This window comes from Beta vulgaris, chromosome 4, assembly GCF_026745355.1.
Source record: "Beta vulgaris subsp. vulgaris cultivar EL10 chromosome 4, EL10.2, whole genome shotgun sequence".
In the NCBI taxonomy this organism is placed as follows: Eukaryota; Viridiplantae; Streptophyta; class Magnoliopsida; order Caryophyllales; family Amaranthaceae; genus Beta; species Beta vulgaris.
Window position 1 is genome coordinate 57573812 of NC_079205.1, and position 72089 is coordinate 57645900.

The 72089-nt window shown below is 35.3% G+C and overlaps 3 protein-coding genes and 1 long non-coding RNA gene across 10 annotated transcripts; 3 read left to right on the forward strand and 1 right to left on the reverse strand.

The window, feature by feature from the left end:
• The first annotated feature begins 14318 nt into the window (after positions 1–14318).
• Positions 14319–18870, forward strand: LOC104890532 (aldehyde dehydrogenase family 3 member H1). 2 transcript variants are annotated; one of them, XM_010676054.4, is made up of 12 exons: positions 14319–14499; positions 14620–14745; positions 15662–15905; positions 16341–16409; positions 16561–16657; positions 16778–16984; positions 17086–17201; positions 17290–17394; positions 17505–17677; positions 17764–17854; positions 18201–18350; positions 18473–18870. In XM_010676054.4, the coding sequence occupies exons 1-12, from the start codon at positions 14462–14464 to the stop codon at positions 18710–18712; spliced, it is 1656 nt and encodes a 551-aa protein (XP_010674356.2). In that variant the 5' UTR covers positions 14319–14461; the 3' UTR covers positions 18713–18870. The 2 variants fall into 2 exon arrangements, with proteins under 2 accessions (XP_010674356.2, XP_010674357.2); XM_010676055.4 differs by having other exon boundaries at positions 14623–14745.
• Positions 18871–19868: 998 nt separating this feature from the next.
• On the forward strand, positions 19869–34640 carry LOC104890531 (aspartic proteinase Asp1). Of its 6 annotated transcripts, none has more exons than XM_048643431.2 (10): positions 19869–21486; positions 29140–29192; positions 30684–30788; positions 31851–31968; positions 32491–32711; positions 32834–33058; positions 33144–33282; positions 33403–33603; positions 33700–33772; positions 34238–34640. In XM_048643431.2, exons 3-10 carry the CDS (start codon positions 30694–30696, stop codon positions 34345–34347), a joined length of 1182 nt encoding a protein of 393 aa, XP_048499388.1. In that variant the 5' UTR covers positions 19869–21486; positions 29140–29192; positions 30684–30693; the 3' UTR covers positions 34348–34640. The 6 variants fall into 6 exon arrangements, 4 of the variants coding, with proteins under 4 accessions (XP_048499388.1, XP_010674352.2, XP_010674355.1 ...); XM_010676053.4 differs by lacking the exon at positions 19869–21486 and adding an exon at positions 28950–29040; XM_010676051.4 differs by lacking the exons at positions 19869–21486; positions 29140–29192 and having other exon boundaries at positions 29774–30788.
• A 4142-nt stretch (positions 34641–38782) lies between these two features.
• LOC130591011 (uncharacterized) lies at positions 38783–39737 on the forward strand. Its single transcript, XR_008968888.1, has 2 exons — positions 38783–39281; positions 39356–39737. It is a non-coding gene; the product is annotated as an uncharacterized LOC130591011 (long non-coding RNA).
• Positions 39738–48533: 8796 nt separating this feature from the next.
• Positions 48534–52532, reverse strand: LOC104890529 (NAC domain-containing protein 2). The gene is made up of 3 exons (XM_010676049.4): positions 52150–52532; positions 50899–51173; positions 48534–49413 (listed from the first exon to the last, which is right to left on the reverse strand). Exons 1-3 carry the CDS (start codon positions 52310–52312, stop codon positions 48940–48942), a joined length of 912 nt encoding a protein of 303 aa, XP_010674351.1. The 5' UTR covers positions 52313–52532; the 3' UTR covers positions 48534–48939.
• Positions 52533–72089: the final 19557 nt, after the last annotated feature.

Here is a 72089-nt window from a genome sequence, read left to right on the forward strand (position 1 = left end):
GCCCAATCCCCAACCCATCCGGACCTCAGCTTACCGGAGGGACAAAAGCCAGTGGTGCGAGATACCACCGGGAATGTGGTCATACCACAAAAGATTGTAGGGAACTGAAGAAAGGATTGGACAATCTAGCTGACCAGGGGAAGCTGAACCGCTACCTCAAGCACACGAGTGAAGAGAAGGGAAGCAGAAGGTCGGTCAGTCCAATAGTGGGGACACGAGGCTACATTGGGGTCATCTCGGGTGGCTTCGCTTCGGGGGCCTAACCGGCCGAGCCAGGAAAGCTCATCTCCAAAACCTCAAGCACCAAGTACTCGAGGTCAAACCAAGCCGGTCGGACTGTCCTGTGATGACCTTCGGGGAATCCAGTCGACCAGTCAGCGTACCCCTGATGACCCCCTGGTCATCGAGCTCAAGGTAGCCAACTCCCGGGTAAGGCGAGTCTTGGTTGATAGTGGGTCGTCCGCTGACATCATAACTCTAGAATGCCTGAAAAAGCTGAAATACAGCGAAGAGGATGTCATACCACTCGACCAGCCACTCATAGGCTTCGGGGGTAACTCGGTACAACCGTGGGATCGATAAAGCTCCCTACTCGGATGGGTGAGAAAGGCAAAGGCAGAAGCCTACCGATCGACTTTCTAGTGGTCGACATCCCCTCCCATACAACATAATAATGGGCGACCCACTCTGAACAAAACAAAAGCTGCTATCTCCACGTACCAACTCCTCATGCAGTTCGAAACAGATGAGGGGAAGGTCGGAAAAATTCAGGGAGATCAACAGGCTGGACGAGAATGCTATGTTAATAGCTTAAAGAGCAGAACTGAGATCGACGTCCAAGAGGACTCGAAGAAGAGAAAAGGGAAGAAAGTTCACCAAGGAACTTGGGGGTGTACATAACAGAAAACCCCAAACAGTACGAACGACCTCAGCCAGCTGAGGAAGACGAGAAGAAGTAGAGATCGGGACAGAACCCGGTCGGACTGTAAGAGTGGGCAAGGCCCTAAACCCAGAAACAAGAGCACAAGTAGTGCAAGTGCTCAGGGAATACCAGGACGTGTTCGCCTATGAGGCCTCAGAGATGCCGGGCTTGACCCCAAAATTATGTGTCATGAGCTGAACATTAAGGAGGGATACAAGCCGTCAAGCAAAAGCTAAGGCATCAAGGTCCGGAAAGTGCAAAGCTGCCGCAGGGAGGTAAAAAACTGCTCGAGGCAGGATTCATTGAGGAATGCCAGTACTCGGAATGGCTGGCTAATGGTATTGGTGAAAAAGCCGAGCGAGCTTGGCGCATGTGCGTGGATTTCACAGACCTGAACAAGGCCTGTCCGAAAGACAACCATCCTCTGCCCAAAATAGACAGGTTAGTCGATTCGACAGCTGGTCATGCCCTTCTAAGCTTCATGGATGCTAATGCAGGCTATCACCAAATTCCCATGGCGGAACATGATCGGATTCATACCGCTTTCACCACCCCGCAAGGGGTATACTGCTATAAAATGATGCCATTCGGACTGAAAAATGCCGGAGCCACCTACCAGCGGACAGTTAATAAAATTTTCAGTGATCAGTTGGGCGGAACATCGAGGTGTATGTTGACGACATGATCGTCAAAAGCAAGGCCCACTCTGATCACCAGACGATCTGAGGGAGACGCTGAGCACACTAAGGAAGTATCGTATGATGCTCAATCCTAAAAAGTGCGTCTTCGGAGTGAAAGGGGGTAAGTGCCTCGGATTTCTGGTAGATGAAAGGGGTATTGAGGCCAACCCCGACAAGATCAAGGCAGTTCTGGAAATGAAATCCCCCGGAACGTCAGGGAAGTGCAGCGCCTAACGGATGTCTAGCTGCCCTTGGACGGTTCCTATCACGGTCGGCTGATAAGAGCCTATTCTTTTTCAAGGCCCTTAAGAGAAAAGAGTTGAATGGGACGAAGAAGCTGAGCAAGCCTTCGCCTCCCTCAAACTTCATCTTCAACTCTCCCAAGCTCATGTCCCCCTTGCCGGGGGAAACATTGTTTGTATACTTGGCCGTATCCGAATACGCCCTAAGTGTGTTCTGGTAGCCGAAAGGGAAGGGACGCAACACCCGGTCTACTTCATAAGCCATGCCTTCCGAGGAGCAGAAGCAAAATATAGTGAGGTGGAGAAGATGGTCTTCGCCCTCGTCATGGCAAGCAGAAAGCTGAAACCATACTTCCAAGCCCATCAAATCAAGGTCCTTACCGGACAGCCTCTCCGCAAGGTCATAGAAAGCAGGAACCACTCCAGTCGGATGACTGATTGGGCTGACCAGTTGGCTGATTTCGGCCTGGAATATGAGCCCAGAAGGGCCATCAAAGCTCAAGCCTTGGCGGATTTCATAACTGAATGCACAACTCGGCCCCCGGTCGGCCAGAATGAAAAGTGGGAGCTATACGTGGATGGCTCTTCCACCAAGTCAGGATGCGGGGCGGGGCTAGTGCTTAAGCCCCCGGTCGGAGAAAAAATGGAGTATGCAATCAAATTCAGTTCCTGGGGTCGAACAATGAAGCGGAATATGAGGCACTCATCCTCGGACTTCAGCTGTGCATTCTTGCAGGAGCCACGGCCATTGAGGCCCGATCAGACTCACAGCTTATAGTGGGTCAGGTTCTGGGGAGTACGAGGCCAAGGAGGACAATATGAGATGTATCTGGCTAAGGCACAAGAGTCATCAAAAAACTCTCCCATTTCCGATCAGCCACATACCCAGGTCGGAGAATCAGCAAGCCGACGCTCTGGCTCGTATGGCTAGTTCAGCAGAGGGGTCAGCCCCTCGGACTATCATGTGGGAGGTGCTTCGCCAGCCCAGCATCAATGCCAAGAACAGCTGATTCTAGACCGAACGGCCACTTGGATGGATGAGGTGGTCGGATACTTAAGGGATGGAGTCCTCCCAACAGATGTCAAAGAAGCCGAAAGGATCAAGCACCGAGCAGGTTGGTTCTTATGGCATGACGAGCAGCTCTACAAGAAGTCATACACGCACCCATTGCTGAAATGCGTAACCCCTGAAGAGGAAATTACATCCTAAGGGAAATACACCAAGGGGCGTGTAGTAGCCATCAAGGGGGAGAACCATAGCGGAAAAGCTCTAAGGGCTGGGTATTACTGGCCTACCCTCAAGGCAGATGCACAAGAATTGGTAAGAGATGCCATCTTGCCAAATCCATTCGGATATTCCCAGATCCCCAGCTACCCCCCTCACATCCATTCAAGCAGTTCTACCATTTGACAAATGGGGCATGGACCTGCTCGGCCCGTTCCCACCAGCATCGGGTCAGCGGAAGTTCTTGATAGTGGCCATAGACTATTTCACCAAGTGGACTGAAGCCGAACCCCTTGCCTCCATCACTGACAAACAAGTCCAAGCCTTCATTTGGAGGAACATAATCACAAGGTTTGGAGTCCCCGAGCCCTGGTCTCGGACAATGGTCGGCAATTTAATAGTGGACCAACTCGGGAATATTGTGCCGTTTTGGAATACAGACCAGGTTCTCTGCGTGTCCCGACCACAAACTAACGGCCAAGCGAAGCGGCCAATAAAGATAGTGCTCAAGGGGATCAAAAAATCCTTGACGCAGCGAAAGGGGCTTGGGTGGACGACCTCCTGGAGTCTTGTGGTCTGCTCGGACAACGGTAAAGGAAGCAACGGGACACTCCCCGTTCGGACTGGTCTATGGTAGTGAGGCAGTACTGCCCGTAGAGGTCGGTATCCCATCGCCTCGGATCACCTTTTATGACTTCGAGCAAAATGAAGAAGAAAAGCCTGTCAACCTCGACCTGCTGCCAGAAACAAGGGGCAACTCATTGTTAAGGTCGATCCGCTACAAGCAAAGAGTAACTCGGCAGTTCAATCGTCGAGTCAAGTCAAGGCCGATCCAGCTCGGAGATTGGGTGGTCAGGAAAGTCGAAGCTACGGGGCTATCACATCTGAAAGGCAAGCTAGGGGCCAACTGGGATGGTCCTTACAAAGTAACCAAGGTCATCAAGCCTGGTACATTTCAGCTCGAGAATCCTGAAGGCATATCACTTGCTCGGCCATGGAATCTGGACAACTAAAGAAATACTATGTATAGTCAATTGCAATTAGGGGCATATAGCCGAGATACTGGCCAGACGTGGCATGTAGTCACTCGGTTTGTAAGACTTAACCAGTCAATTTCTAAGTTAATAAAAAGACTTAACCAGTCATTTCAATTGTTCGAATTAAACTTAACCAGTTTTAAGGCTCGAATTTAGTCCGACAACTATATTCTTCGAAACTTAACCAGTTTCAATCCAAGTTGTTCGAGTTAAATCCGACCAGCATTATCAAGCAAAACTTAACCAGTTCGAGATATACTTGAAGCAAAAATTGCAATGACAATAATAAAAGGTGCTCGGATAAAATAAAGAAGACTTTCATTAAAGTTAGAAAAATATTACATCCTAAAACCTTGGTACTACCAAGGTAAGAGCAAAAAGAAAAAAAAATACAAGTCAAACAAAGCCTAAGCTACAGGGGGTCGGTCTGATCATTGTGCTTCCATGATGCTCCTCGGACCTGGCCACCCCTTGGTCTTGTCCTCTCAGCCACCGCTCTCCTCCCATCTCTTCATCACATCATCGTCATCATCCGAGAGGCAATATGCATTCGAGAGGATGGCCTGATCCTCCTCCTTCAGAGAGCTTCGTAGCTCCCCATGACCTCGGACCAAGGAAGAGAGGATGCGATCTCTCCAGGGCCGCTTTCATCCCTTAGGGCGCATCTACCCCCATCTGCTGGGCGGTAGACCGACCTCGTTGACGAACAGTTCGCAGGCCTTGGTCTCCTTCCAACCCGCAAACCATTGGTCCTCGGTCTTGGGAGCCTTCTCCAGCTCGGCAAGTTGGAATCGCAGCTGGGTGATTTGGCTTCCGCCTCCACCACTCGGGCCTGCAGCAGTCTTGGCAATCACAGCCTCATCCCTCTCCTTGATGAGTTTCTGCTTAGCCAAGTCCCACTGCTCCGCTCGGCCTTGAAGTCCTTTTGGTCCCGGTCGATGCAGCGTTTGGCTTGACGAGGTCGGCTTCAGCTATCCTTTGGCCCTCCTTGGCAGCGCGGAGCTCCTCATATGCTTCTTGCCTCGAGCCTCCAAGTGGAGACCTTGTCGGCCAAGTGCACTTTGTTCCGAGCCACATTGACAAGCCGAGCAGAAAACTACAATAACAAAGATTCAGTACCTGGCAAGAAAAAATAGCGAAGTTAAAAGCAAAAGGGGCTCACCTCAACCCAGCTGCGGAAGAGGTCGTTCGTCTCCTCCGGGCCGCTGGACTGCGCAATGTACTCCCGGTCGGTGGGACTGTACAGGCACTCGACCGCATTCATCCAGCGGGTGTCGAGCCCGTGGGCATCCAATTCTGCGAAGGTTTGGCCAGCGAGGTTGAGCTCCTCCGGGTCATCATGAGGGCGAGGAGTGGCCGGTGTATATTGAGGGCTCTGAACCGGTCGGAAATCCTCAGAGTGGACCGAAATCCGAGTCCCCTCAGACCTGTCTGCCCGCTCCTCCGGTCGGGGACTATTACTTCAAGACTTGGCTTTTTAGCCTTTTCGTCCTGAGCTTGGCCAGCGCCTTCTCGGACTTGGCCACCTTATGGGATCCCGCTCCTTCCTTTTCTTCGAAGCCTTGGGCTTCGACGGATCCTGCAAAGTTTCAAGATCAGCTCGGAACAGCAAGAAAGTACTCGGCCAAAACCCGAGACATACCTTTGGAGGGTTGGGAACTCCGATCTTTTTTGCCTTCAACTCAGCTTACTGGGCCGCCCTCATTGCTGCGTAATTCAACTTCTCAGCCATTTCGGGTCGGATTCAAGAGACGTGTCAAAGAGCAAGCTGCAAAAAACCAAATATGAGAAATTGCAATGAAACAAAAACAAGTTAAACAACCCCCTCGGCCGATTACCCCTGGGAAATGTCCGGCTAGCCCGACCGCCGACAGCAAGTGCTCGCTCTTGAACAAGCGGCAGCTCGGTATCCAGTTGCTGGCAACATAAACCTCCCCCCCTTGAACAATTTGGGCCTCGGTTTGTAGGTAAATGGCCGCAATGGCTTCCTCTTCGGACATCTCCGGAACCCTGAAATTAAGTCGTGTTGGGCTCGACATCCGGTCGGACTGTGGGGATCCCCAGTCCCCTCCAAAAACACGAAGGCAAACTCCCTCCTAAAGCCCTTTTGAGAGTGGGCAGGTCGAGCACTACCTTGTATACCCTGTCGGGCTTGGAAATACCACCAACCTGGACCGTTGTCTCCAGCCGACATCTCGACCAGCTTGAACATATTGCGCCAAGTCTATGGTTGGTCGGACGCTCAGCATAGCACATACTGTCTGAACAGCAACAATACTTCCCCAAGAGTTCGGAGAGATTTGACTTATCACAGATTGTAGGCGTTGAGGAGTCCTTCACAAAGGAGTCAATGGAAACCGGAGCCCCATCTCCATAGATTGTAATAAACCGCGGTACAGCCCGGAGGGGGAGTGAGAACAGTATGATGGGCCTCTGGTCGGACAAGCATATAGGGTCCCTTATCTGAAACCTTGCAGCCTGCCCCCTCGGGTCCTCAAGAGGCCTTCATCAAGCAGGGAGCGGAAACTTAGACCCCGGTCCTCCTTCGGATCCGGGTCAGGAAACTCCGGTCGGCCAGAGGTTGACATTCTTCGCTATCCGACATCGTCACCCTCACTACACCATCAGCAAGGTATTTATCTAAGTAACTGGCTTTAGAAGAAAAGGCCAGGGACACTTCCCAAGGGAAGGGAACAGCGTCCTCGGCCTCTTCCTCTAGTGACGATGAGGGGCTCGGAAGCAGAACCGCGTCAGGAACGGCCGAGGGGTCGGGCAACTTATTAAGGTCGACACCAACGTTATTCCCATCCCCCTCACCTCCTCGAACCGATTGTAGGGAGGTGAGGTCGGAGGTGTCACCGACTCGGACGATTCTCCCATTATTGTATTGACAAGGGAGTCGGCCGAGGTTATTGAAAAGAAAAAGCGAAATAAACTAAAAAAGCAAGAGCGTACCTGGTCGGACGACGGAAACCGGAGAAATTGCAGAAACTTAGAGAGAAGCGAGAGCTTTTAGAGAGAGAAAGTGAAGAATTTTTTAGAAGATTTTGCACAAATGAATTCTCTCTCCTCTCCGTACAAATATATAGGCGTGCCTCGGGACGCGTCTCTCCATAAACCTATCAGGTGCCTCCACATGGCCAATGGAAGATGAAACGTCAAAATTTCCAGAAAGTCCCATCCAGCTCAACTACCCAGCTGAGAAGCGCCATGTGGCAGGCCACTGGCTTCCAGCTCAAAGCCACCCTCTCGGGCTTTACAAGCGTCAATCAACACCCGGTCGGTCAAGTTGGGGCCCCATCACCCCGTCCGACCAGGTCTCTATTCGCACCTTTCACTTAGCCAAGTTTGCTAAATGCTAGGGAGCATCCGGTCGGTCTCTCCAGGGCTTGTTAGCCCCTGTCCGAGCAACACCTCAATCCGGAACCCGGTCGGTCAAGTTGGGGCTCCATCACCCTTTGCCCGACCAGGTCTCTGCTTGTTCCCTTCACTTAGCCAATGTGGCTAAGTGCTGGGAACACCTGGTCGGTCTCTCCAGGGCTTGTTAGCCCCTGTCCGAGCAACACCCTCCAATCCGGAACCCGGTCGGTCAAGTTGGGGCTCCATCACCCCTTGCCCGACCAGGTCTCTGCTTGTTCCCTTCACTTAGCCAATGTTGCTAAGTGCTAGGGAACACCTGGTCGGTCTCTCCAGGGCTTGTTAGCCCCTGTCCGAGCAACACCCTCCAATCCGGAACCCGGTCGGTCAAGTTGGGGCTTCATCACCCTTTGCCCGACCAGGTCTCTGCTTGTTCCCTTCACTTAGCCAATGTTGCTAAGTGCTAGGGAACACCTGGTCGGTCTCTCCAGGGCTTGTTAGCCCCTGTCCGAGCAACACCCTCCATGCCGGAGCCCGGTCGGTCAAGTTGGGGCTTCATCACCCTTTGTCCGACCAGGTCTCTGCTTGTTCCCTTCACTTAGCCAATGTTGCTAAGTGCTAGGGAACACCTGGTCGGTCTCTCCAGGGCTTGTTAGCCCCTGTCCGAGCAACACCCTCCAATCCGGAACCCGGTCGGTCAAGTTGGGGCTCCATCACCATTTGCCCGACCAGGTCTCTTCTTGTTCTCCTCACTTAGCCAATGTTGCTAAGTGCTGGGGAGCACCTGGTCAGTCTCTCCAGGGCTTTTTAACCCCTGTCCGAGCTACTTGGGGCTAAGAGGACCTGGTCGGCGCCTTCCCGACCTGGTCTCCTTCTGACCCCCTCTTTCATGGAGGTCGGCCTGATTGAACCGGCTAATATCATGGACCTGGTCGGCGCCTTCCCGACCTGGTCTCCTTTTGGCCTCCCTTCATGGAGGTCGGCCTAATTGAACCGGCGAATGTCATGGACCTGGTCGGCGCCTTCCCGACCTGGTCTCCTTTTAGCTTCCATGGAGGTCGGCCTAATTGAACCGGCGAACGTCATGGACCTGGTCGGCGCCTTCCCGACCTGGTCTCCTTCTGATCTCCCTCCAGGGAGGTCGGTCTAATTGGACTTGCGGATTCAAGACCTGGTCGGCACATGTCCGACCTGGTCTCCTTCTGGCTTTCCCTCCTAAGGTTGGTCAGATGAGGGAATTCTACGCCACCAAGGGGCTTCACCCGGTCGGACGGCCCTTCTGCCCCTTCCCGGCGTGGGGCTAAATGTTTGGGCCCATTAAATCCCTCCAAGGAAATCATGCCACGTGGCACCGCTACCTAAGGATCGTGGGTCCCACCAGAATCATCCAATGAAAAGGTATCACCAATCCCCAAGTGAGCTGTCATGTCCAGCACACCACTTTATGGAAATTCTCACCACTATAAATACCTCTTGTCCCATCAATGCAAAGGTATTGAATACTCACCTAACTAACTTGAGCTTCTCACTCTAGATTCTCTCTCTACCTCAATCATCAACTGACTTGAGCGTCGGAGGGGCGATCCCGGAACAACCCCCGGGGTAGTTTTTCTGTGTTTTGCAGGTTTCCGGTGAACTGATAACCAGCCCAGCTCGGACCTAAGGACTTGTTCAGCACAGACCATTAACCTTAATTTCTAGACAGAAACAGTTATCAAGCAAAGTTTGTCCATAGGGTAACAATTTGACATCATGATAAGGTTAGATCAAATTTCGTTAAAAGCATTTTGAGAGAAGATTTTCCTTATTATCTTCATTATTCTCAATGAGTTCGACCTGTAAAATTTTCTAACATTTAGTAAGGTTTTTCTTCTTATTTAGCTAAACAAAAACATCAATAATGGTTAGGTATGTAAATCTAAAATAGATAAAATAATTAGTTTTACATAAAGTGCATTTATTGAAATATCCCTTGACTCGTAATATAATTTAGGTGTCCAATAACCAACTATTTGCCCACTCTATTTTAAATTCTGTTACTTCTAGTATTCTTCCATTCTATATAAGCGAATTATATAATTTACTATTGCAACTGAAAACATAAAACTTATTTTTCCATTAAACGGATAAAAATACTCATATATTGGTCCTTTTCAAAAAATAAAGATTCTCAAATGTTTACGAATATTATTTGAATCGAAAAACTTGTCACCATAATCTCGAGTGTTTTTTATATATTAATTACAAAATTTATATAATTATATATCTGATTTCAAATTTGGTGATGCATTTCTCTATGCCATCAAATATCTATTCAAGGCAGAGTCGAAGTCATAGATTTCTAATAATGCTTGGTTATGATCTTAGTTCTTTTATTTTAGAGGAATCTCAAGTGGTTGGTTAAAATTGTAAAATATTTGTTGATAGTCTAGATCTATAACTTGAATATCTTTTTTTTTGGATATAATTTGCATATATATCTAATTTATTGTAAATGTTGTATGGTGTTCCATTGTTGATATGGAGTATTATTCTTCTTTGTCAAAAATGGTGTAAAATGACGCAAATTTGTAGGTGCACCAGAGAGCATCATGCTCTCTGTGCACCCTGTTTATAACGACAGCGTTTTATTAAGTATTGCATTTGTCTCCCATCATATAATTTTTTTAAAAAAAAACATAAAGTTTGTTAAATACAAATTGCGGCAGTTAGTAAGTTTTCCATGAATTGCAGCAGTGGAAAACTACTCAATATAGTCTATAATTTTAAAAAATTATTATTATTTGCTTCCTTAAATTTTGCAACTAAAGATTCATTTTTAAAATTTGAATTAAAAAGGTATATGTTCTTATATCTTAAGTGTAGATGTTCATTTATTATATGTTCTTTTCGTTATAACCTTCGTTCTTTTATAAATATAAATTTACACGTTCTTTAATTTAAGTCGTGTGTTTTTTTTAACGTAGAAAAGTTATTGAGAAAAGTTCGTGTTCTTTTATATAAACGGTATGTTCTTTTTGGGTGCACAATGAGCATGGTGCACCCTAGTGCATAATCCACACTTTGGTAAAATGAAGCCTAAAAGTTTGATAATTGGGCCACATGGTCTATAATCCTTTAAACACTTTGTAAGTGCTAAATTTGAAAGACTCTCAGTTTGTTAATGATCACATGCTCGAACACTTAAAAAGGATGCATTTCTTTGAGCTTTTAGAAAAGGTTTCAGGTTTAAAAAACTCAAATAAATTGAAATGAGCTTCAATATGTTACAACTAGCTTTCTGAGCACGCGATACGTGCGACGATAATTTTTCATTGTGATATATTTTTAAAAATATTGTCTTGTTCTGTTACGTTTCCTAACACAATCTGGATATGTGCTTGTAAGTTGTAACCTAAATATTGAAATAACATATCGAAAAATAACTTAGGGCATGTTCTCTCCAGCTTATTTTCAGTTCAGCTCCAATCAGTTCAGTTCAGTTCATTTTAGTTCAGCTCCATTCTTTTATAACCATTTTGTTAAATATTATTATTATGTTGGTATAATTTATTTTACTAATTACTCTTATTATTATTATTATTATTACCATTATTATTATTATTATTATCATTATTATTATTATTATTATAATTATTATTATTTAAATATATATCTTTACTATTAAGTATTATTATTATTATTATTGTTGTTGTTGTTGTTTCTATATATTATTTTGTTTATTATAGCTTTACTCATTATTATTACTATTATTATTAGGAGGAGCATTGTTTAGGTCAAAACACAAATAAACCCACTTTTTTTAGCCCACAAACCAATCAAATCGCGTCAAGACGATTTATGATGTAATTTTCGCGGTCCAACCCAATCATTATTTTTATTACTAAATATTTTTATATTATTAAATCTAATTATTAAAATAGTAATATTAATTTACTTCTTAGATATTATTGTTATTATATATCATCATCAAGTATTAATATATTAATATAAGTAATATAAAATAATAATTATTAATTATCATTAATTATTATTATTATTAATTTATGATTATTAATATTATTTATTTATAACTATCATTTAAAAATATCCAAAATACTATTATTATTATTATTATTCATTATTATTACTTATCATTATAATTATTATTTAATATTCATATTATAATTGTTTAAAATATTATTTATATATTTATTACCTTCAATTTAATTTAATTCAATTCAATTCAGTTCAGTCCAGTTCAGCTCCAACAAGTTCAGTCAGTTCAACTCCAATAAGTTCAGTTTAGTTTAGTTTAGTTCAGTTCAGCTGTTTTATGCCGAAGAGAACAGGCCCTTAAGGCCTGTTCTCCCCACCTTATTTTCAGTTCAGTTCAGTTCAATTCAATTCAGTTCAAATCAATGCAGTTCAATTCAGCTATGGACAATACTTTTACTCTCACATATTACTATTCATTTCAGTTCAATTCAATTCAGTTCAATTCAGTTCAGTTCAGCTATTTTATGTCGAAGAGAACAGGCCCTTAGAGGGCCTTTGGTTCATATAGTGGTATGGATTTGGAATTATGAATGAAACCAAGGTGGTATAGGTTTGGAACTTGATACCTTATACCATGTATTTGGTTTTATTTGAAAATGAATTTTTTTCTTCTATTTGATACCTTGATGTACTGGTATGAGCCACCCACCACCTACTCCATTGAGTTTCTAAATCCCATATTTTATGGGTTTGAGGTATTGATTTTAAATCTATTAATTTTGAAAATAAACACTAGGTATGAGTTTTGCTTATTCTAAACTCATACCTCATACCAGAATCATATGAACCGAACGTCCCCTTACACTTAGTTTGGTATTTTTTTTAATAAAGGAATGAAAAAGAAAGGAAAAGAAGGTAATTGGAGTTTCACAAATTATTATAATAGACGGTCTAATTTTAATATAAAATTAGACAATGCAAACCTAAGTTCTCCTAAGAAGCCCATTCAATTTCTCTCTAACCTAACACTATTTTTAGGTATCTTGCACCATCCTAGTCGTCCATTCTCTTCTCCTTCTTTTATTTCCCTTCTAAATTTTGAATTAGAACAAACAATTTTTAAAAATAGTCCGTCAGTCTTACAAAATGGATTAAGCTAGTCACTAAATGGATTAAATCAGTCACTAAATGAATTAAAGAATGTTATTAATGAATAGATTAAACTGGTCACTAAATAGATTAAAATGGTCACTAAATAGATTAAAGTAGTCACTATATTAAGAAATATGATCTATTCTCTTCTTAATATTGGGCTTGGGCCGTGCCTACTTTTAAATTAAAAGTAGACGGTCTCTTACAAGACCAACTGTTGTAGTTTCTAATGTTTGGTTTAATTGGTGGATTTGAGAGGAATCACATGTTTGATTGTCATTAAGTAAATGAAAGGAAAAAAATAAAGAAAATATAGACAAAAGTTTCTTAACTTTCTTCCCTGTCAGATTCCTCCGATTTTGGGAGGAAAGAAAACCAAAAATTTAAGAGTATTCTATTCCTTCCACTTCCTCTGCTTTCCAATCAAACCCCTCTTATTTTCATAAAAAGTTTGTTTTTACCGGTTCTTTCCTTTATTTTCATCCAAATCATTTTTACCAAACAACGCCTTAAAGAGTTACTAAGAGTGCAGTATATATATTGCCGAGTACGCACTGCCCAACAAATTACAAATTACAAATTACAAATTACAAATACCGTTAGTTAATCGGCGTTGTTTCTTGGATTTTCCAAATCGTAGTCTGCTAATTCGGTAATTCCTGCAGAAGTTGTGATTTTTTGTCGTCGTTGCATCAAAACACCAATCACATCATCATACCAATATATTTTAGTTAAGGTAAGGTACACAATCTTTTGATTAATGTAAGGTACGTCAATGATAATTCCCTAAATATATTTTAGTTTGTTTAAAGATTCAATATAATTATGCTTTCTTGATGATTCATTGATGAATGATGAGTATCTAGATTCAATTGAAGTAATCTCATGAACCTATGTTTGCTAGATTAGTTTGGTTTGTCATCTAGTGCGGTAATTTGAAATGTATGATGCATGATATTAAAGATGCATGATATGTGTAGATTTTTTTTGGTCCATGCATAATAGAGTTAAGTATAACAATTTGTGTATTTATAGAGGTATATATTCTTTTTAAGAAAATTCTGTAACACGTTTGATATGTGATTTTGGTTTTGGAGACATATTGTTCATTTGACCAGTTTTACTAACCAGTTTCTAATAGTTGTTCTTGATTCCAAATTTCCAAGATTCATATCTCTGTGAGAAAAATGGATAAAAGGAATCAAAGATTATTCTTGTTCCTATATAATTTCCATGTATGTGAATACGAATCCCTTTTTTGTTTTTCTCCGCAACCAATCCTCTTATTTACGATCAACATTTTTTGGAGCCCTTCTTGAACGAATCCATTTCTACGGAAAGATAAAATATCTAGTAAAAGTGATTTTTCATTTATATAATTTGAGATAAATTTATTATATCAGTAGACATCTTTTAGTCCGTATAATCTTTTGTTTGACGAAAACTTCAAATGCAATTGACTTTCTTAGTGTGAATTTTTTGAATCTCAATAAAGTGTTTCAATGAAGCCCCTATCCGTGTGTCTCAATCAATAATATCCGTGAATTAGATGTTCAACGAGCTTTACACTTATTTTTTGGGTTTGAAACTGATGTAATTAGCTGATTTTAATTTGTCATAAAGTGGGATATAACTTAGTTAAACCCAGAATCAACATGTGATTAAAACACATTTTGCCTATGATGAAAAAAGACAGTTATAAAGTCTTATAAGACTGTCAGAAAGTGAACCAATAACAACCAGAAATAAATTATCTTTTAGTTAAAGACTTTCCTTCTTCCCTCTTCATTCTCCCATGAATCAGACAAATATAATCCTTGACTTTCATAATTTTTTAGAATAAACAACAAATCAAAGATATACTAATAATGACTTTCTCCATTAAACTCCTCCTTCACAATCCCAGGTTCTTTCTTTATCAGTTTTCTTTCTTCAACTTCAAATTTGTTAAATTTGCAGAATTTCTTATTCAATCATATTGTTTGATTTAATAAAGTTATTGTCTTTGTTTTTGTTAATTTTGTAGTAGTATAGAAGCAGGATTATTGAGTAAGAACTTCAATTGTTGTTTATGGAAGAATAATTCAACAAGGTCATTTCATATTCAGCTTAAGAACAAACTTTTTCCAGCAATTTCTACACATATTCACTGGTATGCATATTTCTCTCTAATAAGTTCTTATTTGTTACACTTATTATTGTGATTTCTTGTAATAAAAAGCAACTTAAGAAAAGCTTAATTTGGTGGGTGAATTCCCTCCACCAACTTAGGAAAAGTTTTGATTAGTTGGTTGAGATTTGATTAGTAATTATGGGTTTCTTTTGAGAACGTGTTAGATGCATTGCCAATAGAAAAAAGTCAGTTTGCCTAATCATTTGCATAATTAGCAATATGCCCTTAACAAACTGAACTTGGTTGAGGGTATTATAGAGTTTTCGCCCGTTGTTGGTTGCCTAACTGCTAGATAATAAGCATGACATTATCTGATAACATACATAAATCATAATCATATATTCATAAGGATGTTATCCAACAAATAACATGCTACAAACTGTTTGTTAATTCAAATTTGAACTTGTGATCCTAACATCGTCTGTGGTAGTGGTTAGCTTTGTCTGTTTTAGGAGTCAATCTTTGTGCTCGAAGTATTGGTGTGTTTTCTTCACCTGATTTTCACTTATTTGAGTTAATAGCTTTGAACTCAACTTATCTAAACTTATCGTAGTTATGAATTGACCATACCCTTATTAGCACGAAACTTTACTTTTCTGAACTTATCGACCTTGGACATAACTTGTTTGAATTTATGTTAAACTAGTACCCTTGAACTAACATGTGAAATAGCATTTTTCTTAAAATAAGTGAAAATAGAGTCAACAAAATGATGTACTCCATCACTATTTTGGTCAAATTAATAGTTAAGACTTTGTCCACTAATAGTTTAACTATAACTTTTACAAAAATGTACCTGTAAGTGATCATTTTGTGCACTCCAAGATTGGCCATCATTATAAGGGGTTTTTCTTTCCTTACCAAACGTTGTCTTATAGTATTTCCCTCTGTGAAGTTCTACTGCAGCTGTTCCTATAATGGCAGAGGAGAAAAGGAAGTCATTATTTGATGCAAATGAAGCTGGTATTCTAGTTAAGGAGCTTAGACGGCAGTTTGGTTCTGGAAAGACGAAGACTTATGAATGGAGAGAAGCGCAAATAAAGAGTTTATCCCAAATGATTGATGATAGGGAAAAGGAGATCATTGAAGCCCTTCATGAAGATCTTTGCAAACCCGAATTTGAAGGATTTGTTGCTGAGGTACATATCTTAAGCTTTTCCTTACCAGTTATTGGTATATATTTGATACCGGTCATTGCATCAAAATTCTATAATCTTGGACTTTAATTTTGCAGGATCCGTGCATATATGAAATTTGAATCTTATCATTGTTAGTTTTCAGTTTAAAGATCTTAAAAGTCATATAATATGTATGATAAACTTAAATTTAGTCATACTGAAACTAACTATGTTTATTTCAAAGATTGACAACTGAAATTTGAAACTACTTATTATGTTCTTAGTTTCCGAAGAAAAAGAAACCAAAAATAGAAATGGGTGACGAACAAATGCTAAGTTATTCGATCTCAATCACTCTTATGATTTTATAACTTATAATAATTGAATCTTGGGGAAGATAATCAACATTAATCACATTTCGGTTGACTATCTTAATGTATATCTTTTGTGTTGTAGATTGCCATGATAAAATCTTCATGTAAGTTGGCACTTCGGGACTTGAAGCAGTGGATGAAGCCAGAGAAGGTGAGTAACTTTCTTTAAGAAATTTAGTCACCTAAGCTGATAGTATAAGAAAAAGGAAAGTCAGAAATTGTTTGAGAAGAACATGGTGATTGAATACTACATAGCCCTTAGATTCTCATACAACCACAAATTTGATAAAATGTCTTTGCAGGTGAAAACTTCATTAACAACATATCCCTCATCAGCAGAGATTGTCTCAGAACCATTGGGAGTTGTGCTCGTTATCTCAGCATGGAATTATCCTTTCTGTATGTGGAAAAAATACATTATCTTAGACATCTATGAAGTCTTTTGATCCTAGAGATTGATAATACTTGTAATATTAGATTTTTAACATTCAGTCTTACATATGAACTATAATTTGACAGTGTTGTCACTCGATCCGGTGATTGGTGCAATAGCAGCTGGAAATGCAGTAGTCCTGAAACCTTCTGAAATCGCTCCAGCCACATCTTCATTACTCGCAAAACTATTGCAAGAATATGTTGACAGTACTTTAATAAAAGTTGTTGAGGGTGCTGTTGATGAAACTTCTGCCCTTCTTGAGCAAAAATGGGATAAAATTTTCTATACAGGTTTTTATCTACTTTTTTTTCCTGATCCTAGATTCAACATGTTTCTTACGTTTTCAGTAAATGTGTAGTTATTTTACTCGTTCTCTTTTACCTTTTTTAAGGTAGTGGAAGAGTTGGCAAAATTATCATGGCTGCGGCTGCCAAGCACCTTACACCGGTTGTATTAGAGCTTGGAGGGAAATGCCCTGTAGTTGTTGATTCAAATGTCAATTTGCAAGTACAAATCCTTCCTTACTTGTAATGTTGCTTCATTTTTTAGAAAGATATAAATATATCTAATATTTTATCTGGTTAAACTTTAAAAGGTTGCGGCAAGAAGAATTATAGCAGGAAAATGGTCCTGCAATAGTGGGCAGACCTGTACTGCAGCAGATTATGTTATTACCACCAAAGATTTCGCTCCACAGCTGGTAAAACAACTGTTCTTGCTGATATCTGCTAATGTGCCGACTAAGGTTATTACCGGTAATAAATTGTGTTCATATATAATTTGATATTTTGATGTCTTATTTATTGGCAGATTGCTGCTCTAAGATCAGAGTTGGATAAGTTTTTCGGGAAGGATCATATGGAATCGAAAGACATGTCTAGAGTTGTCAACTCGTATCATTTCACACGGTTAATGAAACTGATGGAGGAAGATGGAGTATCTGATAAGATCGTCTTAGGTGGTAAAACAAATGCAATGCAATTGTAAGTTTCCATAATCTGATTCTTAGTTTCTTAAATGAATCTCAGTGTAATATATGTGTTACAATATTTTTGTTTTTACAATATAGGAAGATAGCGCCTACAGTCCTTCTAGATGCTCCAGAAGACTCTCTTTTGATGACAGAGGAGATTTTCGGACCCTTGCTTCCTATTGTTACTGTGAGTATAATCAGTAGTGTTGAATATTAAGAACTGAGTTTTTGAAAGTGCTTGTTCGGTGTAGCTGAGGGCTGAGGCTTCGTTCTTTTCACTTGATATCCTTTATGTGAAATTTGACCCGTATTTGAACTTAGGAAGCCCTCATCTCAACATATTGTTTCTTATGGACTTAATTTTTCCTGAAAGTTATGTTCTCAAGGTGAAAAGAACAGAGCCTAAGTTGGTATATTCAGATTTCTACCTCACTATTGCATTTTCTAGCTGAAATGTCCTAACTTATGTCTGGTATGAATTGCAAGTTTCTCGAAAATGTGTCATTTATTGATTTTTTGCTATGAACTTTAAGGTTGAAAAAATTGAAGATAGTTTTGAAGTGATCAAGTCCAAACCGAAGCCATTAGCAGCGTATCTTTTCACAAACAATGAGAAGCTGAAAACTGAATTTATCAAGGACATATCGGCAGGAGGAATGCTCATCAACGACACTATTCTGCATGTAAGTATTCGACAATCATCAGTTCTGTAAAACAGTATTATACACAATAAAAATAACGTGAATTTGCCTTTTCTTTCGCCTGATAATAACTGTGCTATTATTTCTGAATTCTGATGATACAGCTTACTGTCTCTACTTTACCATTTGGAGGAGTGGGCGAGAGTGGTATGGGCTACTACCATGGAAAATTCTCCTTTGAGGCTTTCAGCCATAAAAAGGCTGTCATGTACAGAAGTTTCGAAGGAGATTCATCAATAAGATATCCGCCATACACCTCCAAGAAGCTAAATTTGTTGAAGGCTTTGATGAGTGGCAGCATTTTTAGGATCATTCTTGGTTTTATTCAATGGTTGAAACAGTGAAACATGATCATAGACAAACTGTTCTTTTAATTTTTTTTACATATAGCACAGTCGCGCAGATATGAAGATATTATACACACACTCTTCTGAATTTGTTGGTGTATGTGATTTTAGTACAGTTCAAACTTAAATAAAAATATATCTCTTCTGTTCTTATATGCCAGAATGTCTATTATCACCATTAAGGTTTAAGTTTCATGCACTTATTAGCCGAAAATGAATCTGTTATGATTTTCATGACCATACCTAATTAAGTAAATCTAAATGCTAAAGTAGAGAAAAAGAAGATCAATTTTGATGGGTTTTTGGTATCTAAGGGGGAGAGGAAGTGGAGGTTTCTTACCTAAATATCCTATCCAAGCAGAAAACAATGCCAACTCCTTCCTCACAGTTTGGTAAATACCAAGTGCACCATACTGTCAAGTGTCACCTTATGCTGATTATTTTAAGCAGCCACTTTTGAACCTTGTCCTCACAAAGTTGAAGAAGATTTTGCCAAATCTTGTAGAATCTACTTAAGAAAAACTGACTAATTAAGCCATAACTTACTAGACAGAGTTATTATAGACAATGGCTACTGCACATAATATGTCCATTAAGAACGGTTATGTACAAGTTTTGTTTCATAATTTGGATCCTTCTCTAAATTAGATGTGAAACTTTTACGGCTACTTCAATCTTTTTACATTAATGATGTATAACAACATAAATCAACCACAAATGAATATTCCGATTGGCGAATTCAAACTTGGGGAGAGGGGGGAACTATTCCAGAATGAAAACTCGGTTATTCTTTCTCCAGATTCACTCTATGACTACACGTCCGCCATAATTAACTCTGCACATCATAACGTTACAAACAATATTGAAGCTAATCCATTCCACTCTTAACCCTAAAAAATATCTTTATTTTTCTCCAAATTAACTAATAAATACACATCTGACATAATCAACACTCTGTACATACTCACAAATAATATCGAAACGAAGACTCTCGATCTTTCTCTTTCCATCTTTCACCAAAACCAAATATCTTATTCCACACAGACAAACCTTGGATCTTGAACTAATTGTTACTACTCCTAAACATTGAAAATTAGGAAATTAGGGTTCCTTATTATTATCTAATGAACACAAAACAAAGAAACAGAAAATATTACAACAGGACACAGGGAGGACTGAAAAAGAAAACAACAGTTTTCAAACCTTTTTCTTTGGTTTCTGGTTCTGCACTCTGCACTACCCTAATTGGCTAATTCTAATATCTCTCTCTGTGTAAAACCCTAATTACCAAACACAAAATTCCGATTGAAATTCTCTCTCCTCGTCGTCGGCGACGATGAAGAAACCTTCGCCGGCAGCGATGGCGGATTCGTCGGAATTTCCTCCACCTGCACCCCCAAATCATCGGAAGAAGAAAACGAGGGAACTGCCGAATTTATCTGATTGCCATTGTTGTAATCGTCGAATCAATTGCACAAACCCTAAAAATCGGCTTCAAATCCTAGCTAGTGAATGGCGAATTGTTCTTCTCTGTAAAAGTTGCTACAATCTTGTAGAATCATCGCAGTATTGTTCGTATTGCTTAATTAGGGTTTCAACTTCATCAATGGAGTCGTGTTATGAGTGCAAGAAATGTCGTCGTAGGATTCATAAGGATTGCGTTCCAATGTTTTCTTTTGGTTCAGGTAATATTAGTAGTAGTGATGTTTTTTCGGTTTGTTTTGATTGTTGGATCCCAAATTTGCTTGAGAATGAATATAATTCTAGGGTTATTCATAGTAGAAGTAAGGGTAAAGAGGTTAAATGTGGTGGTGAATTGACGAATTCGTTAGGGAGTTCTGGGGTCTGTGATTCACAGGATAAGGGGAAGGGTTTGGAGGGTGTAATGAATGATGCTCATGTTTTGGCTCAGAAGAAGATTGCGGCTGCGCTTGAAGCGAAGGAGAAGGCTTTGGACAAAGCAATTGTTGCGAAGAGGGCGGTGGTGCTAGCGAGTAGTGCTGTGGGTGTGGTTGCCGTAAATAAAGAGGATGATCAACGGGGTTCGATGATTGATGATGATGCCCAATTGGCTTTTAGGTTGCATAGAGCGATGAATAGTTCGCGTAGGATCTTGAGAAACTCGTGCTTGTTGAATACCCATTGTGTGGATGTTCCTGAGGTGAATGGGAGTTTGGATGAACAGGCAGCTGTTGCAATGAATCACTCTAGCAAACCACTCAATATTAGGGGCGATGAGCAAAATGGGTTGCTTGAGACTAGACAACGATGTGAGCAGAATTGTGCTAGACCACAAGATGAAAAGCATGGTGGTGACTTTGGCGGTTGCTTGATTACATATACCAGGAAGGGGCGGGCATCATTAGAGGGGAAGTGCAAGGAAGAACCAGATTTTTACCTAAGGACATACAGCGAGGGATGTTCATCTGGAGGTGTAAGGGTGAAAGAGGAACCTGAGTCTCCTCTGAGGACATATTGCAGGAGGCTGTCAAAAGTTAAAAGGCGGAAACTGGAACTTGGTCATTGTTCTAAAACATATAGCAGGAGGCACTCAGCGATACCACATTTTAGAAGCAAATTGAGTTATGGACATTTAAACTTGGATAACAGGTCTCTTGCTCCAGCTGTGGATTTGGAGATTTCTGGGAAATCAAGAGCATTCACTGCTTCTTAGTGTTGTTCCTTAATTTGAAGCTCCAGTTTTGTGGAAGGTCTCACTTCTAATCTTCTCCCTATTTCCTTCTGTACAGCGGAAGATCTCTAATTAATTGGTGAGAATTCTTCCAATTTGATTCATGATACTTAATGCTGCTTTTGTATGGAATGGTAATGTGTTAATTGCAATATTCTTACAAGTTTCTATGCAAAATCAAAGACATTACCAGCTAGAACTGAGGTAGGCTTTGGGTAGATTGTTTGTCATGGCCTCATGGGATAGGAAAATGTGCACATAATATTTTAGTTGTTTGTGCTCTTTACTTGTTGAAGGGACAATTCATTATCTTGGCTGTTATGGTCATTAAGTTGTGTTGGGCTTTGTCTGTAAAATGTTAGCTGTATCTTTGCTTATCCAAAAGGACGAAACTCCACTTATTCAGGGGATCCTTCCCTGCTGCATTAGTGTCTATTAGCCTATATGAAGGATGAGTCATGACAGTTGTGTTCGTATCACTGACTAGTGGAACTTTCAGGAAGCCTTAAATTTCCTTAGGTCGAGGGTGTGATTCTGCAGCTATGTCGTCATGAATAACAGGAGTACATCTGAATTATATGGAGTAGTTGGCTATTTTGTAAATTCGATGTATAGTTGATACATATGGTGCTGGTTTGTATTTGGTTGTTTAGATAAGATTTCGTATAAGCAAGCTCACTTATAGGGAAACTAGAGTCTTAAGCCATTTGCTTCACATTTGGTTTTGTGGTCTTAGTAAGCACTTTGCAAGTGGGTGTTCATTTCTCTGGTGGAGTTCTAACAAACTTCTTTGTGCTATCTCCTGATGGTGGTTTCTTTCTTTGGGACTCGGAATTGGACAGTTAGACCACCAAGTGGCGTTGTTTTTCTTTTGTAGATATGATGGCTATATCTCTTATACCTAGATTTTACTTCTCTAGCATTTCTGCATATTGACATTCATTCCTTGAATAAGCACACTCTAATTGATTCATGTTAGTGACTTAGTGTGATGGTTGCAAAGGTTACCTGTATATAGCTCTACATGGCATCGATATGGAGAGTGGAGGTAGCTGGAAGTAGAACAATCTGGTGCTCTTAGGTATTTGGTTGTGGCACAAATTGAAGGCTTTAGTGACTCACAAGTTTTGGCGAGAAGTTAAAAGGTGAATACAGCCAATATGATTTATTTTTACAGTGAATAGGGCAGACTTTTATCTTGGACGAAGCTTAGTTAACTATCTTAATCTACATCCTGAGATGAAGCTTTTGTTTAAACTGCAGGTGTGTAGAATACTCGTACTGATATTTGGCTGAGAACCAATAGATTACTTAGCAATTTTGCCAAATTTGTGCATCATGTGTAGGAAAGATAATGAGAGATTGATTATTATCCATGCATTTTGAAGGCATCACTTATATGCTGGTTTCCTCCCCCTCCTCTTCCCTTCCCTTCCTTTTCTAGGTGTGCGTGTGTGGGGAGGGGGATACTGATTGGATTATTCCTTTGGTGCAATGCTTTCTCCAACATACTTTCTTTTCTAAAGTTTGAGTTTGGTTTTAGAGAAGGGTAGTTGCCTTGTCAGAATAAGGGTATGACTTATATCTGCAATCTCGCTGGTTGCTTTTCTTCTCACTGGAGCAGTTCAAGTAATTTCACTCTGTCAGATTTACCGCAGGATTCACATGTGCCTATGAATACATTGATTTGGTTTCACTCTTAATGAGAGATTGGGAATTATCCATGCATTTTGAAGGACCACTTTCATGCTGGTTTCCTCCCCCTTCCTTCCCTGCCCTCCTTCCTTTCCTTTTCAAGGTGTGCGTGTGTGTGTGTGTTGGGGGGGGGGGGACTGATTGGATTATTACTTTGGTGCAATGCTTTATCCGGCATACTTTCTTTTCTATAGTTTGAGTTTGTTTTTAGAGAAGGGTAGTTGCCTTGTCAGAATAAGGGTATGACTTATATTTGCAATCTCGCTGGTTGCCTTTCTTCTCCACTGGAGCAGTTCAAGTAATTTCACTGTCAGATTTACCGCAGGATTCACATGTGCCTATGAATACATTGATTTGGTTTCACTCTTAAGGGGGATTGTCACCCTAAGTGGTCGTTTGGCTTACATAGGGAGTATAAGCTCCCACGAAATTCAAATTCAAATTCATGAGAATTAACTTCCTTATTCATAATTCATGGGAATTGCCAAAAGTTGTTTGGTGAATAAAGGGGGAAGTAAACCATAGGAATTTTTACTTACCTAGGGGGGTTACGGAGTAACTTCCTACATTTTGTGGGAACTAGAATCTAGGAAGTGTCAATTCTTCCATTCCATATTTTTGTCAAGCAAACACAACTCACCAACTTTTCACTTCCTTGGAAGTCGCACTTCACATTTTCATGTCAACCAAATAACGTAAGACTTTGTAACGTGGCTAAAAAGAGATCTAGCTTTTGAGAATGATTGACCACGGAGGCACGGACAGCACTAAGTTTCTAGGAAAGCTTACCACTTTTGCCTATTCCACTTGTTGCCTTTTCTGATAACTAGATGTACTTATCTCTGATAATCTAATCTTGCAACAAGCTATCAGCATTAGCCAAAGAGTTAAGAGTGTCAACCATCCGATCTCTTTGCTTTGGAAGATCATTATGAATAATAATAATAGAATAGTTGCAAGCTTGACCTTGTAAAAGGAAATTTTTGAAATTGCAATTTGGCTTATCCTCCAATCCTGTAGAGAGAACCTTGTTTATGCTCGAAGTTGCTTTATATATTTATCAAAAGATCACCTACGTTCTAAGAGAAGACAACTTGATTCCAATTTCCAGGATACATTGAACATCCCTGCTAATAGAATGTTTCCCGTTCCACGGAGATCCCCTTCCAAATATTTCATACAGCTCAAATATCTTCTGGGATTCAGATATATGTTTGTCCTATAGGTATGTAAACAGTAAAGATAGCAGCTAGTTTACCTGCATAGATGAGAAACTTTTTAGTCCAGAATTCAGCTTGGGATCTCGCTGCTTTTACCAATTAGTGCTTATTACTTCAGTAAGTCGGCTTAAAAGCAGAGATACTTTTATGAAAGCCACCTCTTTTGTGTGTCTCGTCTAATCTTAAGAGCTCACATCTACTGCATATATGATGTTGTTGGCATCCAAATAAGAAACTATAGAAATGTGGGTTTATTGGAGTAAGAGTTAACGTCTTTACAGAAGTCAAATCCCTAGAAATAACAACCAAATCCTATCTTCAATACCTAGGAGGAAGTTTTTTTTAGCTTGGTTGAAACTTCATCTCTTTATGTCTGAACAAGAAGGAAGTGTGTGAGAAAATATCCGGCCCCCGAGAAAAAGATTTGAGGATGCTTTGCCTAATACCTCCTTTTAGGTCCTTCCTCATCAAAGAGAACATCCAGAAAAGTAGTTGAAAGGAAAATTTTGGGAGATTTACAAGTCTGTCCTTAAGAGACAGATCTATGAGAAAACCAACAGAACCATCAAAGCTTATCTTCATGAAGCTCAAAATTATAATATGACTGGCTTTTGTTGTATCAATCTTGATAAACATACCGAGAATAGATCTTTCATCCTGCAATGTATGAGTAGCTCCCTGATTATGAGATTGTCATAAAAGCTAAACACCCCTTGATGAAGGCTGGTTCAGCGATATTGAAAAAAGAGTGGCTGGAACATCTTGAAGCCCTTTTTTCGGGTTGTGGGAATGTTTTGTGCAAACTGTCGTAACAGTATATGGGTCTGAATTCTGTCATAAATTAGGAGAATGACTTTTAACAGATACTAGTACTAGATGAAGGTAGCATTTGGTTAGTATAGAAAAAGGACACGTTTGCAAATGTGAGCCTTATGGTGACATAGGCTCTAATACCATTTGAAGACAAGCTCTTTGATCTGTTGTGGAGTACAGTTAAATCTTAATGTCATCATGAAAGATTGCATTAAACAAAATAAATTGCTTTCCATTGGGTCTTTCAGGAACAAACTCTATTAGTTTTTTACTAGTTAGGGTGAGATCGTGTGTGTTCGACTTCCCTAGGCCTGCTTGAGCGAGATTTAGGGTATTGTTGCAAAATTGCAAGAGTAGAACTTTTCCATGGTCATTAAGATGCTAATTTGGACCTTAGAATCTTATTTCGTATGATCCAGGAGAGAGTTGATCATGCCAAATCATTATTAGAATCTTAATGTTGGTTGGATCTGATGATCCTATTGGATTAGAGGATTTGATTGTAGGTTCTTTACACAATCCTATGAGCAAGAATCTGATTCTACATTGGTATATAAACTATGTAACATGGACTTCTCCTTTCATCTTTACTGCGAATATTAGATGCCTTATTGTCCAACAGATTATATAGATATTTGGATAATTCGTTTGAGGCTGAATACATGAATTGTTTCTTATAAGATGTACAGAATTGTCTAGGGGAAATGCTGATCGTAGGATTCTTACACAATTCTATGATCAAGAATCTGATTCTACATCAGTCTTTAAGCTATTGTAACTTCGAGTCCTCTTTGACCTGTAATTAGGGATGAAAGTTCGGTGTGCGGTTTGGATTAGGGCCTAATCCAATCCGATCCGAATAAAATTTGGATTTCAATTTTTCAATCCGAATCCAAACCAATTAGTCTTTGAATCCGATCCAATCCAATCCGATTTTTCATACTCTAGATTAGATCCGATCCGAAAATCCGATTTTTTTAAAACTCTAGTTTTTCGATTAAATGAATTAAGCATAACAACAACTTAGTAGATTTAGGAAATGAGGAATTAAGTGCACTTAGTGTTTTGGGGGAAGGGTTGAAGTGCTATGTGTATTGAGTTATGGAGTAGGTTTTTTTATAAAAAATATCAGTTAAGCTCTAAAGCCCAATCCAGATACATAATACAAGGCATATTACTATTTGGTTATTTTGGATTTTTGGATCTGATTACCCTCAATCCAATCCGATCCGAAAATCCAATTTTTCAAAAAATCTCAATCCGAATCCAATCCGAACACAGTCCAAATCCGATCCGAATTACTAATTCGGATTGGATTGGATTGGATTTTGGATTTTATCCGAATAACTTTCACCCCTACCTGTAATGCCGATGCTAGATGCATAATAGTCTGATAAATTATATGGAGACTTGGATACTCATTTGAGGCAAAACTTGAGGGTTTGATGTGCCTCATGATGCTGATGGTGACAAGTGCAGCACTTCTAAGCTGGGTTTTATAAGTGGGGATTTTCCCTAATTTTTTGTCTACTATGCCACAACCCTTAGCATTTGTCTTTGTAGCTTGCCTTAATTCATGAATTGCAGCGTGGCATATACCCTGTATTTTTGTATATGGTGTCTTTCACAATTGTGCTTAGGGAGGTGGAGAAGATTCAACAAGATGTTCCTTCTGCTACTATTCATAGGGAAGAAGACAAGATGAGATTTTAGTTTTCCACTTTTGGTATGTGTTGTGAGAATTGACGAATTTGTTGTCATACCATATATATAAGTTGAGGTTCTGAACTTTAGACCATCTTTTGACATAGAACAACAATTTTATGCATTCAATTGGATTCCTTTCTCTATGAATGTGATGTCATATCAGGGGTAGACTAGAAATACTCTTATGCCACATCTCTCTTATCTTAAAAGGGCACAACTTATACGGTGTACCATGCATAACCAGTATTCGTACCATAGCTATTTATAACAGATTGTAACACAATAACTGCAGAATAATGCGGAGTGTTCTTTTTGCTGTCTTTGCGCTAAAAACAATGTCTTTACTCGGGAGAATGGTAACATAGTACAAGACATGAGCACAAGGACTACTTAAAAGCCAATCTGGAAAAAATTGCAATTTGAAAGATGATAAGAATATTGTAGACTTTTTTGGTCTTTTTGAGGTGTAAGATGCATCACATACAGAACAATAATGTCTTTTTTGCTGGGTAAGGCAAGCTCTTTCTTCATGAACTCATCTTTTGGCTTATTATATCTCCTTTGTTGTCTTTCCCTTTAGTTGGCTGACATTCCCAAAAAAGGGGTTGGAGCAGGAAATATGTAGATACACTAGTTTCTTTGTGTTGGGCATCTGATAAGTCATGCTCCCTTTAATTAGAGAATAATGGTTACCACTTTATCTGACTGTCCCTTATAATTTTCCTTCCTTGCTATGTTACATTCTACTATTTACTTCCTCAGTTCCTCGACCTTTTTTTTTTCTTTTATGGGCTTCTTAAATGCTTAGTCACTTCCCATTTCTAAGTGTCGCACTTTGTCCACGTGGAGTATCTTAATCTAGAAATGTATGTATTTGAACAATTCCTGCACACTCTGACTATTATTGGACATACATAAATCAGATGTTGCCCTCATAGTTCTGGTTCTCCTGGGGTTTTAAATTCAGTTTCCATTTTCCAGGATTTCTCAAGCTTGTTCGGATTGTCGAAAGGAATGTCGTGGTTATGCAGCAGTCAAATTTTGAGGAAGCTGGCTTGCCAACCAGAGAACTTTGAGAAATAGTACAGGAATTTGATATGTAGTTTAACATAGAATTGTCACAGAATAGCTTTTGTGAGTATGATGTATGTGACACATGGAGTAAGATTTGGGCAAAGATCTTATTCTTTATTTTGCCATGAATTATACCAGTCATAGCATTGTAAACTTTGGAATATATATTTAACAAATATCAATGCTTGAGGAAAAAGTTTGGTGCTCCTGTTATATGAAATATTTCGATCCTTTTGTACCCAGCAAGCAAAAATATTCTTGATACATTGACTATACAGTGACCATCTTGATGGATGTTTGCTCGGTTCTAAGTGACTGAAGAGATATGGCTTTGTGTATGTATAGGTAGAGTTGGCAATGTCTGGCCTCGACACGAACTCATTGACCTGAATTGGTCGTTCGACAGTACAAGACTCTGAACAGGACTGAATGATGATTCAAAGAGGGTCTTAACACCTATTTATACTCTAAAATTTTGGGAAAGTCCTCCCTCCATCCGAACTTTGGGCAAGCTAAAAATTGGCCAGACATTAGGACAAGGAAATGCATTCTGTTGGTGCATAATGAAGGCTGGCACAATGAAAGGGAAATAATTGGAGAGAGAACTTTCAAGGATAATTATAAGCATGTAATCAATGTCTATCTGAGACAGGAATTTTGCATTCAAGCCTTTCACCTTGATATGAGTGAGATATCTTGTGTTTTCATTGTGGTCTGTCTTTGTTTCATGCCTCAGTATAAATCAATAATGTTTATTGATATCCAAAACTTATTGTCACACTATTATTAGTTTATAGGAGTACTACACTATCAATATGACAATCAATTTTGAAGAGGAACAATACATTAATATTTTTCCCCAAGGGAGAAGGACAATGTGGGGTTTTGCTGTAATTTAATATGTTAGGTTGGACAGTTGGAAGACAATTTTGAATGTAGAAAAATTATTTTAGTAATTGTTGTTTTCTGATTTTGTTTTAGGTAAGATGAAGATTCCTTACAAGTGGGAGAGGGTTCGGGAGAGGGTCGGGGTGGGGAACTAGGGATCTCACTTTGTAAGGGACAAAAATTAGACCCTCGCCACAAGAGTGGAAGGAAGGCTCCAATCAACTAGACTGCTTTAAGTAATTGCTGCTTGAATCTGATATAACATGCTTCATAGCAATCTGGCTGAGGTTTTTTTTTCAAGAGCTGACTTTTTCTATACACAATCTTATTTGAAGGTTATGCTGCCACCCTGAACTTGCTGGCTGCTGCTCTTTTGTCCTCAATACAGGTGAGTGAATTTACATTCTTTTTTTAATTCCTTAATCCTCATAAACTTTCGTTTTTTCTTATCACAGTATAACTAACAATTTCTTTTGGGAAAGGTTAAATGCAGAGAAGAATGCTTATTAGTAAAAGAAAAAGAAGAGAGAATTTACTGGCCTTAGTTATTGGAGGAAAGTTGGGGAATTTGGGAGTTTAGAGGCAAATTAGTAATTACTTCCAAATTTTTTTTCCGAATCTCGAACGTAAACTTTAACCATTAGTACTTTTCTTTATGTACTTTTGTTTATCACACTTTGAAATAAATCTATCTAAATCCTTCTAATAATATATTGATATATACTTCATATTAGTAAAAAAAAAACTGTCAAAATCTATAAGTTTGACCACAAAAAATGCCGAAAGAATATTTTTGCACTTCTTTTAAACATTGTATAATCCATCAAAATAACTTATATGTTACGTATCTAATCATGTGTTATTAGCAATAGCCAATAGGTTTCCCATAATCCAAACAAAAATATGTTCTTTATATAGGAAACTCTTAACATGTCCCAAACATACTGGGGCTATAGTTGTCTTTTACAAAGTTGGTATAACCACTTGCTAACTTTATTTTCATAAGTCGTTTGCTTGTAAATAGTTAAAAACTTCCTATTATTTGGTCCAGAAAGGTACTTTTCAGGAAACTTTCAGGAAGTTTCTTTATATAAACCCTAAAGTCCTAACCATATGTTCATTTACATACTTCTTCCATCTCATGATACTCGCTACACTTTTCATTGTGGGAAGTTTCACATTACTTGCTACACTTCATTTTTAAGCAATAAACTCTCTTTATCTCTCTCCTCACATGTGTCCCTTTTCTTTTTATTTTCTACCTCTTTTTTCTCCAAAAATTGTCAGTGTAACAAGTAATATGAAACGGAGGAAGTAGTATTATTATATTCTTAAACCCTTTTCCAAGCTTATAAAAAAAGCTTTTCCTTTCCCATCTAAGAACTTAAAATAAAGAAAAATCATTCCTTTATTCCCTAAGTCAGAATTACAGTTGGGTCTGTCAATACTGTTATTTTTATCCTTCCCCTTCATTGCAGAACAAGAAAAGAACATAAGAAAAATCCTAACAGAAGCAAAAACAATATCACAATTACAATTTATTCTCTACTTCATGAATTTCTTTCAGCAAGGCAAGATTACACAACAGCTATATTCTATAGTATAAATAAGACTTAACTACTATTTCAACAACCCTTTAATAACCAACTGTAGAAACTAACATCAGAAATATCTGTTCTGTCTAAAAAAGACAAAAAAAAAGAAAAAAGATTTATCCTTTTGAAAGCCCTGAGTTAAAGGCCAGAAAGAGAGAAACAATGATGAGAAAGCAAAATATGCAACATCAGATGTTATGGTGCTTGATGTTACTCTTTCTGGGCACAACATCAATATCAAAATGTTCTTATATTAATGAAAAACAGCCTTATTATTATTATAGGGGTCGTCCAATGCTTTTTGGTGCAAGTTCATCTTCAGTGTATTCTCATCGGATCATGGTTTCCTCTATCATTCTCCCCGTTTATGGCAACGTTTATCCCCGAGGGTAATTCGCATTCTGTAACATTCAATGCTTTTTGTCTTTATTAATCACATTTTAGTTAGTACATTTGATGAACCTTTGAAGTTTGTGTTGATTGAGGTTATGCTGATTGCTGGAATCTGTGACAATAGAGGTTGAAAAGATTGAGAAACTTTTTATGATCTTTTTTCTTAATGATGGTTTTGAGTATGTGATTATTATATGTGGTCTATGTTGCTTGGACTAACAGAATAGGATCAGATTGACTAATTTCTGGAAATTTTGTTTGTGGTTTAATATGATATGCTGAGTATTGCACTATGTGTGGTTGTTAAGGACTTCAAGGTTCTTGGTTGGATACATTGGTTAAAATGAAGAGTTCAGTAACATAATCTGTTTTTTTTACCAATGGTTTGTTTGGTCTGTGGTAATAAAGGATAAACGATTGTAATTGTAATGAGTTGATATGTAAAATTGGAAGAAATGGATAATGAGTAATAATGACTATTTACGAAGAAATCTGCATATCGAGGGATTCTCGAGGATAGGAATGTGTTACAATGGCCATTGGCCTATTGCCATTACCAACAAATCTGAAATCGAGGAACTCTTGAGGATAGGATTGTGTTACGATGGCCCTTGGCTTATTGCCACCACCATTACTACTGCATATTATCGCTTACTGAACAAGCTATAGGTGATATTGGGTTGTACTTTAATTGTTATTGGAGATTGGAATTCAGATTATGTCTATGATAGATAAAGGGACATCATTTCAGAAGTCGAAGTTTCTCTACTAGTTTTTCCAGAAACATGTAATTATATCCATTTAGAAAGGGTCAATTCATGGTAGTATTCACTGATTAATTGTTTGAGCTGAAAAATCAAGTTTTTGATCTTTTTATTCTGCTAATTTGTTATAGCTGTGATTGTCATACTTTTAAGGAGCAAATATTGACTTGATATTGACTTGTGTTAGCACGAACAAGCTCTGAATCTATATTTAAAGTTCATGTGAAATTACATATGATGCATTGTTTCTCAGCAATATTTAGAGACTCAAACATTTCAGAATTTGCACTCCAGATTTTACTATGTACCAGTCCTTGTAGGGGATCCTCCAAGACCCTACTTTCTTGATCCTGATACAGGCAGTGACCTCACTTGGCTCCAATGTGATGCACCTTGTGTTCGTTGTACTAGGGTAAGCTGCAATTTCTTTCTCGTGGGATTTATTGACTTGTAACTTTTATTTATGTGAAAGACCATATGATGACTTGGATGGACTGGTAAGGGTATTGAAGATTTGGGATCATGGAGATTTTAGAAGAAGTCGAGGGAGGCTGAAAAAGACTTGGATGGAAGGTGCTAAGACTTATTGACTAGAGTAACTAAGACAGGAGCATATAGCACTTGACTGGAAATGGAGACAGGGTGTCTACATCATGGACAGCCACTGATATAAGTCTTGGTTCAAGCTGCCGATTCCATCTTAATGGGATTAACACTTTTGCATTGTTATGGATTTTATTGTTGTTGTAAGACCATATGCTATTTATTCTCTCATCTAGTCCATTGCGTAAAACTCCGAATGTCTTGTGAGTTTAACTAACATGTTCCTCATTTTGCGAGAATGTTGATTAGTTGTCATCTATCCTGATTTTAACTTATTTCCTGTTGTCATGCTATTTCTCACTACTATTTGTGCATGGAAATTTTTCCACAGGCTCCTCATCCTCTTTACAAACCCAGCAGTGACTTAATACCCTGTAGAGATCCCCTGTGTGCTGCCGTACAACCTGAATATTACAGAAGTGAAACCCCTGAGCAATGTGATTATGAGGTTGAGTATGCAGATGGTGGTTCATCGCTTGGTGTTCTCCTGAGGGATGCCATGCATTTTAACCTTACTAACGGACTAACACAAAGCCCTCGTCTGGGAATTGGGTTAGTAATTTTATGATTCCGTGTTCCTGTTCCTCCATTTTGGGTGACCTTGAGAAAAATAGTATGTGCTGTAATTAACGAATTGTTGGATGCAAATTTAACTTTTTTAACCGAATATGCAGATGTGGATATGATCAAATCCCCGGCTCATCTCACCATCCCTTGGATGGAGTACTTGGTCTTGGCAAGGGGAAAGCCAGCATTGTCTCACAACTCAGTGATCAGGGTTTGACCAGGAATGTTGTCGGCCACTGCTTAAGTGCGCGAGGGGGAGGCTACATCTTCATAGGAGATCAAGTTTATGATTCTTCTCGTATGGTTTGGACAAATTCATCTAGTGGTTACACGTAAGACCATTTCCCTTTGCCCCTAAGTTATGGCTTGATCTGTGGTTTGCCCCTTTGTAAAGAAAATATGATGTCTGTTTTTCAGGAAACACTACTCACCTGGATTTGCAGAGCTCGTTTATGGTCGGAGAACAACTGGAGTTGAAAATCTTCTTGTGATTTTCGATAGTGGGAGTTCCTACACTTACTTTGCCTCTGAGGCTTACCACACCCTTGTTTCTCTGGTGAGAATCTCCAAAATAAACTACTTTATTAGGAAATACAATCTTAATTCATTACTATATTATGAAAAGGCAAAGTATTTCCAGCATTTGACAATTTCAGAAGTGAAATGTATTTTGCAGTTGACGAGAGATTTACATAGAACGTCTCTGAAAGATGCCACTGATGATGACACGCTTCCTGTATGCTGGAAAGGTAGAAGACCTTTCAAGAGTATTCGCGATGTAAAGAAGTACTTCAAGCCTTTGGCTTTAAGCTTTGGGGATGGAGGCAGATATGCTTCTCATTATGACATCCCTCCTGAAAATTATCTTATTATCTCAGTAAGTAGCACCTTCAGAATGTCACTCTCTGTACTTTGTTTAAATGCTTACAGTACTTGATGCAGCAATTTGTTTTCGCTTTTCTTCTGCTTTCAGATGAAAGGCAATGTCTGCTTGGGAATTCTGAATGGTACTGAAGTAGGACTACAGAATTACAACATCATTGGAGGTAAGAAAGAAAAGCATAATGTATTGAAGAATACCTTTCCTTTTCTAATCTGTTTTCGGTCAGAGAATGTCTTTGATGAGATCATAACTTATACTGAAACATTAAAGTTATCCCAGCACTATGTCAAGTAAGAAAATTTCAGCACAAGATTTTTCACTCTTAAAATTTGATCACACAATTTTATGACTGGTGCCTGTCTTTCCTTTTCTTTAGTCGTGTTAAGAGTCTATGACGATTCTTATAGTGTTTGATGTGAGTTTTGAGTGTGTGTAAAAAAAGACAGAATGAGGATGATGCATGAATTTATAGACAAGACGTGCATGCGCAATGCTGAGTCGATGATACATTCATAACTCTGAAAGTCACCCAGTCCCACAATAAGTTTGTAATATCGCCTAAAACAAGACTTTGCCTATCCTCCAATGTTGTTAATTGCTTGATCACAATTATACTTCCTTTCTACAGATATATCGATGCAAGATAAGATGATAGTCTATGATAACGAGAAAACTATGATCGGATGGGGATCAGCCAACTGCGAAAAAATTCCCAAAGGGAAGGCAGTGGCATTATGAAGATTGTCTCTGTAGATAGCTTTGTTTGATCTGTAAGTACATTGAACAGTATGCAAGATGGCAGGCATTAGAAGTTGTAAGTAGACATATTCTTGTTATGTATATTAGGGTCATTATATTTACATTGTTGTTGGGGGCTAAAAACACTTCCATTCATTTATCAGGTTCATGTTATTAGAGACGAGAATAAAGATTATGTAATTCAGTAACATTTTCCCCCTCCATTCCAGAACACAAGGCATATAAATACAATTAGGTAGGTCATGTTACAGATGGATGTAGCATTTACTGAACTGCTTTCCAGATTGCCTTTCTCATGATCTTCTCAGCACCAATGCACCATCTAATGTGATTTTCTGTACTACAAGTTTAAGCTCACTAGTAATTCGTATCCCATCTTATCTTAGGCCAGAGTGCATTTCAAAAGATGTATTAGTAGATGATGCATATTTGACTCTCGGGAAGATGATTCAATGCTTATATGAGCTTTTACGCGTAAAATTAGTTATTGGCCTAGACGATGTTTAAGTTGCGTGTTTTACATTTAGGTATTGCTAGATAGACACCGTGATAATATTCCTTCTCATTGAAACAATAATCAAATTTGATTTTCTCAAATTTGGATCAATGGGTGAATTTGACTATAGTGATCAGGCTTGTTGGAAGTGATGTATTTGATCGTCTAAGAGTAACTGTACTGCATTACAAAAAGTTGTGCATAACTAGTTCACATCAACCTTACTCACTTCATATCGTCTTATCTCTTCTTCTTCCAGGTTGACTTTGCATAACCACATACCTCTATGGAAAAGTTGTAGACCATTGTATTCTTCAAAAGCATCAAAACCGTTTTCGTTTCAATTTAGTTTGGATCATATTTAGATCAAGTTCGATTGGGAAATTGATTAACTTAGTCATATTAATTTTCTCGTCAGTTGGATAGGGATGATATTTGTGTGTGTGTTTTTAGGGAGTCACGAGGGCAAGTGATGAGAATCGATCTTAGGATTTCCTAAAATCGGGAGAAAAGTTCTAATCAACTAATAAGCTATCCCTAACTCTCATAGGAATGATATTATTATTATTGAATTGCGTCAATATTAAAAATAATGGAGTTTCCCTACATGTAATTGTACATAACTAATTCACATATACGATGGGAGAAAAGGTAAGTTATTACAAATAAGACTAATAGTGAAAACTTGAAGTCTATACGTCTTCAACTCTCGGCAAGTACTTCCATTCAACTTGTCAAAGTCACTATAGATTGATTGTATTCTCGCCTAATTACTTTGAGTAGTATGTCGTTTGATTTTGGTAGTAGTTTACAAAGTGCGATCACTAAAACATAAAAAAAAACTCGTATGAGTCCGGTACACTAATTAGTGTGAATTAATGTTATGTAAGTTGTAATAATTACAACTTCTATTACTTTGTCTTTTTCTCTCTCCTTAGATATTCTTGTCTTTTCAGTTTCTTTCTCATAATTGCTTTATTTTTTCTCTCTTCAAATTCTTACTATGTTGTTCAGTTTTTGTGATATAGTTGATTGTACAATGGAACCTATTATAGAAGATTAGGACTATATTGTCAGTTTCGATATAGTGTATTTGTGAGCGGTATAGTGTGTTTCTCTGTGTTGTACTACGTTTATTTGCAATAGTGTTTCTTTGTGCTATGGTGTGTTTATTTGTGATATAGAGTATTTTTTCTGATATAATGTATTTTTGTGTATTATAGTTGATTGTACAATTGAACATGTTATAGAAGATTATGATAATATTGTCAGTTTCGATATAGTGTGTTTGTATGTGGTATAGAGTGTTTTTCTGTGCTATATTGTATTTTTTTTTTTTTTGGCAAGAGTTATAGCGTTTATTTGTGACCGTGTTTCTTTGTGTTATAGTGTATTTGTTTGTGATATAGTGTATTTTTCTCTTATATAATGTATCTATTTGTAATATAGTGAGTTTCTGTGTATTGTAGTAGTTTGTGTTCCGATTCACTTACGTGAGTCTGGTGCACACTAATTTTATTACCAACTAAGTCCACAAAAGTCGTATGGCTAAAACAAACTCATTTACTCCCCTTGGTCCTAGGATGGAGACTCATGATATTACTAATAGGGTCAAAGAAGAAAGTAAAATTTTCACTTTGTTTTTCTTCCATTAAAATTTAGTGGGTGTATAGTTCGTTTTGATTGTCATCTTATCTTAAAATGTAAGAGTGAATTTATAGAATTAGATAAGGAATAAAGTAGCCAAATCTTTCAAAGTTAATTGGATACAATACCGGCGGCTACAACCTCACGTGTGGTTTGACTCGTTTAGTCATTTATGTTGATTGTTGATGAAGGCAAAGAAATATAAACCCTATGTTTTACTTTTTAACAAAATACAGCTAGTATTTGACTATTAGGCAAGTAATATTCCACCCAATTATGGTTAAGTCATAGATGGTCCAAGAAAAACAATATTTGAATTTAGTATACATGAAATTAAATATGAAATATATTTGAATAAGTTCGGTTTTTATGAAGAAGGTTGATTTTCACTATTTATTTAGTAATCAATAATAAAGGGGAGTAATATTAAAGAGCTATATATAATCATGTAAACAGTTGATTACCACTCAATGCAATAGTAAAACTAAACGACTAAAGATTGTAATAAAGGTATCTCTCATTCTTATCTCATAGTTTCTAGTATATTTTGTGCAACGATGTTTCCTATTTGATCAGTAGGTCCTTGGTAGACTCTCTAACTAAATGTTTTTAGTTAGTCTACATAAATTTTACTTTTTTCTTAATTTTTTTGCTATATATTTAATATTTTAAGTCAAAAGACTTTTGTATACTTTGTCCTAAAGAGTAACACTAATTAACTAATAACTATATTATTCTCTGGGTAATAGGTCAAGGAGTCGAAGGGGTTTGGAGTATTCATAGGTCGGGATTGTTAGTTTTTTTTTTGCGATTAACGAAAGTTAATTCTCTTTTTATGTTAGCGATGATAATAAATGATATCGCTCTCAAAACTCTTTATCTGAACGATGCTCCCCGGTTTCTAGGGGTTCATAGTGTGCTCATTGATTCACTATTAGTGATTCGAGTTGCTTGTGAAAATCTCACAACTGTGTTACCATTTGCTCGAGTTTGTCTTACCCTTCTAGTTCTATCCTTGATCTCAAAGTTTCTGAGCTCCTCAAGTGTGTTCAATGCACATCCTCCCAATGATGCTTAATCATCTACAGTGATATCCCTTTGAATGGCTTTGACAAGCTTGACAGGTGCCAACAAAGTAGCCACAACAATAAGGGTCCAATAGAGAAGAGCTTTCTACTCTTTGTACTTATATAATTGGATTTAATATGTCTGTTAAGTAATGCAAGGACACTGATTGCTCACTGTGTCTTAATTGCTCTTGTTAGGGCACTATATGACCTTATAATTTAGGTTTTATTTCTATTGGAACATTTATAGGGTAATGGGTTTGAAATTCATATGGGTATGTACTAGAAGAGGAGGAGGTCTAGTATGCAAAAGGTTAGAGTGCATCAAGTGGTAACAACGCGCATTGATATACCAAGGGAGACAGAAGACTGGCCGCGAGTCGCGACAATCGTCGCGGGTCGCGACTAGCGCCTCGCGACTCGCGAGCTTCTTCGCGAGTCGCGACGCGTCTTCTGTATCGGAATGCGAAAAAATGCCTCGACGGTTTTATATCCGTTGTGATGCTTTGTTGATCATTTTAATGACTTTTAAGGTCCTTAAATCAGTAGATTAAAGGCCTTTGATGAGTGATTAAGATGGGGGTTATGTGATTAACCTCTCTTGTCAATGAAAGGTTGATTATGCTTATATAACCTTTGGATTCCTATGAGTGAGGGGTTAGAAGAAAATCAGAATTTTCTATACTCTCTCAAAAGTCTTTCTTAGCTTAAGAGAAACCTTGCAATCTTCTCTTGAGTGTTCTTCACAAACACAAAAACACAAGTTCTTGTTGATTCACTTAGAAGATCATCTAAGTGGATTATTTTCTCTCCATTGTATCTCATTAGTTATTTCGTGTTAACCCGGTGATCCTAGAGGGGCGAAATTAAACTAATAGGAAAGCGTAGTTTCCGTGCCTTGGAGTGGGATATCCGGTTCTCTCATCGATCACAAGCCTAACAATCTATTAGTTTAATTCTCTTTTCATTTCGGATATGGCTCAAACACTCAAGGACATGACTATGAACTTCCAAAAGTTGGATAAGTTTGAGGGGGTGGGTTATCGTAGGTGGCAAAAGAAGATGCACTTCTTGTTGACCACCTTGAATGTGGTGTATGTTTTATCAACACCTATGCCACCACTTCCGGAAGATGGAGAGGAAGAGTCTCTTGAGACTACTAGGAAGATGCTTTAAGTAAGAAATTCCTTGTTAGAAATTTTAATTCTTTTAAAATGACTAATGATCGGCCTATTATGGAGCAATTCCATGAGGTTCATCATATTTTGAACCAAATAAGGTCACATGGTATGGTGATGGATGAGGCAATTGCGGTTGCCTCAATCATTGACAAATTACCAAATTCTTGGAAAGATACAAAACATCTTTTAAAACATAAAAAGGAAGACATGTCCATGGAGCAATTAGGAACTCATCTTCGTATTGAAGAGGGGATCCGGGCTCAAGATGGGGTTAAGGATACTACTCCTAGTATTCCTAAGTCTACCGTTACTTGGTAGAGGGTGGTGGGTCTAGTAAGACCAAGAAATCCAACAACAACAACAACAATAACAACAACAACAATAACAAAACCAATGTTGCAAACAAGAAGAGGAAGACCCTCTCTTGTTGGATATGCAATGGTCCTCATCTTAAGAGGGATTGTCCTTCTAACAACAAGAAGAAGACAAAGAACACACAACCTAGTGTTGTTCAAAACCAAGGTAACAATGCACATGTTAATGTAATTGAAGAAATGCATTTTGTTGCTATGATTTCTGAAATTATGTGTGTGCAGGTTGATGATTCTTGGTGGATAGATTCGGGAGCCTCTAGACATGTGTGCAATAACAAGGATTTCTTCAAGTCTTTGAAAGATTTGGATGATGGTCCAATCTTGTATATGGGGAATGATTCTACGGTAAAGGCTAAGGCATAGGCCAAGTAGAATTGTTGTTAACCTCGGGAAAGACTTTAACTCTCCGGGATGTTGTGTATGTACCGGAAGTTAGGAAGAATCTTGTGTCAGGAGGTCTTTTGAATAAGTATGGTTTTAAAGTTGTTTTTGAGTCGGATAAATTTGTAATTTCCAAGGGTGGTATTTTTGTTGGACAAGGTTTCTTTTGTAATGGAATGTTTAAATTTAGTATTGATAATAAAATTGGTACTAGTTCTATTTACATGCTTGATGTTTCTTCTCTATGGCACAATCGTTTATGTCATGTGAATTATCGTAGATTATATGACATGTCTAAAATGGGGTTGATACCTCCTTTCGATTTAAAGTTAGAGAAGTGTCACACTTGCGTGCTAAATAAAATTACAAAAAATCCTTATCCTAGTGTGACTAGACAAACGGTATTGCTTGAATTGGTGCATAGTGACTTGTGTGACTTTCATAGTTCACCTTCTTTAGGAAATAAGAAATATGTTGTAACTTTTATTGATGTTTTCAAGGTTTTGTTACATATATTTATTATTTACTAAAGATGAAGCACTAGAAAAGTTTAAGACCTTTAAAATCGAAGTGGAACTCCAACTTAATCAAAAGATTAAAAGACTTCGAACGGATAGGGGTGGTGAATATTATAATCCAAGTTATTTTAGTTCCATTGGTGTAATTCATGAAACAACCGCCCCATACTCACCTCAAAGTAATGGTATAGCGGAAAGGAAAAATAGGGTCCTAAAAGAAATGGTTAAACTATGCTTTCTAATTCGGGTCTTAATGACGGTTTTTGGGGTGATGCAATTTTAACTGCATGTTACATTTTAAATCGAGTTCCTAATAAAAGGAATAAGACTACCCCTTATGAACTTTGGTGTAATAAAAAGCCTAATCTCAATTACCTTAAGGTATGGGGTTGTAGGGCAATTGTCAAATTGACGGAACCTAAAAGGAAAACTTTAGGTGAAAAAGGAATTGATTGCATTTTTATAGGCTATGCGGTACATAGCAAAGCCTATAGGTTTTATGTCATTGAGCCCAATGACTTTGTCTCTATTCACTCCGTGATAGAGTCAAGGGATGCAATATTTGATGAGACTAGATTCTCATCGATTCCAAGACCAAAGGACATGATACCTAGTACTAGTTCCAATGTTGTAGATGACTTTCTAATGATCATGATATTACAACACCGGAAATTAGGAAAAGTAAAGAATTAGAAAAGAGAAATCTTTTGGACCGGATTTTCAACTATATTTAGTTGAAGGGTCAAGGGAGTCAATTTTGACTCAAATTTCATATTGTTACAATATGGAGGAGGATCCTAGGCCTTTGATGAGGCTATGAAGTCTCATGATTCTGCTTTCTGGAAAGAGGCAGTGAATGATGAAATGGATTCTATAATGGGTAATCACACTTGGATTTTAGCTAATTTACCTCCCGGTTGCAAACCCCTAGGTTGTAAATGGATTTTTGTAAGGAAAAAGAAAATCGATGGAACCATACTAAAACATAAGGCCCGGTTAGTGGTCCAAGGTTTTAGGCAAAGATATGGTATCGATTACTTTGATACTTATGCTCCAGTAGCTAGAATAGCTACTATTAGACTATTGATAGCATTAGCTGCGATTCATGGTCTAGTAATTCACCAAATGGATGTAAAAACTGCTTTTCTTAATGGTGAATTGGAGGAGGAAGTGTACATGAATCAACCTGAAGGGTTTGTGGTAAAGGTCAAGAAACTAAAGTTTGCAAATTAGTTAGATCTTTGTATGGTCTTAAACAAGCACCTAAGCAATGGCATCAAAAATTTGATGAAGTTGTGTTGTCTAGTGGGTTCAAAATAAATCAGTCCGATAAGTGTGTATATAGCAAATTTGATAATAACGGTAAAGGAGTTATAATTTGCTTATATGTTGATGATATGCTTATTTTTGGGACTGATTTGGAACAAGTGGAAAAGACCAAAGTCTTCTTTCCTCTAGCTTCTCCATGAAAGATTTGGGTGAAGCGGATGTTATTCTAGGTATTAGAATAATAAGAGGGAAAGGGTCGTTTTCTTTATCACAATCTCATTATATTGAGAAAGTGGTCAAGAGGTATAATGAGTCAAATTCGACTCATTTTGCTACTCCTATGGATCCTAGTATTCACTTGGTTCCGAGTAGTGGTACTCCAATTTCACAATTGGAGTATGCAAGCTTAATTGGAAGCTTGATGTATGCTATGACTAGCACTCGGCCGGATATAGCCTTTGCTATTGGCAAGCTCAGTAGGTATACTAGTAATCCTAGTATGTTGCATTGGCAAGCATTGAGAAGAGTGTTAAGGTACTTGAATAAGACCTTGGATTATGTCATAACATACAAAGAGAACCTTCTATCTTAGAAGGTTACTCGGATGCTAGTTGGATTTCGAATAAGGAAGATTATTCATCCACTAGTGGTTGGGTGTTTCTTCTTGGAGGAGGTGCCATTTCATGGGCATTCCAAGAAGCAAACATGTATAACGGATTCCACTATGGCATCGGAATTCATTGCTTTGGCTTCTTGTTGCCAAGAAGCGGAATGGCTAAGGAATTGTTGAGTGAGGTGGACTTATGGGTGAAACCAATGTCACCTCTTGCTATCCATTGTGATAGTGCATCAACCATAGCTAAAGCATATAGTGAAGTCTACAATGGCAAGTCAAGGCACATTGGAGTTAGACATAGCTATGTGCGGGAAATGATAAGGAATAGTTGTATAACTATTAATTTTGTTCGGTCTAGTTTGAACTTGGCGGATACGTTTACAAAACCGTTGTCAAGGGAACTAGTGAACAAAATGAACAAAGGGATGGGTCTTAAGCCTATTGATCAACCTATGGTGAAGGAAAACTCTATTTGATGTCTAATACAACGTTAGATCTCAAATTCAAGAAGGATAGTACTTCTCTAAGAGGTTGGGAGCACTTGTTTAATACATCCCAGGTTAGTGCTTGTTGCTACAATGATAAAGAGGTTGAATTTATTCTTAATAAATCTTTGATAAGTGCTCAATTGTAGGAGCATGTCGGAAAGATTTACCTATGTAAGCTAGAAGTTTGGCCGCTTCATCAAGTCTTAGGCTTGACTTGGAATGCTTATGAATGGATATGGACACCAAGGCTTCATAGGTGTCGGAGGTTTTAAGAACCTAGTTTATGTTTGTGTGTATTAGTAACTTCAATAATTTGTAATGGTTATATGATTCAAAGCTTTGTCTATCATTATGATCTAAATTATTGTAAAGATTACTTTTACTAAATGGAAATTCAATCGTTAGATATTTCCATGATGCATGAACATGAGTGTTTGCGATTTATAGCAAGTTGAAAAACTTTTCAACATTACCCTATAAATGGGAGGAGGATTGTTGGAACATTTATAGGGTAATGGGTTTGAAACTCATATGGGTATGTACTAGAAGAGGAGGAGGTCTAGTATGCAAAAGGTAGAGTGCATCAAGTGGTAACAACGCGCATTGATATACCAAGGGAGACAGAAGACTGGTCGCGAGTCGCGACAACCGTCGCGAGTCGCGACCAGTGGCCCGTCGCGAGTCGCGACGCGTCTTCTACCTTGGAATGCGAAAAAATGCCTCGACGGTTTTATATTCGTTGTGATGCTTTGTTGATCATTTTAATGACTTTTAAGGTCCTTAAATCAGTAGATTAAAGGCCTTTGATGAGTGATTAAGATGGGGGTTATGTGATTAACCTCTCTAGTCAATGAAAGGTTGATTATGCTTATATAACCTTTGGATTCCTATGAGTGAGGGGTTAGAAGAAAATCAGAATTTTATATACTCTCTAAAAGTCTTCTTGCTTAGCTTAAGAGAAATCTTGCAAACTTCTCTTGAGTGTTCTTCACAAACCCAAAAACACAAGTTCTTGTTGATTCACTTAGAAGATCATCTAAGTGGATTGTTTCTCTCAATTGTATCTCATTAGTTATTTCGTGTTAACCCGGTGATCCTAGAGGGGCGAAATTAAACTAATAGGAAAGCGTAGTTTCCGTGCCTTGGAGTGAGATATCCGGTTCTCGAATCGATCACAAGCCTAACAATTTCTTCAATTGCTTTTAATCAATTATTAAATATGTTCACTAAATACAAAGCTGATAAGCATCGTATTGTCCTATGTTAAATGTTTGATTTTGGAACTGTGGAAGTTGTGACATCTTTGTACTAAAAGAATAAAACTTACCAAGTTCAACTTGGCCCCTAGGGTCCCTGGCCTCACATTTTAACGTTGTTGCTAGTATTTATCGACATAGACGAATTCTTAGCCTCATATTTACCAATGTGGCTAGAATTCGTCGACATATAGACGAAATCACGATTCACAAAATCTACACTTTTTTTTTAATAACTTTTTTATAATAATTAGACCATGTTTATCTTTTAAATGTTGAGCCGAAAAGCGTACTACATATCCAACTAAGGTGTCTTGTTTTCTTCTCATCAAAAATGATGTTATTGATTAATGAGGGTCCACGCTGATATTTGCTTTGTTTGATCATATGAGTAGTAACTATCTCAATGATGGAAGTTTGGATTCTGGCCATACAAAGCTCTTGCGAAATGAACAAAATGTTGGGATTTGGAGATTTTTAATGATATGACAGCATATAAGTAATATCAAGAGATGTAAGTTTTGTAATATTAGTTGGTTTATCTTTAGTTCTATAGTATGTATTTTGTATGCATTAAATTATATCTGGATCATTAACATAATTTGGGGTTCGTACGTGTCTATTAGGCATAGACGTCTCAAACAAATTCAGGGCCCATGTGCCTTGCATTAAATATGGACCCTAAAGGAATATAAAACGGATCTCTAATCTACAGGTCGTATACACTCATAAAAAATGAATGGAGATCAGACTTTGTCCAATATTATCAAAGAGAACATTTTTTCGAAATGAGAGTTTCAGTTCTTCGGTGTATTGAAACTGATGAGGAGAACAACTATTTATAAGGTGCAAGGTGATGGGAAAATCGTTAACGACTAAAAATAAGCGACGAAATCAATTACGAAGGCAAAAATCTTGTAAATAATGGCTAGGTATCCATGCTAATAACAACGTGGCGAGATCCTCGCAATTAAAGACAAACCAAAACGAGTGGACCCCAAGACCTCAGTGCAAGTAGAAATACCACGATTAGCACGGCTGCGCAGTTCATATGCACTTACAAACAACGGATTGAGATCAGAACGTGCCCCATATAAGAGAACATTTTGTGGAATATATAAGAGTTTACGTTTTTCTATGTATTGAAACTGGTGAAGAGAAAAACTATCTATAAGGTGCAAGGCAAAGGTAAACCAATAACGGCTAAAAAAAGGGACGAAATCAATTAGGAAGACAAGAATCTCGTAAGTAATGGCTAGGTATCCACAGTAATAACGGCAAGGCGAGATCCTCGCGAGTAGCGACAAAAACCAAAATGATTGGACCCCCAAGACCACGACTAGCACAGCTCTGCAGTTCATGTGCACTCACAAACAACGGGTCGAGATCAGAATTTGCCCAATATTATAGAGAACATTTTGTGGAATGACAATTTAGGTTTTTTTGTGCATTAAAACTGATGAGGAGAATTATCTATAAAGTGCAAGGCAAAGGGAAACCAATAACGGCTAAAAAAAAGGACGAAATCAATTAGGAAGGGAAGAATCTCTTAAGTAATGGCTAGATATCCACAATAATAACGGCAAGGCGAGATCCTCATCACAATTGACGACAAACCAAAATGATTTGGACCGCAAGACCCAACCTGTGCCGCATTCGCTCATGTGATTGCCAATCCTTCTAATCGATTACCAAACAAGATGTTTAAAAAGCTTTCTCGATTAAACAAGGGAGACACTTGTTTTTTTTCTATATAAAATTAATGATTTTTTAATTTTTATCTTTCTCTAAATTTGTAGAATAATTTTCTTTTGAAAACTATTGAGCCTCCAACAAGTTCGACTCTAAATCAACTATAACCAAGTTTAATGTATCGGATCGAGTTAGAGACAAACTTTATCTATCATCATCTCTAGACATATCCATGACATAGCAACACACAAAGAATAGTATTGAGTGAAATATTAGTATTATAATGTTCCAATAATGAATTGACACCAACCTTAGAACATGAAACGTGGATTACGACTTAGTATTGATTTTATTCCACAAATTCTTTGTAATGGGACCCACTCTAAAACAATGGTTAACCAATGAGAACCTTTTAAAGAATCTCAATAGCCGTCATTTGTAAAAAATTGTGATCCAGTCAAAACAAGTAGGAAGCAAGGGATAAGGACTTACCTTTATTTATTTATGTTCATCTAGAAGAAATATCTGTTTGTTAAATTACTGTTTGTCATAGTTATCTCTATGTGTTTGGAAACTATGTGCTTATCATTCTCAATGTGTAAAGTGAGAATTTCATAGCTTCAATAATTAGAGATTAGAAGATGAATTGGCATCTACTTTTAAAGTTTTTGCAATATTCCTAAGATTCTACATAAAAGATCCTGCCTAAAAATAGTTGAGAAATAGAAAGTGGATGGATAAGAGAAGAATATGTGGTTCGACAAAATGGTGGGTGTCATATTGCTATTCATATGAACTAAGGAGTACTATTTTCTCGTAAACTTTGGCACCTTTTAATCTGCTTCCACTGTTTATGATCCTTTAATATATACCAATTGAATTTTTTTTCACTATTCACATTTATCACTTTAACTAAGATTTGTGATTTGTATATAATGAAAAACATAGTTAAATTGGATCTTGTTAGATTCGTCTCGTAACCCACTTTAATAATATGTAACTTTTATAATATTTGCTTATATGTAGTTATAGATATTTATGGTCAAAGGCAAATGTCTCCTTGTGTGCGTGAAAGTCCAATTGTTGGATTTGAAAAGAAACGTAGGAAGTACTTGCTTTAATTTGATCCACTATTGTTGCAAAATTATTTCTTAGAAAACTATGAGCATGTTTTCTTCGGCATAAAACAGCTAAACTGAAATGAACTGAATTGAATTGAATTGAATTGAATTAAACTGAATTGAATTAAATTGAATGTAATAAATATATAAATAATATGAATATTAAATAATTATTATAATGATAAGTAATAATAATGAATAATAATAATAGTATTTTGGATATTTTTAAATGATAGTTATATATAAATAGTATTAATAATTATAAATTAATAATAATAATTAATGATAATAATGATAATTAATAATTATTATTTTATATTATTTTTATTAATATATTAATACTTGATGATGATTATATAATAACAATAATATCTAAGAAGTAAATTAATAGCGTTTGAGGTAGCGGTTAGCGGTTAGCGGTTGGACAAGATTGAAACGCTACTTAAGAAAATTATGAGTGTTTGATAAGGCAGTGGTTGTAGTAGCGGGTAGCAGTTGAAGTAGATTATGAGTAGCGGTTGTGGAACGTTACTACAAGTAACGTTTGAGATTTAGAGGTAGCGGTCTAGCAAATAAACACTATATAATAGCATAAGGTAGAATAATTAACCAATGTTTTTTATTTTATTTTCCATTTACTGTCTATTAAATGTTTTATTTTATGGCAATTCAATGGTTGTTTTATAATAGCAGAGATGTAATTTAAATATTTATTTTAAAAATAAAATATTTTACAAGTATTTTAATGGTAATATAAATTTTTTGAGGGTCGAATATTTTCTTAGATTTATACACCTCTTTGAGCAGCTCAGAAGTCATATACTCCTTTTTGTGTAACTTATTTGAAGAAATATATATTGAACGAACATATGAAATTGTTATAGTTTATTTCATATTAGAATAAATGTCATTTATTATCTTTTACAATTCCAACCGCTACTTTTGCCAAACAATTCTAATTTAACAACTAATTTAATCGTTGATCGCTGACAGCTACTAGTAGACCGCTAGCAGCTACCCCCAACAGCTACAACCGCTAACAGCTACTAGAACCGCTAGTTTTGTCAAACATGCCCTAAGTTCTTGAATTTATAGATTATATTCGAAATACAATATTATTATGTTTCTCTATTTTGAGCCATTATTATTTTGTATTGGGATTTTCACGGGTGAGAGGAGTGATTAAGTATATATCATCCATGTCGTCACTCCTTGAAGCATTGATTTAAAGTAAATCTAGTTATTAGGCCCGGACTTCGTGTAAGAAAAAAATTCATTTATTAATAATAACACTAAATACAACTTAGTGGAGTGGTTAAAACTTTTGTATATGTACTTGAAGTCGAGATCAAACCCTATACTACGCGATTTCTAAATTTTTTTGTAAGCTTAAATATTAAAGTAAAAATAAAATCAACCCAATTAGAATTTCTAATGAAATTCAAAGACGTGAAGTTCTCTACTTGGAAAGATGTAAAGACATCAAAGTACACTGCTCGTGTCAAATTGAAGCGGTGGAGTTGGAGCTGTGCTTGAGCATGCTTAAAATTAATTGGTTCCATTGTAAAAATTGTTTCAATTTGCTAAATTTATATATTTCAGATCTTAACTATCATTGTATGTGTCGTTTGGATTATTATTAATTATATATTTTCTTGCCGTCAACAAAAAAATGTTTCACTAAGCACACTATATAGTATAAAGTATATCACTGGTCACACACTCACACCTTGTTAAGTCGGTACTGCTCTGCTCTTGCACCAAACGAATATGTGGTTTTGGTACGTATTGGCTCTAATTTTCCCTATAATTACTATACATTCATATTATGTTTTTTGTCTATAGAATTTGAGAGACATCCAACAAAACTTTACCGACATCAATTTTGGGATCTTGATTCTGCATTTTGGTCTCAAACTCGACGTCCCCACCTTCGGCAAAGTTTTATAAAGTTGTGGTACTTATCTGAAATTGAGTTTTGTGATATTAAACATGTAAAATTTATCTGTTTGTTCTTCGCAATTGTATCACCAATTTGTTTGTTCCAGCAAGATCCATATGAAAAAATACACCTTAAATTGCAGTTGATTCAAAATTACAACAAAATTGAAAGTATGCAACATTTCGTTTGTCCTGTTACATTACCCTCAAAGTTTATTACTCTTGTACCTGAAATATACTAGCAGCACCAAAATTGGATTTTCTAAATAATTAAATTTCCCACAATATTCCGACTTTTGGGTGATAAAAAATTGTGCTACAACGCCCCTAAAATCTATTATAGTCCTAGAATTAACTACATATTAACATGTGGAGGCTTAAGAATGAATTTACTAGGGATCATCGATGATCCTTCTAAACTATTCTTCATCAGCATCCTACATTACATACACTAGTAAGTAGCAACCTTCCCTTTCCTTGCCTTTGGCCTTCTACCCACTTGATTTCAAACGGGTCGCGCCAGCTTACCGGAGGAGCATAAATATATCCTGAAAATTGGTCATCTGATCTTGCTGGAATTGTGCCGTTTGGGCAAACGGGTCATCGGGAAATGGATCCATGTAATTGAACGACGGGAAATCAAGGTTCTTGTCAAGTTCATTCCACTTAGGATCACTTTGTACCTCCTTGTCACACATGAACTCTGGTGAGGCAACATGGTTCGACCCACTTGTATCAGTGTGGCAACGCGGAACTGAGTCAGATGTATCGAAATGCAGCAGGTCGTTCTTCGATGGAGGTATCGGTGAGAAAGTTGGAAATCCACCAGGCGCGGCGGCTTGTCCGGACATCGTAATCACGGGCTTTTGATCCTCAAAATCTGAATACTGTGGCATGGAAGTTGGCATGGACATAGGCTTGGGCTTCTGATCATTGCTGAACCCTTTTTCAATGACCCCCTTCTTGTTGTATATACGACATAACACCCAATCATCAAGCTGAAATATCGGAAAGAAAAATGTGTCAATTATTTGAAATATTGGACCATCATTTATTGTACAGCTGAGACAAACTGACACGTCCTTAAACTTATCAAATGTACTTGCAAACTGTTGACTGACAATAAAGCTCATTAATATTGTTGCTTAACAATTAATCATAAGATGTAATGTCCATTAACTAGTGCCCCCCTAGTCTAAAACCTTACAAGTTACAACTACAATATTGCTAATAATTGTACTATAAATCAGTATGCGACAAGCAACCAAATCTCCTACAACTAAGCATGACATAGCATCCTTGTCCAAAAAAAAAGTATGAAATACCATTTCTATTAGAACATTCAACATTGAACCGTGACCTTTATGTCATGCTGGCTCCGATACGGCGATACCATGTCAAAGGACCAACTCAACCAAAAGCTTAAGCTGATGATTGGAGCTTCAAAATAGTTTAATACTCTATCATAGTAGTATAATAAAAATTACATTTGCCCAAGGTGAGAAATTGTGAATGCGTGCGAAAAAGGAAGTAATGTTACTCGTATTTTAATGTTATTAGCGTGATAAAATTTAGCCAAATAATCGTACTCATGACTTAGCATCATTGATTATGTTATTGTCACTAAGCTACGTGGAAGAAAGATTTGCACATTAGGCTTAAAGTTGGTTGAAGTGTAAACCTAAAAAACTATTGGTGTAGGATTTAAAAGATAAGCCTTATCTCTAATGTGAGAATGGAATCAAAGAAGTATATAAGGAAAAAGTTCTAAAGAATCAAAGTATTCAATTATACTAAAATTAGTAAAACCATAAACAGATGTCATCCTGTAAGACGTTATGTCTCTAACTCGGTCAAACCTGTAACTTTAAACGTATTTTAGTTAGGTAAGTGTTTACGTATAATTTTCTCGACTAGACTACCTCTTTATCCGATTTTTTAAAAATAATTTACCGATCTGGTTTAGGATTATAAGACCATCTAATACAAGAATTTCATATCACAAATGGATGAATACTAGTGAAACATGTCACTAACGTAACAACTTCTAGGAAGCTCCATATTCGACTAGATTTGTCTTCATATGAAAATATGAAATAAACCTCACATTAGACATGGGTGGTCCATCACTCAAAAACAAACAACCATTTTGGTGTCACTACACAAGCCTAGTAAATCACGCGTGATCCCTAAATCCTACATATGTAAAGACCAATTTACCCTTACAAAATTCAACACTTTCCAATTTCACCCTTGATCTATTTTCCAAAATATAAGAATTCTATATACCAAAATGTACTATCTAACACGTCAAAAAACAACATAGGTAACAAAAACATACAAACATATTCACCCGTATTTCACCATTAACCCGAGTAATTAAGAAAATTACTCGAGATATGAGATGGTGTAAATTTATATTTAGACGCATAATTAACACGAAAACACTAAAATAAAGCAAGGGGGTTAAAAAGAAATTTTACCCTAAGGTTAGTCCTCTTGCCGGCAGATCGATCAACATTAGCGAGGCGATACTCGTGCATAATCCAATTAGTCTTAACACCCTTAGGGGCTTTTCCGGCATAAAATACCAAAGCCTTTTTAATACCAAGGGTCTTTGGTTTTCCAATGGGCTTATCAGCTCCGGTTGCTTTCCAATACCCGGTTCCGGCCGCCCGGTTCGGCCTTGAACCGTTTGGATATTTCCGGTCTCTAGGAGAGAAGAAATACCACTCCTTTTCACCATATAGTGCCATTCCTAAACACCCAAAAAATATCGACATAATTAGACAATTTAGAAATCAAGTAGAAATTTGGTCATCTATATCTTAATTATAAATCTAAAGCACATAATTGGATAATTTAGAAATTAAGTAGAACTTTACTCATCTACTATATTCTAACTATGAATCTAAAGCACATAATTAGACAATTTAGAACTTAAGTTTAATTTTAGTCATCTATGTTTCGATTATAAATCTAAAGCACATAATTAGACAATTTAGAAATTAAGTATAATTTTAGTCATCTATATTTCAATTGCAAATAATTACACAATAAGAAATTAAGTAGAATTCTACTTATCTATATTTTATTTATCAATTTAAAGCACTTCAATTGCTGAACTTTTCAGGTGAAATTCATTTAACCCAAATGATAAATCCACTTCTTTATCATTTATATGGAGTATATTCATCTAATTTAGGTTGAATTAGAAGAAAATCATGGTCAAATTAAATATTTCATTATATATCTAATGCAAATCATTTTACTGAACTTATGAACTAACATGCTTAATTACCAAATAATATGTTCATTTGTATTGGAGTATAATCATCTAATTCTGGTCAAATTCTCAAAAAACCTTGGTGTAATTAAATATTCTATTATAAATCTAAAGCAAGCCAATTACTGAACTTTTTAAGGTAAAATCAATTTGACCCATATTGTTTTTTTTGATAAATTCATGAAATTGAAGTCATATCACTTAGAAATTTCACTTACCCAGATGAAATTTTATCAGTAAAAGTCTTACCCATATTGTTTTTTTGAATTAAAATGTATAAATTCATGAAATTGAAGTCAAATCACTCAGAAATTTCAATTACCCAGATGAAATTTTATCAATAAAAGTCATATAATCAACAAAAGATCTCATCTTGAATTCAGAATCCATAATAATTTACCCTTATAATAGAATCACTTAATATGAGTAAAATAATGATAAAAATTACCAGGAAGTTGCCAAGGATCGAATTTGTAAAGATCAATTTCAGCAATAATTGGAACAGAAATTCTCTGAGAAGCACACTTTCGACATAAATAATGAACCACTAATTCTTCATCAGTTGGGTGGAATCGAAATCCAGGAGGTAAAACCAATTCTTCACTCATCATTTCTTGCTTCACAAAAAATTCAACCCAACAAATACAAAAACTGTAACTTTTTTTTCTTCGATTGAATTTTCAATTGAAGTAAATTTATACAACAGTTGAATTTGCTGGAATCAAGAACCCTTTTTCTTTGAATTACTTTCGAAATTTCTCTGCTGAAGATTTTTTTTTTTTGCTTCCTTTGCTAATCCCAAAGTAAGCTGCTCAAAACACGGGCCTTCGGATAGAGGAATTGAGTCGTTTATATAGAGAGAGGTGGGTGTGGGTGTGGTCTGTGGGTGTGAGTTATTTCTTTTCCTGTTTTTAATTCGCACGTGTTTGGAGCACTAGCTTTGGTTGAAAATTGAAAAGTTTGTGCTTTTTTAGTCTTCACTATAAATGTTGGGACTTGAAAATTATAATTCATGTAATTACTACCCACTATGCCAGTAAATAGGTAGATCACAACTGGTTTAGTTAGTAAATTAGTCGTCCAGAATAATAAGTTCTGTTCTATTCGGCATAAAATAGCTGAATTGAAATGAACTGAATTGAAAATAAGTTGAAAAGAATAGGCCCTTAAATATATTTAAGTGTGTGATGAAATTTACACATTTGTGTGTGCAAGTATAGATCCTTATCTCATATGTTAATCAATTCTATAATAGCATGGTTTTAAGATGAAAAAATATATATATATCCCCTAATGGCTTTTGCAAGAGTTCTCAATACTTAGTAGCTATTAGGGGTGAGCAGAAAAACTGAGTACTCGGTTTCAAACTCAGAATCGATTGAATCTGATGGGTTCAGAATTGGAATTAAACCTGCTGGGATTGGGTCTGGGTCCAAATCTGAGGACCCGGTAGTGATTTCAATTTTGGATTGTAAAATTTTGGATCTAATACCCACTGGTTACCTGGTAAATCCAGATACTTGATGAAAGCATGTCTCTGACTAAGTACCTAGTGGATTTTTTATGTATGATAAATAATTTAGTCTTAAAACTTATTAGTTCATCAATAGAAGTTTGGTCGAATTATATCAAGGGATACTAATATATATATGTTATTAGGTAACAATAAAAAAAGATTATCTTTTGAATGCCATTAGGTAACGGATACCCAATACAAAAATCGGAACCTGCGATTCCAAGACCAATCAAAATCGACATTACTTTACACATCTAGAGAACCATGTACCCAATGTTGGAACTGGTCCCAACTGATGCCAAGACCAATTCTAGAAAATGAGGATATGGTCCAACCAATTCCAATCCCGATTCCAAATTTTAGGAATCGATCCTGACTGAACTCGAGTCCAATTCCCAAAATTTTGACGGGATACCCGGTTGTGCTCATCCCTAGTAGCTATACATAGTTAATCGCCTTCTAATATACTCTTTTCGCTCTTTATTAGTTTACCCATTTCTTTTGCACAAAGTTTTAGGAGAAACAATGCTGTGTGACATAAAATTAAAGAGAAACAATTATTTTATGTTAAAGTTGAATGTATCTATGATGGAAAGTTAATAGTCCAAAAAAATGAGCAAACTATAAGGAATATTCTAAAGAAAAGACTACGAGTAAATTAATAAAGACGGGAGGTAGTATTTGTATAAATATCCAACAATTTAGACGCTATTAGCTTAGGTAAAGAGTGAGTTAATAAAAAGTAAAGCGAAAAAACTCATAAGGGTTTTTTGTCGCTATTGTAAAAACTGCCAAAAACCTGTTATTGTTCCTTATACAATGCATCGACAGCTGAGCCGACATTACTTGGGTGACAAGCACTTAGCTGACCGCAGCCTAGACACGTGTTGACTAACCAATCATAAAGCTCCACGTTTGCATGTCTCTCTTTCTTGCTTTTTAGTTATATTGTCACTGCTTCCGTCACTCTAGAGTCTTTTGTCTTAGTAGGAGTATTTTTTTAACGAGTATTACAAAAGTTTCGTTGACCCTTAGCCGTTTCGTCCATAGTACTTCCATTTAGTCGCAACTTTTAACTAATCACCATCTAATCTATTTAAGCATCAATTTTTTGTACTTACCACTTTACCTACTTGTTTCCCGTTCAAACCTCTCTATACTATATAGTATATACTACTACTTCCGTTTTTAAATAAGCGTAACATTTTTCTTATTTGAAATAGTCACAATAAGTGTTACCAAGCTCAAAATGATATAAAACGTTCAATATTATTACAAATATGCCACCAAAAAGCAAGAGGGAATCACAACTTTTTTGGTCCCAACTTTATCTCTCTAAATTGCTTGATATTCCCTCACTTTCTCTATGTTGCACTTATTAAGAAACGGAAGAAGTAAATATTAAGATCTTGAATTAAAACTTTGTGAGAAAACTAGTTGAATGAAGTTGAAGTGAATTAAACTGAAAAGATTTGGACTTAAGCCTCGTAGTTCTTTAGATTGCTATCACGTCCGTTTTCAAATAATTGTTCTATTTGACTTTTATATAAAAAAAATTGTACTATATTCTTATCTGTTTGAAATCTTACGACACATTTTTGTTAGATTCATATGAATTATAGTTTAAGTATATTAAAATTTATCTTTTTTACTAATATTCATTTAGATATATTAATCATCAAAGTAATACATTAGATAATATAAATTTAGACATATTAAAAGGAGTAATATGATTACAATTTTGACGTAGGTTGGTTGTTTTTAATAGTGCTTTTTGGAGTCAATTAAATTCATCTTGAACTCAATTCCTATGGCCAACAAGGTGGCTTATGATTTTATATTGATCGAAAGAAGGAACTCGACTCTAGTCATGTTTGAGTACCATATCCATCCTCATTTTATGGCTTTCGCCACCTTCCAATTTCCTCAAGCTCAATTTTGATGGTTCCGTCAAAAGCGTCACCGCAACTACTGGTTTTATCATCATAAACCAAACGCTGCACTTCATAGAGGCATCGTATTCGTATCACAACTCAATGTCACCAGTCTTCTCATAAAAGGTGGCAACCTCCTATTAATTAGCGCAATCAAATATATAATGGATGCTCCATGGCAGATTCAGGTTATTATCCGAGACATCTAACTTCTCCTTCGTCAATACAACTCCTAGCAGATCTCCCATATTTACCGCGAAGCAAACAGATCAACCGATTTGATTGTCAATGTGGGACATCTTGTATATTACTCTTTTAGAATTGATCTTTGTAATGCTCTAACTCATTCTAGAATTCTTATAACCGACGTATTAGGTGTTCACCTCGAACGTAGGGTCTCCTAATAATTTTTTTCCTTATCTTAAAAAATATAAAGAACCACAAGGCTTGTAATTCAAACAATGTGTCTCAATGTGTCTATAATACACTTAAATTAATATTACCACATAGTAATAGTAATTTGTAAAATTGCCAATGCAAATAAAAGATTTACTTAGCTTAGTTATGGTTGAAAATACTAAATCATGTGAGCAAGATTAGTAAAGGGTTGACAATCCTTTCAAGAGATATATATAAAGAGTGAAGGACAATAAATTCATTTTAGAGAGAAAAATTGTCATCAAAACTATTACATTTATATTAATAATTTCATTCTAGATATATGGTCAACCTTAATAGTTTACCTAATCATTATCGAAAATGGTACGGTCCAACTATGCAATTGGCTTCAAGTAATGGAATCGTGCTCAAGTCAAGTGGATATATACTAACATAGTAACATGGGTTAATATAATCCCTCTTGTAGTTGTATTGTCGAAGAAACTTTAATTTATATGAAGTCGCCTATCAAATTAGGTGTGAGATTTCTTAATCACTCTAATTAATTGGTACTTTGGTAGTTGAGCTCTTGTGTTGCGATGAGTTTGACGCCACCATCACCTCAGTGCTAGAACAACAAAGTAATTTTAAGGAATTACTCATTTTGCAAGTTGACTGCAAACCCTAAACCAGCCGGTTTTAATATGAGTACCACATTCAACGGACTCAAATTAGACCGGTTCCAATTTCAAACAAAATCACTTTTAAGGGTCTGTTCTTCCCAACTTATTATCAGTTTAGATTAGTTTAATTCAATTCAGCTCATTTCAGTTCAACTCTGGACAATACTTTACTCTCACATATTACTATTCAGTTCAGTTCAATTGTTTTATGCCAAAGAGAACAAACTCTAAGTGAGTTTTGATTTGGTTAAGATAAAATTTGAACGGGTTCCCAAATTCGTCCACTTTTAATTAATATTTTGAACTTATTAAAATTGTTTTTGTGCTGAATTGAAGTAAAATTGTGAGAGAAAAGTATATGAACTGAATTGAACTAAAGTCAACTAAATTGAACTTATAAACTGAATTGAACTGCAATTATGCCTAAAAGAATAGAAATGGTCATACTTTAAGGTTTATTTTGTTAGCCTTATTTTATTATAAGAAAACAAAAGTTCAGATGAATATAGATAAAGTCTAATAAGAACCATTATAATAAATTGAAAAGCCATAATAGTTGTTAGTACTTTTCTAACTACCATATAATCATATATTTGCTCTAAATAGAAAAATTCAAAACTGATAAATAACATATGTGCCTTTAGCCCTTTACTTACTAGTTAATTGTTGATTCACTTGCTCTATTTGACCAATTATTATGATTATCTTTTTGTATTCGTTGTTATAATATTAAGTAATAGAAAAACAAAATTATGTAAAGATTCTAATAAACCCACTTGTTGACTATTGTTGTTACTACTATCATAATGTCCAATAAGATACTCTCTAACACCAATTTCAGCATCTTTGGCTGAAAGTTTTAATATAGAAAAGACACGCTAAAAACAAATATCTATTGGTGTTTAAAAGTTACCACAAAATAATACTTTTTATTTATTTTTTTGTTCTTCTTATTTTACTTTTAAAATCGTTTCAATTTGTTCTTCTTACTTTAAATTTTTTTATTTTGCGCATTTTTTCTTCGTACAACGCCCTCATTAAAGTCACTATTTACTACTCTTTACTTTTTTGTTTTAGTAGTGGCTCCTTATAAAAATAATTTTATTTTTTCAATTGTCTAATTTACTATATTACTCTCTCTCTAATTTCATCAAAAAGCAAAAAGAATACATTAAATATTTATTCTTACATGAGGTGATCCTTAGTTTTTGCTCCACATAACTATATTTTTCCTTACATGGACTTCACAAAATACGATCAAAAGGAATGTATGTGTGAATAATAAAAAAGTCAAAATGTTTCAAGTATTTTAAAATTGATGAAGTATATAAGTAATTTTTGTGGAATTGATGTTAAAATTACTTAGTTACTCCATTCGTTTTCTTTTGTTGTTCTTATTTAGAATTTGAAAGATTTTAATGCAACTAAATTGGCAAGATTTCACTATTTTAAATAAAATAGAATAAACTAGAAATAAAAATTCTAGTCCTTTGAGTTAATCTATGTTGGCCAACCAATATATAAAAGTTTGAGAGGTAAAAGAGTAAAAATAACTACTAAATAGTGTAAATATATTTATTGTCATTAAGTTATTATGTGTTAGACAACCAATGAGATAAAAAAATTGAGGGTTAAAAGATTAAAAAATAACTACTCAATAGTACGAATACGTTTGCTGTAACTTAAAACCGTACTAATGGGAAATTTACATCATAAAATACACTATGTATGAAAAGCTTCAAAATGAAAAACACATATTGAAATTTTCAATAGGCAATAAAGGAACAACAAAAGAAAATAATGGAAGTATAAGATAAGGTTTTCCATAACAAAAATGTTTTGATTAAGAGTACTAAATTAAGGATTAAGCTATATGCAGCCTTTATGGTTGCATATAAGACATAAATACACTACTTTAAATGGAAATAAGTTGTGAATTTATGAATTTTTTTTGCATCAATAGATGTAATAAATGATCAATTAATGCAACTTATTTTCATTTTTAGCTTCTTATATAACTGCATATAGCTTTTCTCATAAATTATAAATTAATAATAGAAATAGTGATGATAATTGTAATGATAATAGTGAGTCCCACAGCCTCATTACACCCTCATAAGTCATATCGTCCCTTCTACAACTATGCTTTGACTCATATTAAGTAGATTAGATGAATCACGATATCAAATTAGAACCTCTTACAGGCTTACTTAATCCAAATTAGTGAGTCATAAACTTTAAAAGTGGAGGACGAAGGTAAGGAAATCCGCTCTTTTAAACTATTTTGAATGAAAATCGAGCCTTCAACTTTGAAGTGGAAAGGTTTTATTTTTTCTTAATACTAACTCTACTAAGTGAAACTTAGCTTGGTCCATCTCCTTAGACTTATGAAGTCCTAATTCATAAGTTATTTTTTCTAATCTGATCTGAACTTATTTTTTCAGATTTGATCTGATCTAACTAGATCTGAAATAAGCAAAAATAAGGTGAATTGAAGAAAGCCTCAGTCTATCTATACCCTATCCAAATTCCAAATGCATTAGTTTCGAAAACATTGGAGTGTGTTAATTTTTTATAGTAAAATATCAAAATATTTGATAGTATGATTAAAACTATGTCTTAAAAGACTGAAAAAATAAAATATTTAGTACAAACTAAAAGGTTTCCATATAATTCTATGTACTACATGTGTTAATTATTAGGCTTAATTTTTTTTAATTTATCCTATCATTATACTATATTATTAGCCTCTAGATCATATTGATAATGAACTTTTCTAATCAAATTAAATATGCAATTAACTAATTAAGGAAAGGATGGATGGATAAGAAAAAGCCACAAAATAAACGGTGGGATTTGAATTACACGTCATGGGGTAGGAAGAGTGGGGCCAAGGAAGTATGATGTGGAGACCCACGTGTGAGACGAGGCTAAGTCAAGCTGGCGGTATCCTTTTTATCCACCGAAGACTAGAATATGCTTCGCAACTCCACCTTTTCTTGCTTTTTTCTGTGGCATGCTTCTCGTTTGACATTTGACACTTTTGTTTTTGTTCTTTTACTACTTTTTTTTGTTCATGAATCAAGTGTTTCAACGTTGTTAATATAAGTGTTATATTCTTCCTACGTTTTTGCACCATTTGATTATTATTCATCAACTAATTTTAACAAGTTTATTCATACTATTATATGAAAAAAAAAAAACACAGTTAAGTGGGATATTGTCAAATTTATCTCAATACGAAGATTTTAAATATATACTTTTTATAATTTTTACTTATATACAATTAGAGATATTAACGTTCTAAAAAACGTCTTGGTAAACTTGAAAAAGCAAACAATGCAAGTATTTCGAAACGGAAGAAGTATAAAAGTACTTGTTTAAACATTTTTTTTGGGTACAAAAAAGGAAGTTAGGGCACCCTTCTCTCAAGGGAGTGACCTAACAAATATAGGTTTACAAAATGAGCAAGTGTAGGATCAGTTCTTGTGTCAACGTCCACCACTGTAGCAGAAATAGAGTGATCTTTTTTAGATAGATAGTCTACGGTCCAGTTGGCTTCGCGGAAATGTGATCTATGGAGCAAATAGTCATTTGACTGATTTTCAACCGGATGTCATTGATGAGAGTGTGAATGCTCCATTGGACATGAATATCGACCTTGAAGAATGTGAATCACCACGTGATTATCTCCTTCGACATGAATGTTCTGCATATTGAGATTTTGTGCCAAAATAAGATCATTGCGCAATCATATATAATATTAAAGCAAGAAAACTTCAGCCTATGTGGCAAGACATGAAGCTTCCTCTGCTCTCCTTCACCCTCAACTTTCCAGCTTTTTCTTTGGTTATGCCACGTGGCACAAATGTTTTTCTAATCACCCTTCACCTCCACCGAGTGCATTGTGCAACAAATAGGGTAATAAAATCAATTACAATAACTAAGGAAATTAATCAAGCTTCTATCAATTAAGGAAACAAATCAAATCTTATTATAACCGATTATTATAATTCAACCAATATTAAAAAAAAAAATAACGCTTCCCTTCAAAAATCCATTATGCTATATATAACTATATGAGCAGTATGTTGAAGAAATATTAAATGCACATCAACACATAGGGTTAAGAAGATGAAAGTTTCGAAGGAGTTTCATTCTTTAATTGTCAATAAAATGAGAAGGGGTTTATATAGTTATGTTGTACAGAAAATTCCAAATCATTTTTCATAACCAACTTGCCATGCCTCACAAGTTACGGCTCATAAAAATTGAAACCACTGGTACACAAATACAAAGATAAACTTGCTGATAACATAGTATGATAAATGCTTATTCATCTAATATAAAGCCTTTGACTTAGCTATTTTTGTCATGTATGTTGTATAGAGTGTACAAGATAACAACAAGACTCATGATATAACTTATGTTCGCTTGATAATTCATTTTGTACTAACTTAGGGCCTGTTCTCTTCGGCATAAAACAACTGAACTGAACTGAACTGAACTAAGTTGAACTGAACTGAACTGAATTGAATTGAATTAAATTGAATGTAATAAATATATAAATAATATTTAAACAATAATAACATGAATATTAAATAATTATTATAATGATAAGTAATAATAATGAATATTAATAGTATTTTGGATATTTTTAAATGATAGTTATGAATAAATAATATTAATAATCATAAATTATTATTATTAATAATAATAATTAATAATAATTATTTTATATTATTTGTATTAATATATTAATACTTGATGATATGATTATATAATAACAATAATATATAAGAAGTAAATTAATATTACTATTTTAATAATTAGATTTAATAATATAATAATATATTTAGTTATAAGATTCATGATTGGGTCGGATCGCGCAAAATTGCATCATAAACTATTTTGACGCGATTTGATTAATTTATGGGCTAAAAAACATGGGTTCATTTGTGCTTTTGACCTAAACCATGTTCCTTCTAATAATAATAGTAATAATAATGAATAAATCTATAGTAAACAAAATAATAGAAATAATAATAACAATAATAATAATAATAATAATAATAATAATAATAATAATACTTAATAATGATTTAAAATAAATAATAATAAATAAGAGTAATTAGTAAAATAAATTAGACCAACATAATAATAATATTTAACAAAATGATTATAAAAGAATGGAGCTGAACTGAACTGAACTGGTCTAAGCTAAGCTGAGTTGAACTGAACTGAGTTGAACTGAACTGAACTGAACTGAGTTGAACTGAACTGAAAATAAGCTGGGGAGAACAGGCCCTTAAATGGTCCATGTTTTTCATCAATCTGTAAGATAAAAAACATAAAGTCGTATACAATAAAGAACATTAGCTATTTAACAGATGAAAAATTTCCCCTTGATTTAGTATGTTTACTATACTCTAAAGAACATAAAACATTTCCTTCAATCTTGCAGAAATTGTACAATATAGAAAAGAAATATAGAGCAACTTTTATTTATCGAATCGGCCTAAGCATACAACAACGCCCACTCAATTATTTTTCATTCAATTTTGCTCCCAATAGTCCCAACTATCCATTATGTTAGTAAAAACACATTGCTCAATTTTAAAAACATTAAAATAGTATTTGCTTTTAACTCTCAATCTATTTTCAAGCAGCAAAAATGAAGAAATATTATTCATCAAAATTTATTATTATAAGAACCCTTTTCCATAACAAACCAAGAACAATTTATAGTAAGTAAAAAAAATTGATCTACTCTCATATATGTTTCAAAGTATGAAGATTTTAAACTAATAAATTATTGTTTATTGCGAGAAATTGAAGGATGTTTTGGTCTATATTTATAGATATGTTCTGGATATATAGAGATTACGGTAACACCCTGATTTATTTACTAAAAACTAAGACATAAAATATAAAAAACGGATGGATAAATGGGTGACGAATGGGACATAGCACCACCCAAATCTAACTAATGTGTCACCAGCTCCATCCAACAAACCACCACCGACTTTTCATCTATTTAATATGGGTTTTATCTGTTTTTGAAATTTGGGTGAAATAGATAATTGAATATCCATTTAAATTGATCATCCTTATCTACACCCTAATAATTTTAGGAAAAATATCAATATATCATAATATAAAAAAATTTCTTATTTTTTTATCAACCTTTAATGTAACCATTAACTATAAATATGCACCGAATCAAATTTGAAATATAAATATATTGATTAAACGAAAGATTTTCCATGCTATTTGCACGAGTCTAGAAGCTAGGAAACTCTTTAGATCTCAATTAGAAGAAACAACAACAACTACTAAGTTAAATAAAGTACCCATTAAAAAAAAAAGTTAAATAAAGTTAACATGTGTTCATAATATGTCCTTTTTGAAATTATGCTAGATTAAAGAAGAAAGAAAATTAGCTAACTCTTTAAATATCAATGAATAGATGTTAGGATTATATCATATTCAAGATCAATTTCAACATCAATGGGCATAATCACTTAGAAACTAATATATATAACCAAGATAACCAGGTTTATATCCATTACACGAAATTGTCAAATCTAAATAAATCGGTTGATTATTCTATTGAAAACTTTCAGAAATTCTACTAATCATACTATATAAGTTTAAACAATAGCTGAACAAACTTGACGTGCTAAATTTATTCAAATATTATACTTAGACCATGATATTTATAGTGGGACTAAAAAGTGGCAACATGTACAAAAAACAAAGAATCAAAACTTAACGTTTTAGAATGTTTATAATCACAAATAGGGTTGTGTTTATTCATTAGATTTTCCTATGAAACTTTTTTTTTTTTTGACAGACAATGACAATGTTGAACATTAGCATACAACAGTTATAAAATTATCAAGGTATATAAATAAACAATATATTTGATACTTTCTAATAGATATAAGTAATGATAAATAAAATATAAGATTTGAAATTATTAATTGAGGGATAAATGAATACAAAAAAAAATCACATAATGCAAGATAACCACAAAATTAAAAGTCATAAGTTGCTTTAAGTAGAAGGATCATTCCAACCATGAAAGTCTAAATAGTATTCTGAGACAAAAGAGAATAAAAATGTATTTGGATTACTCTAGAACAAAGAGAGTATTAAAGATTAATTTACATTAATTTTCAACGTAACATACAAATGATACAAGACTATAAAACAAGTATATATAACGAAAATAATATAATTAGACTTTTGTGACAAGTCATTGAAGATTCCCATTTATGTGTAATTATTCCCTTAAATTGTAAAATCTGCCATTTTTTTTTTTGAATAGATAACGCCTGTCAAAGTTCCCCTGGCATGGTGTTCGGTGGGTGGTGAAAAGTGGGTTGCCAGGTGCGGTATAGTGATGGTGTAAGACAACAAGAAATTGGGAGTGAGTGAACTGCATAAAGCGGAGCGAAAGTAGTTGTATGATTGAGTGTAATATAGTGCAAATTGTGTTTTTATCAGAGCTTCCGAGTGAAGCTACAGGCAGAGCGGCAAATTTTTCAGTCAATATGTTTTATTCTAAAATGATGGTTTGTAATACGTCCTACCATAATATTAACTAAATTAGTCACTGAACGCACGAGTCATAAATCAGTTTTGAACATTTTTTTTACATGATATGACTATAAAAACTTTGAATCGTGAGCTAATATCACACTACGTTTTCAAAAGAAATGTCTTAAAATCTTAAAATTATATTAAAAAAAATCTCGTGCATTTTGAACGGGTCCAACAACTTTAAATGACAAAAATATTTCAATCACCATAATCCGATGTGATCATGAGTTATGGATTTCAAATTTTAGAATGCAACTCCCGGGTTATAAGTCATAAGTCATTAGTCATAATCGTGCAACTCACGGGTTGTAAGCCATTTTCACCCTAATCAATGGAGTACTAATTATTACAAATAAGTGATATATAATAAATATGTCTAAACTCACGTTGTAAGCAATTTAAATTATTATTAATAACTTACCCTAAGCAAGGTACATGTTTTTATTTCATAAAACTATATACTAAAATATTTCCCTAAATCTTTAGTAAAATTTTATTCATACATTATATATTGTACGATACAATAATAAGGATATAGCACAGTTATATTACATTTGTGAGCACTAATTTTTTTCTAATATTACATCGTTGGTAAATTAAAGAAAATGATAAACAACATTAGGATAATATATTCTAGATGATTTATATTGTACAATATAATTAACAAGGATATAGCATGGGTAACATAAATCATAATGATGCAACGCATGAGTTGTAAGCCAGTTTATAATTATTTTGAATACAAAATCATAAAATTTTAATTCAGCAGCTAATACCTCAATTATACATTTTATATTCTTTCAACTTTATATGCATGTATTCAAATAATTATACATTTAATAGATTTGGAACAGAAAAAAACTACTTAATAAATTAAAGGATTCCCGTGCATTATGCACGGGTCCAAAAACTAGTTAAATAGTAAAGTGGATAGATTGAAATTACTTATGAAAATAAATATAATAAGATAGTTTTTTTTTTAAATAGACATTAGTGAGATTTTAGGGTTATATTTTGGCTCCGTAATCAAGACATTTTATCAGGAGGAAAACTAAAATCGAGGAGGGAGTGTAAGAAATGCCTAATTTGAAAATTTATAGTACAGTTGATCAAAATGTGGACAGGGTGGTCGCTAACATTCAAAATTTGGCTCACACAACGGGCCAAATTTCGAGCCTATTTGCCTAATCTATTTCCAACAAAAAAACCAGGTTAGATATGAAATCGTGCTCTAAAAAAAACCTGCTTGAGCCCGGGCTTCGTGCCGAACCAAGGTACCTTTGGTAGCTCTTATTTATTAAACATTTTCTATGCAACAATATATTCAAAATTTCTTTTAGTGTCCTAAACAAAATAGTTTTTTTTTTTTTTTTTTTTTTTTTTTGAATAGTAAAATTAATTCATTAATAAAAAGTCATACGACATCTACATAAGCAATCGAATCAAACTAATAAGTTGAATCAAACAAAAATTTCCTTCATAAAAACGATCGTCAAACAAATCTTGCAATGTGGAACATCTCCCGTTATATCGCTGGAAAATACAGCCTTGTTGGAGAGACAATCTAACGATCCTTGTAGTCGTGAGGATAATTTCCGTCGGATTCATCTGACCGTATTCGAAAAATTGATAACCTTTGTGATCCCGATAATTCTTCACCAACAAAAATTTCACGGCACCATTTGATCTAGTATCCCGGATTGTAACCTGTAGAAATTCCCCTCTAAAAGAAGAGAAAAACCCTGTCTTTCGAAGGAGGTCGAAAAACCTTGTCTTTCGAAGGAGATCGAAAAACCTTTTTCTTACGAAGGAGATCGAAAACCCTTTCTTTCGAGGGAGAAATCGTTATTGGAAACTTAAAAACAAATAAAAAACAAAGGTGGGGGCTTTCCAACGGTAAAAACCGATGGAAGCCCCTTTAAAAATCAACAATGGAGGCTTAGGGTTTTTGAAAGTAGAGAGGAGAGAGGGGAGAGAGAAAAAGATGGTATGATAAGAATTCATTACTCGTTAATTAAGAAAAGAGTGCTTAATAATAGGTTAAACAAACTAGTTAATATAAGTAATATAAATCTTAGGTGAAATAAGTTACAATAATTTATTATAGGCAGACATTCGTTAATATAAAAAAAAGAAAATCACTCCTTCAAAGAATAAAAAAAAAGCAGTCAATTGATAGATTATTGCACGTTCGCGTTATATAAATTTTGTGTATAACTGAACAAGGAAAGAAATTCAAGTAATTATAGACATGCAATTTCCCTTTCCAACCCTCGCAATACATATATATTGAACTATTGAAGTGTAGAAGAAGTTAAATAAACGTGGAAGCAGATTATGGGATTACCAAGTCTTTGTTGGCACCTTTTTTTAATTAGCTAATGCTAGTTTCATCAAATTATTGCTCAACAGACAATGATTTCGCTAATGCAATTGTTTAATTGAATCTGTTACTCAAGCTCGATCGTTACTTGAGAAACTAAGTAAAGAGGAGTCGTAACCTCATTTCTCATGTGGAATAAAGGGCTAATTTGGTTAGTGATCGTAAATGATGGTAACGGTAATATATTATAGTATAAATTTGTAAAGGAAATCTTAAGTCATTATTTATACTAATGCTATTTCATTACTATTTATGACTAATTTTTCTGCCTTTTTCCAATGTGGGACAACTCACTTGTGCACAACATACTGGTGAGTAGGGGTGAAAGTTCGGTGTGCGGTTTGGATTAGGGCCTAATCCAATCCGATCCGAATAAAATTTGGATTTCAATTTTTCAATCCGAATCCAAACCAATTAGGGTTTGAATCCGATCCAATTCAATCCGAAATTTCATATTCTAGATTGGATCCGATTCGAAAATCCGATTTTTTAAAAAACTCTAGTTTTTGGTGAAATAAATTAAGCACAATAGCAACCTAGTAGATTTAGGAAATGAGGAATTAAGTGTAGTTAGTGTTTTAGGGAAGGATTGAAGTGCTATGTGTATTGGGCTATGGAGTAGGTTTTTATAATAAAAAAACAGTTAAGCACTTAATCCTAATCCAGATACATAATAAAGGCATATTACTATTTGGTTATATTGGATTTTTGGATCCAAATTACCCTCAATCCAATCCGATCCGAAAATCCAATTTTTCAAAAAAATCTCAATTCGAATCCAATCCGAACACAGTTCGAATCTGATCTGAATTACTAATTCAGATTGGATTGGATTGGATATTGGATTTTATCCAAATAATTGTCACCCTACTGGTGAGGCAATCCTCATTGGGAATGATCGTCCAATAGAGGGACTTATCCAGTTGCATGAAAAATGGTCAATATGAAAGATCTAACAACCTTGGGCTCTGATACCATGATAAATTTGATATATATGATTGAAAATAGGCCTGGACAACCTAGTACGGAGGAGGAGAGTTCGGTCCACATACAAGCCAAAGGAGGTTCATACAAAAACCAATTGACAATAGTAGGAGTAGCTCCTCTACTTATATGTGGTATTTCTCTCCTCTTTCTCCAATGTGGACAACTCACAGTGCACAACATACATAGAGTTCAGTAAATAAAGAAAATTATAAAAAAAACTCATATTCTACGATAAAATTTTATTACCATGAGTATTAATATTAAAGTTTCTTTATAAATTGCATTATCATTACTATCGTTTATTATCATTAACGAAATGGGTTGAGATTCTTGAGAATAATAATATAGATTGAATTTTTAGGTCGTACATAATTTATTTATTCTCCACGTCAGAAAGTAATAAGAATAGTTTATACTCGCGTTAAACATTAATTATTCTTTATGGTATCAAGACATGAAAAGTTGTTATTTTGATCAAAAGATTTGTACTAGTCTAAAAAAGAAGTACTAATGACAGTGATGTAAATTTCAAGTTATGAATACATTACCCAGATACTTTATAAACTATTATGCCCATTTCTTTTATAAGTTTTGTATTTTTACGTTATCTATATTCTTCACTTAACCTCGCTTGTAATTTATTGGTCTTAAGTATACTACTCCGTTTCTTTTTAATTGTTACACTTTGACTTTTACACTATTCACAAATTGCACTTTGACTCTCGTTTGTGATTTATACGTGAATAAAACATAGTCATGTGGGATCTTGTTAGATTCGTATTAGTATGTATTTTATTAATATGTATTTTATATTTTTACAATACAAAATTAGAGATATAAAGGCTCAAAGTAGTGCATCGACATGCGTGAAAAGTGTAAGTGTAACAATTAAAAAGAAACGGAGGTAGTACTAACCTCCATTTACAAATAAGTGCAGCAATTTGATTTTCATATTTGTTAATGTACAATTTTAACTATTAATATTTAATTATGTGTTTGTAAAAATGATATTATAAAAATATTCATTGATATAAATTCAACAACATTTTATGTGATCATTTTTTTATTTATTAGTAATAACAATATGACCATATATAGTGAAGTGTGTGAATAGCGTAAAAGTCAAAGTGTTGCATTGAAAAGAAACAGAGGAAGTATTTTTTTTTATTAAAAAACCCGTTCTTTTTATTTCGTTCTCTTTTCTTGCATGATTTCTAATGCAAAACTTTTACCATAAATATTCTCTAGTTATACATTAGTAAAAACTTATGAAGAATTGATAATTTGTAAATAGACATCAAACGAATTTAGAAAGGTCATGATCATATAGACGATATAGTTACTTTCTTATATATTGTTGATAATTATTTAGGTCAAAGTTAAAAACTTTGACAAATTTTTTTAAGATGGAGGATAAAAGAATAATGATGGAGTAGCAATCTTTTAAGACTTTACCATATTGATAATATTGTAAAATTTTATGTTAACAAATATACAAGTCAAATCTATCTCTATTATATAAGGAAAGGGGAGCTATGATGTCCCCTTAAAAATTTACTTAATTATCCATTAGTAAATCAACTTATCAAAAAAGAGAAAAAGCAAAGTCAAACTCAAATATAGAGTTAAAAAATTAACTGAATATTCGAAAAAAATTAACTAAAATGTTGAAGGTAATCAAGTTATAATTGAACCAAAAAAAAAACATTGATTATGATTTAGTACATTTATGATGAAAAAGTAAAAAGGAATATTACAACAATCAAATATCTTTCAATCAATTCACAAATACAATCAAGTAAACAAAAATTTAATTAATTAACGAGTAATAATTTATTTCATATAAAAGTATTATGTTAATACAACATAATTAATCCTAAATAAATCCACTTAACATTGTTTTATTGTTCAACAAGTTAATTTTAAAAACCTAAAGAAAGAATAATAAAAATAATAAAAAAGATTAAGTGATAGGACTTAACTTACGAAATTCAGCCAAAAAAAATGTCTAATGTCCAATTTTTTACCCTTATTTATGCCCAAAAGAGTAAAATTTATGGCTAAAAAATTTTAAAAAAATCAAACCGCCACATACAAAATTTGCTAGTATGTAGGGAAGTTCTTAAACAAGAGATGTCACTCTCTTTAGGATGTTTCATGTTTATTCATCATTTTCCATGTATATTAAATAAATAAAAAAGAAATGATTGTATAAGAAGTGATTTCATGACTTCAAGCTTAATACTAAAGTCTTAATAAAAAAATGTATTATTTGATGTTTATTACAAAGTAAAATGTTAATAATAAAAAAATTTCTTATCCGAAACATAGCACATAAAAAAACAAGATTAGAAAGAAATAAAGTTACTAATCACGTAGGCACATTAAATATAAACGATGTTCCCCTAGTCTTTCCACTGATGAAACAAACAATTGATTCACTTCCTTTTTCGAGTGATATATTGTGTTCGTCATAGCATGGTTCTAAACAAAATCAACTAAAAACATAATCAAAGAAAGTGGGGAATTAAACAATAGTCAAAGAAAAGAATTCCCTTGAAAAACAACCAATAAATTATTTTTTTATTGAACAAAAATATATATTAGGGCACAAAAGACAACCTAGTAATTGACCAAGGTGCCAAACCTAGCTGTTTAGATGTTTACGTCCTAATTGTGATTTTGTCACCTAATTATGATTTATGCACGTAGGATTATTAAAAACTTGCCCATAAGATTCGATACTGCTCCTCTTTCACATAAGTGTTCAACTCTAATAAGTGGGACAAGTCAAAACCCATGATTATTATTAATTTAACAGTGTTACTTAATTAATCTGATGATGTGTCTATAAGTAGACATGCAGTAAGTAACTAAATGATGATTTAGAAGGCATGTAAATTGCATCATACAACCTTTTTAATTTCTTACAAAATATACTTGGACTATTTAGTTAGGTCAACATCAAAGAAACCCTAATTATCTCATGATGTCTTCAACTACGTGGGTTATCAATCGTAAATGGCGTAAAAAATACAATTAAGAATATAAGATTGTGCGCTTACATTAAACAGTATTGGTCTGAAAATACTACAAACAAACCAAAAAGTACAAATATACTAGTATACAATACTACAAGTGATCCTTATTATATGAGTGATATGATGCACCTTAATTTATAGATCAGATTAGTAGTATAGACCTACTAATGAATGAGTATGTATGGGAATTGGGAATATGGGTGCATGCATGTGTAGGTAGCAACTGATCATAAGTGCATGATACACGCTGGTCACGTCTTGTGTATGGTGCACACAACCCACACACTACTATTAACACCCAACCGTGCACAAGCTTATGTCATGCATGCTACACTAGGAAATGGAGTACTGTTATCAGGATAATTCACCAAATATGTTCGAGTAACTTTTCAGTTTTCACCAAATAATTTTCGACTTTTACATTTCAAAATATGATCTTAAGTCTTCATAACTACTCCAAATAAACTAACAATTGTTAGTGTTTTAGTCATTATTACAACACTAAACCACAATATAATTAATCTCTATATCAACTCATTTATTACTTTTGGTAACAGTTGAAATACCTTTATTTTGTCATCATCCAATTGTTTTCGAATAGGTCCATTTATATCCAAGGGTGTAAAATATCACAAAGAATCAATTAAAAAAGATCCCTCATGACACATTTTATATCTCTTCTCTCATAATTCTCTTTCCTTTTTTCGGTCATAGGTAGGGTTGTACAAAGACCATAGTCGGACTGGAATTTAGACTGCATCGGATCAGAATTTGGACCGCACCGGATTTCAGTCTAATCCTCGGTCCAAAAAAATCTCAATTCTAGGTTTTCGGTACGGTTTGATCCAAATCCAGTAAATCTAGGTCCGTACTTGTGGAGCGGAATTCTTGTTATTTTAGTACCAAAAAAAGTTAAAAAGGTAGAAAGTTATAAAGTTTAAAACCAACTTTTTTTTTACCTTTAGGATTATTATTATTAAAATTATTAAATTATAATATATCTAATTTATAAATATTTTTAAATCAAATAAAAAAAATTCTCTTAAAAAATATATAGATTCTGGACTTCTGGTCTAACAAGTCCAAGACCGTATCGAAAATTTTCCAATCCGGTCCCGGTCCAAAAAATCCCAGATTTAGGTCCAGGCGGTCCTGTACTGATGCACTCCCATAGTCTTAGGTGGTATTTTATTTGAATGGTGGCCTATTATGTTCGGATATGGGTTGAGTAGGATTTAGTAGCAACATTTGGGATTAATGACTAAAACATTTGACAGTTGCTCGTCATCAATGTATGGTGAATTTTTTAAAGTAGGAGGGTATTAATGGAAAAAAAATACTCGAGGATATTTGGTGAAAAAATCATGATGGTTAATTATAAAAATGATAACAAGTCATATAATATACAATCTATTGCAGTTATAGTTTTTTAGGCAAAATTCTCCTCAATACCCTGAACTATAGCGCAGGTGCACCAAACATCCCCAACTAAGACTTATAGCCAGAACACCCAAAGTACGGATCTGGGTGCACTTCGTACCATAAATGAGATAGGTGATCGGAATTCTCACCAACGACGAAAGATTCTCAATTTTTTATTCTTATTTTCCATTTCGCCCTCTTCTTATTTTGTTCTTTTTTTACTGTTCTCATTTTCTTTCTCCTCTTCTCATGTCTGATTGTGAGGAAGCCAAAGCTTCCCTTGTAATCTTCATTTTTTTGTCTGCTTCATCTTAAACCAGAGTTGTTCGCTTCGTGTCTTCACCTCAAACTCTCCTTCTTGACTTATCACCAACCTATACCAATTGAGCTAAGAACTATGTATTTCATTGCTCACCAAATTAAATAGAAAACAAAT

Bases quoted from the DNA above. Each gene is read 5' to 3' on its own strand.
- LOC104890531 (XM_010676050.4), top strand. From the start codon at position 20,052: ATGAAGAAACCTTCGCCGGCAGCGATGGCGGATTCGTCGGAATTTCCT.
- LOC104890532 (XM_010676054.4), top strand. From the start codon at position 14,462: ATGACTTTCTCCATTAAACTCCTCCTTCACAATCCCAG. The intron at 14,500-14,619 runs GTTCTTTCTTTA...TTAATTTTGTAG, and splicing joins CTCCTCCTTCACAATCCCAG to TAGTATAGAAGCAGGATTAT. The intron at 17,202-17,289 runs GTACAAATCCTT...AAACTTTAAAAG, and splicing joins ATTCAAATGTCAATTTGCAA to GTTGCGGCAAGAAGAATTAT.
- LOC104890529 (XM_010676049.4), bottom strand. From the start codon at position 52,312: ATGATGAGTGAAGAATTGGTTTTACCTCCTGGATTTCGATTCCACCCA. The intron at 51,174-52,149 runs GTAATTTTTATC...TTGGGTGTTTAG, and splicing joins CGATCCTTGGCAACTTCCTG to GAATGGCACTATATGGTGAA. The intron at 49,414-50,898 runs GTAAAATTTCTT...CCGATATTTCAG, and splicing joins GCAAGAGGACTAACCTTAGG to CTTGATGATTGGGTGTTATG.